The sequence below is a fragment of the Nothobranchius furzeri genome, chromosome 5, assembly GCF_043380555.1.
Source record: "Nothobranchius furzeri strain GRZ-AD chromosome 5, NfurGRZ-RIMD1, whole genome shotgun sequence".
In the NCBI taxonomy this organism is placed as follows: domain Eukaryota; kingdom Metazoa; phylum Chordata; class Actinopteri; order Cyprinodontiformes; family Nothobranchiidae; genus Nothobranchius; species Nothobranchius furzeri.
Window position 1 is genome coordinate 70424532 of NC_091745.1, and position 72089 is coordinate 70496620.

Genomic DNA, 72089 nt, shown 5'->3' on the forward strand with positions numbered 1-72089 from the left:
GAAAAATGCAAAAAGTAATATGCATTTACATAACCTACTCTTCATGTTTAAAGTTGACTGAAAAACCATCAGTTAAAATCTTATTTCAGTTTTTGCGTTTTTCATGCAGGCTGAACAAGAAAATGGTCTCTTACACCGATCTCCTGCAGTAGCTTCTGATAGAAAATAGACAGTGAAACTCTAGCATTTTAAAATTCTCAGATCCACATCACACTGTGAATTTGCATTCATGGACTCACCCATCTTGACTCACAACAGGGAAGGCTGTTGTTGTTTTAACGTCTGGGAATCAGCAGCAAAGGAGCTAGTTTAAGTCAACGGTTAGCATTAGCAACTTCACCACACAGCAGAACGTCCTCAAACTTGAGTTATTTGTGGAGTTAAAACATCCTTGTTTCAAGTCAGTGGTAGAGTCCCGTTGCTGTTATCCAATCCAGGTTAAGATGCCCAAATATCAGGAAGTAAGACTCCATATCCTGCTGTCTGAAGCTCAGCTATGATACGGGCAACTTTTAGTTCAGATAAAGTGTGCACCAGTATACTTTTCCCCCTAGAACAACTTGCAAGGCATTCATTCCTACTAGAGGCCACTGCAAATGTATTAACTAAACAAGTAAACCACTCCTTTAAGAAACTAGGTTTAGTAGAACCACTTGATGTAATCTGGTTAAGTAAATGTTTCATTTCTCACAGTACAAAACTGGCTAAATGGAGTAAAAATTGCTAGAGAAGATATGAAAAACTATTTCTTGTTTTGTTTGTTATCTCTGAAATTTTTCATGTGTAGCCAAACAGCCTGAAAGCCTTTTTTTTCTCACAGAGTCCTTCTAACTCGACAACTTGAAAACTCAAAGGCAACAACAAGGCCCTGGCATGAGTCCCTGGACAAAGTCAATTAATATTTAAAGATGATTACTAATGCCCTGAAGTCAAAAGCAGAGTCTAGGTAATTAATTGAGCTGGATGGTCCACAGAGAGCTTACACCGGATGAGTGTTGTTTATCCCTGTTGTTATTGGAGTATGTGTACGTGCTTTCAGGAAATGATTTCCTATGAAATGTAAAGAAAAGAAGCCATGCGTGTCTGACCTGTAAGGCATAAGCATCGAGCTCATATACTTGGAGTGATGATTCAGTTGGGGATTCGTTGTTTCCTGTGCGTTCCTGCAGCACACACGTAGTATGACTTTGTTATACAACACAGTTGCTGCTAACTGGAACCCGTACACCCGTTTTCACAAGCTTATCCAACAAGTGGATGGGTTTTCACTGCTGATGATAACAGATGCACTTGGCAAGACAATACGGTGGTTTGTACATCACTTGGCTGACTTCCTGTGTAAACTGTTGGATGTGAATAGAGTGTCAACGGAGTGCTAATTGTTGCTCAGCGTTTTGATTTATCGCCGTCACAAGCCACAGGAGAACAGAGGGCGATTTTGCATTTGGCTGACTGTCCGCCCCGTTTCCCCAGCAGCGTGCCAAAGGTTTTGTTTCCTGGTAAAATATCTCCTTTCCGTGGTTCAGTAGAGCTGTCAGCTGTGTCTATACATGCAGTTACTTAACGTATACAAATTCACCACAAGCTCTTGTTTAGGCTCACTATTTACATCACAATGACTGTAACACTTTGGCAATAAAAACAAGCTGTTGTCAATTTATTATGTATATCAGTCATTTATTATGATCCCAACAAGGTTTAAATCTGTAGTGGAAAGAGTTATATTTACAACTGGAAACTGTTCTTTCAGTCCCTATGTAACATATGAAAATGAGTTGGGGCTCACAATGGCCCAGGAGCCATACATTTCTGGATCTGTATGATGTCAGCAGCAGGACTTAAAAAAAAATTATTCATGCACGTTCCACATTTGGAAAACTGTGTCCAGGAAAAGTTCAGAAAATTTAGCTTTGTGATGCAATTAGTAAAGATGCCAGTTGAGGGGGCTCAGGCATCTGATTAGGATGCCTCCTGGAGGCCTCCCTGGTGAGGTTTACCGGGCACATTCAACCAGGAGAACTAATCTTGGTGTCATAATTGATTCAGACCTGAGCTTCACTGGTCAGATTAAAGCTTGGTTTATGCTTGACGCATTCACTTTCCGCTTGGTGATGCGGCTTGCGGATGGAACGCGCTTCACAACTCGCAGCGTTTATGGTTTATGCGGCTTGTCTCTGCAGTGAGCCAATATTCTCCCAAACTGTAGGGGGCAGCATGGAGCTCTACGGCATGCATCCAACACTACACCATAGTAGAAGTAGAAATTACTGTTGTTTACAACATGGCATTCCAGCATTTTTAACAGCGTCCTCGTCTTTTCCGACAGTGCGAGCTATTTCTCTCCAAGAATTATTAACAACATGTTGATCACGGTGATCTCTGAGAGCTAAATCATACAAATGTCTGTATTCTCGAACCTCTGCTATACTAGTTCTTGCCAGTCCACCATTTTTCCGCATCTGACCGTCCGCGTGGTTAGAAAACTTCCTAGGTGCACGGTGCGGAAATTTTGGGCCGTGCGGAGGCGCGGTGGAGGGGCGTGGTTGTTAAAATGACGCAATTTTGCCGAGCGGAGCCATGCAAAACCTCGTGGACGCGTCAAGCATAAACCAACATTAAAGCTATAACTAGATCCGTGTTTTATCATCTTCATCAAATAGCACGACACAGAGGTCTCATGTCCAGACAAGACCTAGATAAAGTCCTTCATGTGTTCACCTCCAGAAGGCTGAACTATTGCAGTGGTCTTCTGACTGATCTGCTATCAACATCGGTTGACTGATGGTCCTAAAATCTGTGAAGCAACTGCAGCTTATTCAGAATGCTGCTGCTAGAGTCTTAACAAGAACTAAAAGAAACGAGCACATCACTCCTGTTCTTGAACTTCTACACTGGTTACCAGTAAACCACAGAATCTATTTCAAAGTGTTACTACTAGTTTATAAATCACTCAAAAGAACGGGGCCAAAATACATGTTGGATCATCTTGCAGTATGTACATCCAGCAGGGCTTTGAGATCCTTAGGAAGCAGTCAGCTGGTAGTACCTCGGGTCAGAACCAAACAGTTGAAGATGGTTTTAGCTACAATGCTGCACACAGATGGAATCAGCTTCCTCTTGACTTCAAATGAGCCCCAACTCTAGAAACTTTTAAATCAAAATTGAAAATTTTTATGTATTCAGCCTTTAAATTACTTACCCTTATTTCACACTGAAAACATCAGTGGCACAAAGGCAGCAGAACGTCACTGCTCCAAATAGTTATAGTTCATGGATTGTTTCAAACCAGCTGCAATTTTCGGGCATGTCCCAGAAGTGACACGCTGTGCCGCTAAAGATGGGATTGGGTTCTGTTTTTGCAGTAAGCTGCTTCTGGAATACGTCAATTTCCGCAGTTATCATAGGACTAGACAGGAAATCACACACAGTTTCAGTGTAAAACCCCCGGTAATTTTCAAAATAAAGCTATTGCAGTGATGCATTTTCATATATATGATGCTTACGTGTGACCCAAGGGCTTGTTTAGTCCCAGTATCGCTCGAGAAGGGCAGCAGTGTGGTTTCAGTGCTTTAATTCTGGCAGTGGAGAGGACCAACATCAACAAACAGCAATAAAAAACGTGATTTCTTTCTTTTTGATTTAATGGTGGATTGCATAAACAAACAGTCAACTTTGAAATCTCAAGGGATCATGTGATCTCGAGAGTCAAGCGAGGAGGATGGCGGAAGTCTCGAGGGATTTTGTGATAATGCAAGTTCAGCGAGGAACACAGCAAGGGAGCCGACCCCCAGCAAGACACTACCAGCGTGTAATGGAAGCTCGTGAGTAAAAGTCTGAAAGTCCCCGTTTGTGATGTCACAAACAAGGAAACTGGAACAGAAGCAGCTCTCTTGGGCAAGAAAGAGCCATTGATGGAGGAGCAGTGGCTCTACTCCGAAGCCCCTCCTGGATGTCGTCTCGTCTTATACCAGCCAATCATAGGATGGGTGGGTGTGGCCAACACCAGCTTGTTTTCTTAAAGTGGCAGAGCCCTGAAACGGCTCATTCTGGAAGGTACTGAAACTGTTAAAATAAAGCTGCTAAAATTGCTTTATATAAGAAGGCTTTTGTGCAAAGAACTTCATAAACGTGTTTTTAGTAACAATAGAACTATTAAAATTTAACAAAAATGTCCATTTTAATGTCTATTTATGAAGATGTGGGATCACAAAAAAAACTGCTATTATTTCCCTAATATCAGCAGCTGTTAATGTCTAACTTTTAATTTTTGTTGAATAATATTAATGCTTCACAACAGTTTTTCATTCAAGGACACACAGTAAGCATTGTAAGTTAAATGTATTTTAATTCAGATAATTTGACTGAATACCATCGAAAAAATGTACTCTCTTCATTTTATGAAAAGATTCTGTCAGCGGCAGAAAAACTGTTTCAAATATATTTGTTTTTTTAGATACTAATTCAGACTTTTAATTTTAACTAGGCCATATTGTCCAGAAAAGCTTCCATGTTGAGCATCATGACGGGACAACTCGGTATGTCTCCTGTGAGCAGCTCCGTAGACAAACACGTGAAAAACATTTTTGACAACATTTGGAATGAACTTTTCCAAGATGCCCCAAATGTCCTTGTCTTAAAACACATGAAAATGAGCTATTTTCTTCCTCTCTTCCCCCATCCCCTTTTGAAAGCATCTTATGAAAAGAGCATTCAAAAAATCACGAGCTTTTTCACAAGTTTTAGGGAGACGCCTGTCATGAATGAACACGGTGGCGTGTTTCGGTGCCAGCTGGCAGAAGAAACCCAACACATCCCAGAGATGAGCGAAGGGCCAGCTGGATACCTGCCGAGAGCTTTAACACACTCCTCAGCATCGCTGCAATCTTCATCAGCTTGTCCCGTTAACTGACAAAGCACAGAACTAATTGTTCATTAATCAGTGGGTTTACCCAATCCCATGAGTCTGTGTCAGTGTCTGTGAAACCAAAACCTGGTATTTGTGTTTTACAGTTGTAACTGTTTAAACTCAACTCAACTTTATTTATAAATCGCGCCTTACAGGCAAAAAGATGCCACCAAGGCGCTACACTGATCAAATAAAAACAAAACAGTAAGTCCAGAAAATAAAACATTGTATCACACGATACAGATAAAACTACAGTGAGTAAAATCGCTATAAGCAAAACAATAAAACTAGTTAGAAAGGTTAAAAGACAGGTCATAAAAATATGTTTTTAGCCTTGCCTTAAAAACCACAACAGAGGTGGAGGCCCTTATGCTGACAACTAATGTTGTGTTTTCAAAATTTAAAATAGATCCAAAGAAAAAAAATAACTATTTCAGCATCTTCTTATTTAAATGAATTTCTGGCACTTCTCAGTGCTTTTTGGTCCAATTTCAGACAGAAGCATTTCTCAACATTTTAGTGTTTGTTTGACTGCACTTTTAAAAACTTTGATGAAATACAGCGGTGACCTTAAAGCCACTCCGTGATGTGTGATATAAGGAACGTTCTGTGAGAACGTGTTCATGACACAAACGTTACCCACTGGTTTTTGTGCTTTGCTCATTTTTCTGCCAGAGGCGGTAATCAATCATCAGGTCGTTTATCTCACACCGGTGCCGAGTCTTTTTATCATCTGCCAGAGTCTTTCAGCTGCACACTATTTCTTAATACAGGTTTGTTCGCTCACTTTGTCAAAATTATGACTAGATTAAAAGTCAAGTTCCCATGCCTGTCTGTCCTAGGTTGCTAAGTGCAATCTGATCCTACTGAGGGGGACGCAAGGTTTTCGTGATTCAACAGTGTTGCTATTATTTTATTAAAGATTCTCTTGTTGTCTCTAGATGAAACTCATTTACCATGGTGTGTCTCTGCAGACCAGATATCTATGATCACACACGTTTAGTCTTGTTTTGAAGTTAGATGGGCAACATTTCAGAACCTTTTTTTCCCCTGAGAATCACAATTTGATTTTTTGTTTTAGGTCAAATGTACAAACCTGTTTAAAGCTGAGCACTGAGGATCTGAATACCAATGTCATAGAGTGAGAATAATTAGTTCCTTTCCTTGTCATAAGACCATATGTCATGCAAACATTCTTGCACACATTAAACCTGAATAAAAAATTAATGCAACCAATATCAGCAGCCTTAAATGATCAGCTTTTATTCCACTGCTTCATGTAATCTTAGTTTTTTTCTTTACAAAGTTTCTTCTGAAGGTTTTTCTCGAGTCATTATCCAGATAAATTCATAATTCAACTTAGTGTAGAGATATAATACATTATTATAAGAATTCTCAGAGCAAAAATTATATATATTTATCTAACCCTCTGGAGGTAGGCGTTGCAGATTTGCAACTGTTAAAACCTACCTACCTGGTTACTCCACATACATATTTCATGATAATTTTTTTTATCTCAGAAGTTCCCCTGAAGGACTCAGTTGTTCGTCCATTTATCAAAACTTATTTTGAGCCTGAGAGGGTTGATCTGCAAACAACAGAAATTGCAGTTTATTAAATACCAATAATATACAAAGGAAAAATATTTAGGACCAAACACTCAACCTTGAGGGACTCCACATTAAAAACCAGGTTCACTAAGAAAGGTTTTTTTGCTTATTCATTTTGAAAATGATCAGTCACTCTGAGTTTATAATGCAGGCTGAACATGAAAATAGTCTTCCACCCCATTTCCTGCATTAACCTCTGGTGGAAAATAGATGGAAAGACATACAGTTCACAAAATCCTGACATTCATAGACTTACCCATCTTGACTCGTGACGGGGAAGGCTGTTGTTATTTTAGCGTCCAGGAAAGAGCAGAGAACGTCTTGATTAGTAAAAGCTAACCATTAGCATTAGCAACTCCACCACACAGCAGAACTCCTTCAGGCTTGTGTTATTCATTGAGATAAAACGTCAGTGTTGCAAAGCAAGTGGAGTCAGTGGTGGAGTTGCATTACTGTCAGCCAATCAAAGACGAGATATCTGAATATCAGGAAATACGACTCCAAATCTTGCCGTTTGAAGCAATTTTCTCCTTCGGCTAACCACTACATCCTCAAACAGAAGCATCGGAGGCCTTCATTCCTGCTAGGGCCACTGCAAATGCATTTTAAATATGAGTGAAGTTGATTTTTAAAATCACTTCAAGTCCTGATTCTTCACTTTCAAACAGTGAGTCGTGAAGGATGGCTGCTTATACTGAGCCAGGATTCTCTTGAGGTTTCTTCCTGTTAAAAGGGAGTTTTCCTCTCCACTGTCGCTGCATGCTTGCTTAGTATGAGGATTGCTGTATAGTCACTGACACTCGTCAGTGACTTGATGCAATTTGCTGGGTTCCTTATATAGGAAACATTATTTCTGATTGGCTTAATGAACTGTGAATTGGAATGTTTATTATGTGAAGTGCCTTGAGACGACTCTTGTCGTGATTTGGCGCTATATAAATAAACTTGAATTGAATTGAATATTTCTGTTGGTCCAGTTAACCAGTAATACGTTTCTGTTATCCCAAAAACCTGAAATAAATGTAAAAAGTCACAATCCAGTGGCTCAGGGCAGTCCTTTAGCCTCTCAGCACGAACACACTTATGTTGACCTTTGCCAGCCATGCTTCTGTTATTAGTCTCCTCTGTTTTCATCCTCTTGTGTTGTTAACTGTCAAAGATGCAGCACGTCTGCCCTCTACGCCTTGGGTCAAAGCTGGCTGTGTCTGGAGCTGTAAAGCACAGAGGAGTGTGTCTGTATGTGTGTGTTTGTGTTAAAGGGGGAGTTGAAATGTGTGGGTGCATGCAGATGGTTCATGAGCCAAGCTTTCAATTAGGCCCGGAGTATAAATATCCGCAGTGGATTGGAATGTGGCGGCTGCTGGCACAAAAGGCTCGCGTTGGCTGGGCTCCAGGACCCCGTCGCTCACTCACTCACTCATTCACTCCCTCACTCACTCACTCTCTTAGGCATGCTGGAAGCCACCCAAGGTTACCTCGAGATTGGACACAATAATTTCAAGCTTGCTTGTGTTTGAGGGGACCACCTTTCGATTCCATCCTTTAGCTTCACATCTAATTTCATAATAGAAATAAACCTTTATTAGAAACAGCTTTTATTCCCTTTCTAGTCTGGTTTTGAAATCGCTCTGCATCCAAAATCCACACTGTCTTCTTAACTTCAAATTTCAAGGAAAACCCCCGTATTTGCTTCAGAAAAATATATTTGTGTAACATTTTTTTGCCCACAGCGAGTGTTTGGGTTCCAGTCCAGCTCCTAATCTTATTTAGCTAATGCTGCAGGTGAACAGTCCTTGTATTCTGCCCGGGGAGGCCCTGTATATCCTTCACAGATTAAAGGGATGAGCTCCCAGACAACTTATCCCTCCGTCCCCAAAGCCTGACACCGTAAACTGTCTGAGAAATTATCCACACACCCAGACACGGTTGTGAGGGTATAAAGTGACAAAGCAGAAATGTTTAGGGAGAAGGATGTGTTATCGTTGCCACAGAGTGATGCTAAATGTTGCACAGTTGCCTGCAAAGAGGATTGAAATGATTCCAGGTTATACCAGGAAGTCGTGTACTTTTTATCTTTTAACAATTGATTTTACTTTTGATTTTTGACTTTAGCAACTTTTTGAGCTTCTTCTTAAATCTTAGGAGTTCTGAGTTGTCTCGAATCAACTTAAAGATATATTTAAATGAAGATTTCTGTCCCACCAATGATATCATATGCCCTTTGTTGAGAGTCCTTTTCTTTCCTTTACCCCTCCTCCACCACTCTCGTCTGCAGCCCACCTACCCAAGCTGTGTCGGGGATCCCCGCCCCCCCACCCCCACCCCACCCCTCCGTCTTTTATCCATCCCACTGGAATCAGGAGAGATTAAAAATTAGGGGATTAGGTTTCCCTCCTAACCCGGCAATCCAACAAAACAATGCTTTCCAACGTCGAGCGAGAGCTCTCGAGGCGTGGGTAAATCCTCCACATCAATTATTCCTTATGGAAGGATTCCCTTGGAAAAGATGCACGTTCCTGTTGTGTGTCCGATCACCTCCTCCATCCCAGCCCCCTCTTGTTATGATCCAGAGCTGTAATGAGATGACGTGAGAGATGAAGCCTAATATCCCCTAATAGGGTCAATAGAATAAACAGTTTTTATCGGTGTCGCGGTTGGCACAAGGACAAATGATCCGCTCCGCTCTCCTCTCCTCTGAAACCGGTCGTAATGCTGATTTCTTTTGTTCTTTTATTTATTTTTTTTAACAATATTGTGTCAAGTAGTAATAATGACTCCTATAGGGTGGAGGAGCCCCAGTGATGTAAGACTCTCGCTGGCCACTGAATTAGGACCCTGTTTTAAATATGTCAGTGCCACACTGAGGCCGAAGCTATAGCTGGCCATGGGATGCACTCCTTTAATTTCATCGCTCTGTCAGCTTTTATTAAAACCCATTTGTCACAAAACGGGGGGGATGGGGGGGGGGGGGGACAAGGAGAGAACGAAGCTCAGAAGGAGAGTAAAACCAGAAAGAAGCAGGAAGAGATGTGTGCTGAGACAAGCAGATCAGGACTATCCAGGGTGTGTTTTGAGTGTGTCGATGGTTTGAGGGGGAAAGTAGCGATGGGCTGCCGTCGCCTTGGGGAGCAGGTCTTGTCGGTGGGAGAAAAGGGTGGCAAGAAGGAGCGGGACGTTCTGAGGGACTCAGCCAAAGTGATTAATGATGAGTCTGGGATGTAGTGGACTGATGGGACTGCCCATCCTTCACTTCATCCCCCTCTGCCCAACCACGTTCCTCCTACCCCCTAACCAATCCCTCAGTCCACGCCGCCCCACCAACAGACCCATTTATAACTGTCTTGGGAGGGGTCTACTGATATCCTGGAAGAATCGAGCAAGTAGTGCTTTTATAAATGTGTCACATCCAGTGTTGGGAGTAACAGCGTTTAAGTATAACGGCGTTACTAACGGTGTTCTTCTTTAGGTAACGGAATAATCTAATTAATTACTTTTGCACTGTTGCAACGCAGTTACCGCTACTGGGGACGGAAGGCTGTGCGTTACTATGTGCTTGTCGAACATTGAGCAACAGTGTGAGGCTTTCTGACCGCCACACTTCAGCTGCAGCCAGGGAGAGAGAGGTGTCGGTAACGCACTTACAAACACGATGATGATTGGCCGGGTGGGCGGAGACCCTCACGGTCTCAGTCACTGCATACTGTAGACACAACAGAGCAGTGATGGGAATAACGCCGTTTAAAATAACCGTTACTAAAAAAAATAATTTTTTTTTCAGTAACGAGCAAACTAATTAATTACTGTCTTCTTTTAAGAAAAGAAAATGAGTGTGCTAAGCAGTGCGGTGTGTTGAAGCTGTCATCAGCTGATCAGGAGCTAAAGAGGCAGATGTTTTCATCCAAGCGCATCACGAACGAGGAAGACGTGATGAATACGCTACGGCTGCAGGTGTGGATCTTCAGCCGTGCCCTTCTTAACGTGACAGCGGGACATCCCGCTCAGACCTCCTGATCTTCTGCCTTCCTAGATCATCCAGTTGTAACCTGTTTCTGATCATGTCTTTAGTCCCGCTGTAACACTGATGCATCAGTCTCAGACGTCGTGGAGCTCAGGTGTTATTAGAACTACCTGTGTGTGTTTACCACCCAGCTTCAGCTCTTCTGTGGTTGGGTCTGACCCAAGTTAGTAAATGTAAGTCCTCCATCAGGCTTGTGCCTCTTCTAGTGTCTTTTTAAAGGATATTTATTTATTTATTTATTTATTTATTTAACCGTTACTAGATTAGCAGCAATAGAAATGCTACTAATAACAGACAATTATGTGAAGCTGGAAAATTTTAAAGTCTGTGTAAAATTGCATTTATTTCTGTAATTTAACTAGACTGAGAGACCATTTAAAGGCTCAGAAACCTTTACAGGTGTTTCTATTTACAATTTTAAATTTCAGCTGATTGGGGTCTTGTTAAATATCACACAGTGACCTTTTAATAGTCTAGATAAGTGTAATGCTCCTGTTAGTAGTTCCTCCTGTTAAGTGCTTCTTTATTTAAATTATTCAGGTTTATGAAAATAAAACATTTTGACATACATTTTATTAAGTTCCAGTCATTAGTCATTTATATTTCACTATTGTAGTCATTTATAGTAAATTAAGTAAGTTTAATTAAGAGGGGGGCCCATTTTTCTTTCATTCCTTGATGAAAAAAGCAACTAAGTAGTTATTTTTCTTGGTAATTAGTTACTTTTATAATTTCGTAACTCAGTTAGTAACTGAGTTACCTTTTTGAAAAAGTAATCAGTAACTATAACTAATTACTTTTTTAAAGTAACATTCCCAACACTGTTCACATCTAAATTCCACTCTTCAAATCACAATTGCAGAGTTCCCATTTATTAAAATGAGGATGTTTGTGTTTTATTTACTATTTCTTTGCTGTAATAAATCTTTTGGATGATAACTCTTTCTTCATTACAAAACCTGGTTGGTCATCTTTTATCAAGGGTTTGCAGAATAAGCAACACGTAAAAGTTGAACATGGGCGTGTTAAAATGTGCCAAAATCAGCGACAGCATCCTCCTTGTTGTGTTGATGTGAGTTGGGGTTGGTGGATTGCTCTTCCTAACAACAATATGGGAAACAAACACCACATGTACTGTTTTTACACACTGTTAGGGGCTTCAGTAGCATGTGGAAGCTCTATACACATCCACAACTTGGCACCTCTTCCTCGTGCTCGTCACCGGTTTGGTCACGTTTAGCTGTGGAATGACGTCCTATTCCTCGACCGGGAGATTTTGTAAATGAAACCGCACAGAGGTGTTGGTCCCTCTAGTACACATCTAGCTCTCAACCAAACAACCAAAAACCAGTCACACACACAAGCTTGGCCTCAAGCAAAGATTCCTGCAGTCCGCAGATTAAGACGCATGCTGCCATTTTCCCGTCCGAGACTGGAGGACCCATCAGGAAGAGTGAGACAGTTGATGGTGTTGTCGAATGGCAGCTTTTCACTGTCTCACCGCTATTGCGGTATTGTCTGTGGGGTGCCTTGATGCATGAGGGGCGCCAAGATATTGCCTACCCTGCCTGTCGGCATGCAGCACCTCAGCCTGTGACTGGAGCACACCTGGCAGCACCAAGGAGCCAGTGCCCACACAGGAATACGTGCGTTTCCATTGTCGGATTCCAGAGTACATTCTGGGAGAGGAAACTGGCCGGGATCCTCTCAGCTGTTGTGTCTCCATTCAAGTTCAGCCTTTTCAGGACTTTGCGCAGATATCAGCGTCTCGCGACTCTGATCAGCACTAAAAAGCATCCACACTAATATTAAAAGTTTTATTCTGTCTAAGTGTATCATCATTTAATCCATTCAGGACACGAGAGCTGCATGATGTGGCGATCAATGACCAGAAGAAGCTATGCTTTTTTACGACGCTCTGTGAGACAACAAAGCCCTGTGGAGTGAATCATTTTGGGAGAATTGTTTTCCAGTGTTGGGAGTTTCGTAATGGCAATTTTAAATGCAATCGGTGATTATTTTCTATCACTTTAATTCTCTTCTAGCTGCTTGTTGTTTTGGACGTCTGCTGATCAATCAGCGTGAGTTAACCAAAGGTTCCTGTCAGCAGCTCCACCGGGCCATTCCGAGTACGCTTATCAGGTATTCAGAAAGTTCCTGAAAATGGCCGTTCAGCCGTCCCAGTCAAGCTGACACGTACATGTCAGGAAGTTCCCTGACGTTCCGACAGTGGAAATGCCCCTGATGTTCCTCATTTAGAAACTTTTTTTGCATAGCAGAGCATTATGGGCCATGAAAGAAGAAGAAAAAGAATTCTGACTTTATTTGAAATAAATCACATTAGGGAGCATGGGTGGGTGTCCGGCGTGCATTTTTGTAAGTCTTTGGTTGTTTGTGTATGTGTGAGCATGAGGGAGGGAGTGTGTGACCGTGTTTGTGTATGACTGTATATGTCAGGTGGGGCCTTTGACTCCTCCCCTCTCCTGGAACTTCCTTTGATGATATAGATCTTCGTCCCCCCTCCCCCTGCCACACCTGGTGAGAGGGGTTGGGCCTTGGTCTGCCTGAGTGTTCGTGGCAACCGGGTCTAGGGGTTTAAGATTTTGGAATCTGCCTGATAGATCCCGGTGGCTGCCTGGTGGGGTCTGGGTCCCTGGGCTCTGCTGGGTCCCCGGCGGGGGTGGTCGCCCCTGGGTCCCGGGTCGCTGGGTCTCGGGCTCGGCTGGATAGGGGGTGGGAGGCTGCGGGCGGGCCTGTGGGCCTGCCGCTGATGACTCCCGGGACTCTGCCGGCTGCTGGTTGTGGCCCCCCGGGGCGATCCTCTGTGCCTCTCGAGGGGGGCGGGGGCCTTTCTGGTTGCAGTCTCCTTGGGGTTCCTGTGTTCTGGGGCAGCGCCTGGATCTCTGGGACTTGGAGCTCCCCCCGTCTCCTGCGCATCTTTGGGGGGCGGATCTGTGGTCCCTCACACTCTCTGTTGGACGCTCCTATAGAGAAACCTTACATAAACAAGCGCGTGTACACACACAGGTGCTCACATGGTGCTCTCAAAAGTATGGGTTTGGGCACGTTAAACACAGGTCTTAAGGCTATGGTGGGCACTTAATGCACTGTGATTTATTATCGTGATTCTTCAGTTAAACAATGTTGATTATATATTTCTTCATCAAGTTGACGCAGTGATAGCTAGATCTTGTTGTATTGTTGTTGCGTCCCTTTTTTTTTTTTTGCCCTTTTGCTTTTTTTGTCTCTTTCTGCAGGTCTAAAAGCAGACTCTTATTGTTTACATTATTGTTTATTTTTGTGGACCCCCCCCCCCCCTCTCTCTCCCCACCTTTTCTTTTCCTTTCTCTTTCACCTCTGTCTCCATGTCTGATCGGAATTACAAAGCATTCAAAAACAATAACAATAAAGTTTTAAGTATCAGGCGTGACATTAAAAGCAGATGCTTTGATGCTCCACCTGAGAGTAAATCTGTAAGGCTTGTCACCAGCATTCAGACATCTATTCTGCTTGTTTCACAGCCAGACAGGACACGGTAAAAAAACAAATAAATAAATAAATAAATAAATTAAAAAAAGAAATAAATCACATTTTTGACTTCTGAGATTAAAGTCAGAATTCTGATTGTTCTTTTTGTTTTCAGAGGCCTAATCCTAGTCCTTATCTGTATATTTGGGAGAACACAACCCACATTTAGTTGTGTCGATCCTTCTGTGAGTGCACAATTATGACAAATCATAAGTTGCTGTAAAGGTGACTAATCAGACGTTCCAGTAATGTAGGATTTATTGCCAAGGAGCATTCTTTCAGCAAAGAAAATAGTCAAACATGAATGTCCTTAATTTTTTAGCTCTTTTCTTGCACACCTCTTACATAAAAGTGCCTTTAGATTAAAACTAGTAACTCACACACACACACACACACAAAACTTGTGCTATTTAGCCCAACTAGGAGAATCTTGTCCAGCTTGAAATGAATATTCTTTGACGATATGTTGGCACAGGCTCTCAGTCATCTTGAACAGAAGGTCGACCTAACTCCCTTCCTTGCATCTTGAAGATCTTTCACATCTCCTCTAAAAGATTTCACTCCTGATTATGTATTTGGAGTTTGAGACTTAAGAAAAAGCCTGAAAGCCTTCCGTGTATATCTGAATATGCACGGTGCGGCGTGTGGGAGCCACACTTCGCTCACTCTGTCAAATAAATTTGGTTCTGGCGTTCTGAAACGGCATCAAAGTGGCCTGCCAGCACATCTTCACCCCATCCTGTGGTCCCTAACTCCCTATCTTCTACCTCTAAACCCACGCAACCCTGCACCTATAATCAAAAGGAAACTGAATGATTCATTATGTCTTCCCGCCTTCTTGACTAAGAAGAAAAACATGAAAAATAAAAGAAAAGGCTTTAGGAAACCTTTCTACAATGCTTTTTTACATTCTTCTGTCTCTATCGTTCCTCTCGTTCTGAATGAATAGTACATGATGGTACTTGACAGAGAAAAGAGGAGGCCAAAAAAAGCCAAAAGAGAGTGAGAGAGGAATAGAGAGGGGGGATAAAATCAAGTGTGACAACATATGAATTTCAAATTTCCGAGGAGACATCAAAGTGCACCATCCGGGGTGTCTTTTCGACAAGGACACTTTCTGATTTTTAATTCCATACCCTGATTGTATCGCTGAGGCCCTAACGAAGAGCGAAGGAGCGACGCCGGAGAGTGGCATCAGGCAGCGAGAGATAGAGCGGGCAGGGAGGGGGTGGATGAGGGGGAAACAAGGGGGTTGGCATGGAGGAAGGAGAGAGTGAGTGAGATCAGAAGGGGGTTAGAAGAAATAGATAGAGGAGGAGGAGAGGGAGAAGAAAGGAGAGCCTCCTCCAAACACAAGCAGCTGGCCTCTTTGTTGTCGAAGCGATCATAGTTCCTCTTTCATCAGTCGGAGCGATGGAGAGGGGAGAAAGGGAAAGAGACAGTGAGAGTGAGAGAGATGCACTCCTCTTTCCGCCGGAGTGACAGGGACATGGATGGTAGGAGGGCGACGTTTTTCACCCTTTGCACAAATCACATCAAGGCTCTTCTTTCAAGGACTTATCGTGATGTGCACACTTTGAGAACAAATGCTAACAAGTAGAGTTGGAAGGGGATGTTAACCGTCGGCCCACTTTAGCCACACACTATTTGTCTGTTTACATCCAGCTGCCTTGCAGAGCCGTGTCGATATAAACTGGTGAACTTTGCTGGTCCTGTTCAACCTTCCTCTCCTCTCCTCTCCTCTTCGCCGCTGCCACAGCCTAATTGCCTGGGAGAATCTCAGCAGGAATGCAGCAAGCTTCTGGCTTTCTCTTTTCTGCCAAAACTCCGTGCCAGCTTCGCTGCAGTGGCAGCCCGCCCTGTTCAGCATCCACGCCAGGGGCCTCATAAACCCTGAAGGATCCCCCATGATGGGCGCTCCCTACAAGGCCTCTTTGGAAACGGATGGGAAACCCCAGGGAAGAAGCAAAGAGGTTGGAAAGGTCATGTCACTGGCGCACATTCGGCTGTGGTACAATATCTCTTTCTTACATGCAAACACTCACTCCAGGGTTCTTTACGTTTGGTTCCAACCTTTTTTTTTTCTTTAAAAGTGTGGGCAAGTAAGAACGTAATTAAAAATAGAATTACAAATGTTCCCCACATTTAAAAACACTTTTAAAATGGATCACTTGATTAATTTGGTGCCAGCAATACTTAAAAACCTTTGGTCTTTTATGAGGATTCTTCTGGAACATGAACTTCTCCCATGCCATCATGAATGCAAGAAAACAAGCTGGTTTCTCTCTTTCTTTCTTTTTTAGCATAACACATTTCCTAAAGTAACTTAGACCCTGTGCCCTGTCTTAGGTTTCCCACAAAACTAAGATCCTTTTTCTGCAGTTTGGCCGGTCATCCACACCAAACTGAAGGAAACAGCCCAAGAAACGATTATTTCAATAACTTTGACCAAAGTGGAGATTTGTGAATTCTCCATTGTCTGCATTACCAGGTTTTAAGGTTTCCCAACATCACTGCCTGCAACAAAAATGCTCTCACATCACGTGTGACCTTTTATTTACAAGCTAAGTCACTGGTCTATGTAGAAGGCCACAGACGTTAGGTAGAGTTGCCCGTCAGTCACCTAGAAAGGAGTGTTTTACCGCAAAGATGCTAACTACTGCCACCGACAAGCTTTGAGTGCCTTTAAATGTGCTTCTGGGTACACTTGATCTCTTGGATGAAAGCGAGGTGATGTGGAACTAGGTGATAACTTTTTATCCAGTACGCTTCTTTATTCTGAAAATCTCGGGAAGCTTCGCTCTGTTTCCGCGTCCGATTTCCTGTCTTTCCTTCCCCAAAAATGTCGAACTTGACCCGTTTCAGAGGCGTAGCGCGTAGAAAATAGAACCGGCGCGTAAGGGCCGCGACATGCTGCTCCTGAGCCAACTCGCGCTGCTGACGGCTCCGGTGAAAAAGGTTCTGTTGACCACAGCTGTTCCTATAAGGAGCTATGACGTGCTGCTGACAGCTCCGTCACGGCGCCGGTGGAAAGGAGGGGTCAATGCCGGCAATGCGGACCAAGCTCTGGCACCGGTCACATAGGGACCTAACAGCCGGTAAGGTCCTGCTACCCATATTCCCTGAGAACCCCCCACAGGTCCTCCCGAGGGATGAGGTCAAACGCCTTCTCCATATCCACAAAACACATGTAGATTGGTTGGGCGAACACCCACGCACCCTCTAGGACCCCCATAAGGATATTGAGCTGGTCCAGTTTTCCACGACTAGGACGAAAACCGTATTGCTCCTCCTGAATCCGAGGTTTGACGATTCCATGGACCCTCCTCTCCAGAACCCCTGAATAGACCTCACCAGGAAGGCTCAGGAGTTTGATCTCCCTAGTTGGATTAGGAGTTTTACTCATTGATATTAATGATATGCCAACATGCCTCCCCTGATTTGCTAACAGCAGCGCAACTCTTCCGCTGCCTTCGTTCATGCTTCTTTCTTTGGCAAATAATGCAACGTTGCTAAGTTGTCTCCACAAATGACACAAGCAACCTGTTCTGCTGCAAGAAGCTGCTAATGCTAATGGTTAACTTCTACTAGCTGAGATGCTGGTTTCTCTCTCTCTTGGCCGCCAAATCAACACAGCCTTCCAGGATCGCAAGCTAGTTTAGATGAGTTCATGAACAAATATTTCCCTTTGACATAAAAGAGGCTGTTTTCCTCTGACCCAAGCAATTCCCTGACTATCGTCTTTCCGCGGCTAATAAAAGAAATGGGGCAGAAGAGTTTTTTTCATGTTGAGCATGCATGTGAAACTCTAAGTGAATGATCATATTTCAAAAAGAAACTAGTTTGTTTCTTTGTGTATCTTCGTTGTAAATAAATTCCACCAAGAAACAATTTTTTACTCTTCTTCTTTTAAGTTTTAACTTGGATTTTCTTGATGAGGGACCACTTATCAATGTTTTTGATGAATATTGCAGCTCAGTCGGTGCAATATTTGTAAGAAATTTTTAACATGTCTTTCCATTGCTTTGATTTATACAACATTTGGCGACAAAATGCCATTAAAATTGTTTTTTGTTACATTTTACTGCATTTTAGCTCAAATATTACTTATAAAACACTAAATATTCCCATTTCAAAGAGACGTGACAAACCTCCAAAAATCTGCTCTAGACATGTCTTTTTATGCTTTCAAAAGGCAACAGAACCAGTTTAACAGGAGCCATCAATCACGGTGATAATAATGTCGGTGGTTTTAGACTTAAGGCTGATGTTCATTACACATCTGGAGCCCTTTGATCCACAGCAAGGTGGAGGCAAAGCTGCAGGCACCTACAGCAACACACCTGGAAAGTCTTTTTTACTACTACCTGTCATATTAAACCCAATATTCAAAAGAAATATGTTCTTAATCAGAGTATGAAACCCCAAATACACCAAATACATGGATAATGTCTTTAATTATGTTTTACTCTTCTGAAAATTTCACTAATAAAGCTCAAGTTCTTGTTAAAAGGATGTTCAGAGGCTCGTAAAGATTTCTTAAATAAAAAGTTCACTAAGAAACCATTTTTTGCTTGTTAGATTTTAAATACGATCACTCTGAGTTCAACATGCAGGCTAAACACGAAAATAGTCTTCTACCCTTATTTCCTGCATTAGCTTCTGATGGAAAACAGACGGGATCTATGTGTTTCTCAATGCCAAGGAACCTTGCCTTGACATCTTGGCCCCACCCCGTTTGCCTAGGAGATACGTCGTCAGGAACCGCCAAGACAAGTTCCAATGTTCATGTTCTACCGTGGTGTGTTCTCCATTTGTTAGCCGTTTAGCTAGCTGAGCAAGGATACATGGGAGGTGTCTTGTAGCCTAGCCTTGGTCAAAAATTACCCAGAATACACCGCGGTATTTCCAAAAGAATGGCGGATCAGAAGCCGGCAGCTACTTCGGGGGGAAATTTCAAGTTTAAAAGTAAGTCAACTAATTAAAAATGTTTTTTTAGATCCAAAGAAGTTATCTATGGTTGGTTACTTAGCTTAGTAGTTGCAGCTTCGGTGGCTAGTGGGTAATAACTCACTTATATTTAATTTAACAAATACTTACAAAATTTAAAAAGTAAAAGGCTTGTTGTATATTTATATGAAACTAATACGTATAAAATATAATGTTATCTCCCGTGTCACGTCACGTTACGTGACCGCCGCGGCTTCCGCGGTCACTTGATGCAAGTCTGTTCCATTTAACCGTTTTCTTTGACCAATGAAGCAAATTCTGGGTAAAAAAGCCAAATCTTGGCCAGACTGTTCTCTCAAATTTTTGGCCAGTTTCAAAACTGACTTTTCTGTCTAAAGTTCTTGAAAAAGTTGTTTACTCTCAGCTCCAGGACTACTTGTCCCTTAACAACATTTCAGAAAATTTTCAGTCAAGTTTTAGGCCCCGTCAAAGCACTGAAAGTGCTCTTTTAAGAGTTTTTAATGACCTTCTTTTAATTGCTGTTTCAGGCCAGTCAGCAGCTTTGGTTTTACTTGATCTGTCGGCTGCTTTTGACACCATTGATCACGGCGTCTTGTTGTCCCGCCTAGAGTCATGCGTTGGTCTCCGAGGTGCTGTTCTCCATTGGTTTAAATCCTACCTTCACAAGAGGTCATTTTCCGTTAATCTGGGACCTTTTACCTCGAAAACAGCACCTCTGACATTTGGGGTGCCTCAGGGCTCCATTTTGGGTCCAGCACTTTTTTCTTTGTATATGCTCCCCTTAGGCTCTATTTTTGAGAAGTATAAAATTAGTTTTCATTGCTTCGCTGATGACCTTCAGATCTATTTGCCACTTAGTGATGCCAGGTCAATTGGCTCATTACTGGAATGCTTAAAAAGCATCAAACAGTGGATGTCCATTAATTTTCTTAAGCTCAACAATCAAAAAACTGAAATTTTACTATTTGGCAGTCCTAATCTTTTAAACGACGTTGTTAGTCCTCTTGGTCCTTGTTGTGGTTTTTTAAAACACTGTGTTAAAAACCTTGGTGTGTTTTAGATGGTTCTTTTAATCTTTACAGACAGGTGAGTGCAGTGGTCCAATCAGGTTTTTATCATTTAAGGCAGAGAGCAAAGGTGAAGCCGTACCTTCCTGCTAATGTCCTCGAACATGTCATCCAGCTGTTCATGTCCTGCCGATTGGACTACTGCAACTCCCTGTATTCTGGCCTGGACCAGTTCTCCCTACACCGACTTCAGCTGGTCCAAAATGCAGCGGCCCATTTGCTGACTGGAACCAGCAAGTGGGATCACATAACCCTGGTTGTGGCCTCTCTCCATTGGCTTCCTGTCTCTTACAGGATCCAATTCAAATTTTTACTTTTTGTTTTTAAACCCCTTCATGGCCTGGCCCCAGTTTACATCTCTGAACTGCTGTCCGCTTACGTCCCTGCCAGAACCATGAGGTCCAGCTCTCAAGCTCTTTTAACAGTTCCAAAAACCCGCCACAAGACTCGCGGCGACAGAGCGTTCTCTGTGGTTGGTCCCAAACTGTGGAACAAGCTACCTCTCAACATCGGGACAACACAGAATCTAGAGCATTTTAAATCCCTTCTTAAGACGCACTTTTTTTAATTTAGCTTTTAATGCAGGTTGACTTGAGCATCTTAATAGTTTTTAACAGTTTTTATTATAGATTGAGACTGTTGTGTGCTCATCTTATTTTAGGTTTTTATTGTTGATTTGTTGTACCTTGTACAGCGCATTGGGTGTAGCTTTGCTGCTGTAAATGCGCTCTATAAATAAAATAGACCTTGACCTTGACATTGACCTAGTGTCCTCGTAAGCAAGGAGCCTGGTCTCGAAAGACATCGCCTCTCAAGGTCAGGCGCCTTGACATTGAGAAACACCCTACGTCACATTCATTGACTCACTCATCTTGGCTTGTGACAAGGAAGGCTGTTGATTTAGTTTTAAGAAGAGAACAAAGCATGTTTAACCTAGTAGCAGCTAACTGTTAGCATTGGCAACTCCACAACACAACAGAACTCCTCCAGGGTTGTGTTATTTGTGGAGATCAAACATCCGCTTTGCAGAGCAAATGGAGTCAGTGGCAGAGTTGCGTTGCTGTAAGCCAATCAGAGGTGAGATGTCCAAATATCAGGAAATAAGCCTCCAAATCCTGTCGTCGTCTGCTCAACACTCCTCTGGTTAATTTCTACTTCCCAAACAGGTGCACCAGAGCTTTATTTCCCCACTGAAATTGATTCACAAGACATTCATCTATACTAGAGACCACTGCAAATAAAACAAGTGAACTTGGTCTTTAACCAGAACTCAGACAATGAAGATTCTCCCCAAAGTTTGGAAAACTTTAATCAACATACAAACACACTTTTACCATTTCACCTTCTTTAGCAGCTCATAGAATTACAACAGAGGGTCGAGCAAATGCATTTCAAACAAACCGTTTTGCCTTGTTACACACACACACACACACACACTCAGAGGCCCCTCCTTCGCTGTGGTGTGTGTGGGGTGCACGGCGAAGCAGCTGGGAGACGTGAAGCCACAATGGCCCTTTAGGGCGAGACGGCCCTAATCCGCCCCGCGTCCGACAGCGCCAGTGAAAGGAGGCCTGTCAATCATAGCATGGCACCCTCGAGTCTCAGAGATGGGTTTGCTCAGATGTAGGATTTACTGTACCCCCTCTTTTCTGTCTTATTAAAATCTCTTTGCCGACAGACTGAGATACATGCATGCACATAGGCGGGCGCGCGTGCACACACACACACACAAATCTGCATCTCAGTGCTTCTTGACTGTCAAAGCTAAATAAATACAAGTGCTCAAGTTCATATTTAGATTTATTTTTGTGATAAATTGAGTCAAATACAAATAAATGCAAACTTATCCTTTTACCTAAACATCACACCCAAAACTGCTTCAGCTTTGCACCAAAATGTGATCCCGATTCTCTAAAAAGTTCACACGAGACTTGATTTAATTCACATTTTCATTTAGATACTTTTACTAACTCATTACACAGTGAATTTATACTTCGTCATGAATGTTGTACATCAGGTTAGCGTGCTGCTAATGATGGGAGAATGTGTTATGGAAGCTGGAATGATCACGCTGGATGCATTTCATAATTGTGTGGTTGCCTGGCATGCAAACACACACAGGATAAGGGATGGAGAGGTGACACACACACACACACACACAAACACGGACACACACACACACAGCAAACACTTATTTAGAGGTGTCAGACACTGCATGTAATATCCTCTGGCACACTGGCTGTTTGTGTGCATGTGTGCGTTTCACGATGAGCCGTCAGCTGAGCCGAGCTGCACGCTGTCCGTTGCAGTTGGGTGATGGTGATCAAATCTAACAGACAGTGTGGACCAGAGCGCGCTCGCTGCTTCAGAGAGAGAGAGGGAGTGCACGGAGACCGCCTCTGGCCACCATTATCTCTTCAGTGCATGACTGTGTCCATGCGAGTGTGACAGTGTGAAATATAGTGTTTGTTTACGTACAGTGTGTTTGTGCATGTGTGTCAGCATTGGCTTGTTGGCTTGTTCACTTGTGTGCCTGTCAGTGGATGTGAATGTGTGTGTGTTCATATTTGCTGGTCAATATGGTGAAGGCCAAATAATTGACTCAGGGATAACGACTGAGGTAGACGACACGACAGGAGGAGACTTCTGCTCAGGCCCTAATTCAGCCAGGGTTAAAGCCGCTTGTTTGTTTATTTAGTATAATTATTAAAGTTGGGAAAGAATAATAAAAAGCTGCAGGTGTAATCCAGAATAAGTGTGTTTTGTTGGATCTTGCATTGAGGGGCTGGCGACAAAAAGGTTCATCTTCTTTATTTACTTATGGGAATGAGTGCATTTATCTGCTTTATTCTTTGCCTCGTGTGTATTTAAGAGTCTCATTGTTCCTGCTAGTTATTTTTGTTCCTTTAATAGGAAAAGGACCTGTTTTTGGACAGAGTTGCAGTACTGGTAACACAGTTCAATGAGGGTCCTTTTATTGTTGTTACTTAGTGCATCATTAAGTATTAATAAACCAAAGGTCCCTTTATTAATGTTCCTCCTTAGTAATGCATTACATGATGGTGAAGCAGTGTTCAATACTTAATGTAATAGTTTATTAATGCTTAATAATGCACCGAGTAACGTTAATAAAGGGACACTTATTGTAAAATGTTACCAGAATTCTTCCTTTTTAGAAAATTATTTATTTATTTAACACATGAACATTTTTGTGATTACAGATAAAATCTGTTTGGTGGGTGGTGGGGTGCCTGTTTATTTATTTATTTATTTATTTATTTATTTCAATGCTAGATAAATGGCACAATTTAGTTATAATTTTATCTTAGGGAAAATGACTAATTTGTTTGGATAATTATGGACATTAGCTTTGACTCAAGACATTCAAATAAATAATAAAATTCATTATTAGGTTCGTTCATGCCACATTATGAGGACTTGACATTAAAAAAAATCATTTAACTTTTTAGACAGGTCTGGTATTAACTCTTGCCAGATTTACAGTAATCCCATGAAAATTTGAGATTTCCTCAAATGAACACAGCAAACTTTGCTAGTGTTTCATTTTTGTTCTGTTATTTTTTGTTTTTGCATTTTTTGTTTTTTTTTTTCACTGTGAAACATCCGATTCCCCAAAAAGCCAGCAGTAACAAAGTAAACGTGGTGCAACAAAGTCTGCAGTCCTCTCTCAGATGCTTTCAACATGAAAACACACCTCCTTAAACATCCTGCTAACACCACTCTGCCTCTACAGCCGGAGCCCCTCACACACACACACAGACACACACACACATGCAGCAGTCACTTTTCTGTATGTGTGTGTGTGTGAGGAAGATGCAGAGAAGAATGACTGCCTAATCACACACACAATGCAGCAAGCCCCCTTAATGTAAAACACCAATAAGAAAAAATGAACGTAAACCTAAATGGTCCCAAACGAGACGGTGGTCATAAATAAAGAGGCCTTGTGCTTCATGACTCGAAACCATAAACACAAACATGTGTAACTGAGAAACTTCCTCACAGGCTGACACAAAGACCCTCGAGCGAACGTACAAGGATCCGCTTCATCCTCGTTTTTTGCTTTTTGCCACTTCCAGCAGTGCCGGGTCCTCCGCTCGGCGCACGGTGCAGCAAGTTTTAATGGTAAATCAACAAAGGGCCCACATGAAAGAAAGGCTAGCTTTCCAGTTTGCAGGGGGAAGAATTATTCATCAGCGCTGTAGTGTTGCACTGCAGGCGAAAAACCTGCAGCAGCGCTCCGTTTTAATTGCCAGAAAATGACTGTAAATGATACAGAGAGAGAGAGAGAGAGAGAGAGAGAGAGAGAGAGAGAGAGAGAGAGAGAGAGAGAGAGAGAGAGAGAGAGAGAGAGAGAGAGAGAGAGAGAGAGAGAGAGAGAGAGAGAGAGAGAGAGAGAGAGAGAGAGAGAGAGAGAGAGAGAGAGATGAAAAAGAGTTGCAATCAGAGGTATAAAGAACTGAAGAAAATAAAACAGCACAGCTACCAACAGTTGCCCCCAAAATCGAAGGCCATGGTGATAAAACGCTATGTGGCAATCAGAGAAGTCGAGTCCCCCCCCCCCTCGCCCCCCCAGCAGCCTAAAAGAGCGATAGTGACGAGAAGGGCTGGGGGGAGTGCCATCAAAAAAGGAGTGGTGGGATTAGGTCTGAGAGAGAGTTTACTACGGTCTTTTTGTGCGCCGAACCTGCAGGATTAGAGATAACAAATGTTAGCCGAGGAGGGGCACCTGCTGTGAGGCGAGAAGAGGAGGAGGAGGAGGAGAAGAAGGAGCTAACCCCGCTAAAACAGCAGAATGGGCTTTTGTTGCCCCGTGCAGGATAAGAGGGATGGTGGTTGAAGGGGGAGGAACAGGGGAGGGAGGGCAGAGGAGTGGACGGAGCGGGTACAAAGTAAATTCTGTAATTGTCAAACAGATGAAGGAGCTGCAGAGCTGATGGAGGAGTAAACATTCAACTTCCTAATCTGGACCTCAAAGTGACTCCCAAGACTTTCTCCGGTCCTCCTGAACCGTGCCTCTCCCGCTAGATCAAACATCGTATTAACAAAAAAATAAAACATCTCTCCATATTTTCATCTGATTTTCATCCTCCTCTTTGTGTCTCTTCCACCTCTCTCCTTCACGTCTTCTTTCCCATCCACAGCTTGTCGGTGCGTTTGGTTAAAAATCACCGCTGGAGCCTCGAGATCTCTGTCTGCTCTCCACGACGACCCCCAGATCAGGAAGCACTCAGACTGGTCAATCAACAATTAAAAGCCTGTCTGTAGCCACTAACTCGATTCAGCCACTCAGCTTAGTGGCCCGTTAGAGCCGTGGCTCCCAGACAGAACCCAGACAACAACGCTGACCCCTCCACACACACACACACACACACACACACACGCTGGTCACTCCTGCAGGCTCACTTATGTTTGAACCTCGAGGGGGCATCTCAAACGGACGTAAGCGACGGAGATTTACCTCGAGGCCCGGCCTGGACGAAAAGGTCACAACCTCTCTGGGTAGCTGCACCTCAACCTGAGGGTTTAACCCTACTTAGTGTTCAATAGTGACCTTTTCTTGGGGTTTGACGTGCAGCCTTTACTGTAGAGAGCTGTGGGTCAGTGTCTGCCCGCATGAGGCCACGTTACGGCCTCAAGTAAAACCAGCTCAAACATAAGCGTGCTGCTCTTCACGCTTCACTCATCCCATATGTTTCCCACTGTTCATCCCTCACTCGGAGCACGGAGAAAAGGAAGAAAAAAAACAGAAAGAGAGACTTGGAAATGTAAAATAAAAACAAAAGCCAGGGAATAACTGCAGGGGCTGGTAAACGAAGCATAAAGACCCCAAGTGACCGAGGGGAATTATTTGGCTCCATTAAGCAGGCATTAACATGAATTACTATCTAATTAAAATTAAACAGCTCATTAATAACTTTGCGGTGGGGCCTGAGTGTGGAAGTTCTCCTGTGTGTGTGTGTGTGTGTGTCTTGAGCACGTTGGGGTGTGTGTGTGCGTGTGCGTGTGCGTGCGTGTGTGTGTGTGTGTGTGTGTGTGTGTGTGTGTGTGTGTGTGTGTGTGTGTGTGTGTGTGTGTGTGTGTGTGTGTGTGTGTGTGTGTGTGTGTGTGTGTGTGTGTGTGTGTGTGAAAAAGAGAAGCTGTGTTGTTACGTGGCCAATAGAGCAATCAAGTGGGATAAAACTAAGATGCTGTCTCAAAGGAAAGATGGGGCCTGAGAGGAATACCACCACACACCAAAAAAGTACGTTCCTCTTCAAATAGTTTACTTTTTTCATTGTTTCCTTGTTCAGAAGAAACTGGCACCACTGTGGCTCAGAAGAGGATTGGTTGTATTATGTCCATCCATGTTGCTTTTTTGTCAAGTTTTCTTTATTCAAATGATGTTAAAATCAAGAAAAAACATTTGTTTTAATTTGTAAACTTGCTCAGTAAAGGAATTGTTCAGAATTTTGAATGTGGGGTTTGTCTCAGCTCCACCGGAATCTGGAAGATGCTTTTTCATGGAACAGTTTCTGAATGGAAATGATGCCAATTTCAAGTCTAAAATTTCATTGCCGTTTTAATAGATTCATTTGGAGAATTTTGACTTTTACAAGAATTAAGAACAGCCGTGTTGAAACCTGTGTGAAACACAAGTTAAAAAACAAACTATTTAAAGGGACTTTATGGAGTTTTGAATTTTTATGCTCGCGATTGCCCCCTCAGGCCAAAAGCATAACGGCAACTTCAATAGTAGGCTCGTGCACGAGGCGCGCATGCTGTACGTGCACACTCCTTAACGAAAATAACAGCTGAGACAGTTGTGTGTGTGTGTGTATGTGTGTGTGTGTGTGTGTGTGTGTGTGTGTGTGTGTGTGTGTGTGTGTGTGTGTGTGTGTGTGTGTGTGTGTGTGTGTGTGTGTGTGTGTGTGTGTGTGTGTGTGTGTGTGTGTGTGCATAATTGTTTGTCCTGTGTGTCTCTGTGTTGCCCTGCGATGGACTGGCTCTCTGTCCAGGGTGTACCCCGCCAGATTGCCTGTTGACTGCTGGAGATGGGCACCAGCCCCCCGTGACCCCACATGGACAAGCCGGTTCAGAAAATGGATGGATGGATGGATGGATGGATGGATGGATGGATGGATAGGCTAGAAAAGTCAGTAGTAATCCAATGTGATCTGTTTCCAAATGTACGCGGGTTGTGACCATAGGCTGCACAAAAATGGCCATAGTTGCTCACTCTGCATTGACTTTGAGCAGTGAGTAGACCCATCCAATATGGTGGTGATGCGGTTACTCTCTCCATCACCCAATGGAGCGTCTACCTATTTATGTCTGTGGGATTTAGAGCCTTATTTCCTGATATCTGGACATGTGGCCTTTGACTGACTGACAGCAGTGCAACTCTACCACTGACTCCATTTGCTTTGCAACGCTGATGTTTTATCTCCACAAATATCACAAGCCAGATTTAGTGGAGTTGCTAATGCTAACGGTTAGCTTCAACAGAAATAATAAATTTCACTGAAGGGTTTTTCAGTGAAGTTGACCTTTAAAAACTGTTTTGTATCACTATTTAAAAATGGCAACATTTTGACTGAAATGGTCTTGCATATTATTGTTTAGCTCCCAACAGTGAATGAGGGAAAGCGTAAATATTTTTTTCAAACTTGCTGCACCTGCTGCCCAATGTTCAAATCCATCAGAAACTAACTTCAAAAAACTGAACTAGCCTTTACAACGTTAATGTCTATTAAATGTAATTATTACTAATAATTAATTATAACTAACATGTTTAGACTGTTTCACATCTTTATAGCAGCTTCAGATGGAGACAGAGGGACACCAGAATTGAGGTCTTCTTCAGGACACCCTTACGTCTAAAGAAACTGTCTTCAGACTATGACGATATTGTCAAGCTTAAGACCAGAGGGTCGGGGATAAAACAGTGAAGTTAGCTTTCAGCATAATAATTCAAAAATGGAAGATTTTGCTCCATTTTATCTACAGGAACACATTAAAACACTGTGGCCATTCACTATTTATGAACTGATCGTTGATATCCCAGGTGACATGCATAGGTGGGGCCCACATGGATACATATGAGCAAACCATATGGGTGCCAAAAAGGTTTTTACGTGGTTTCCATGGTGGTCCCACAGGAGTTTGCCCACATACATTTTTGCCCAAGTAAGATTTAATGGTCCCTACATGGGTTTTCCGAGGGACCAGGATTGTTTGACTCATAGTGGGCAAATGAGGCCATCATGGAAACTAGGGATGTCCCATTCCGATATTGATATCCGAAGTAATTCGATATTGGCCCAAAAACAGTGAATCGGATTATCTCGGACGGCATCAAAAGTCTCCAATAAAATCAGTCCGTTAAGTTTCACACTTTTGCAACCAACGGTTAAGAAAACAATAGTCATGTGTTTTCATACTTACTGTTATTGGTTTTTCTTCTCCGATTGAGTAATATCACCTCATTAAGCCTTTCATACATTCCACGTTACAAAATAGGTAAAAGTATGATTTGTGCTGATATCGTATCAGATTGATACCGGTATTGGTTAATACTGAAGGCAGCAATATCGGTATCGTATCGGAAGTGGAAAAGTTGTATCGGGACATCCCTAATGGAAACCACAGACGAAACCTGTTGGCACCCATACTATTTGCCCATATATAGCCATATGGGGCCCACCTATGCGTGCTGGCTGGGAGGTTTCAGAAATCACAAACTACATTTTAAAGATTCTATTTTAGTATCAAATAATATAAGTTGAAAAACGTCTGGTTTAAAAAGTTTGAGTACTGATCAAAGATGGACCAGATGGTCAAAATCCACTGGACTTGTTTCTAAGCTGCATGCTGAATCCAGAACATGAGCATTGTGGCTTCTAAGACTTTTTTCCTGATGCCTGGTGATTTTCTATTTAAAGTCCGACATCTGCGGCTGTATGGTCTGAATCTAAAGATGTTATCCTGAGACACGAAGGACACCCTAAAACTCACACCTTACTAGAAACCATTAAAATCACGACATGCTGTGAAAATGCTTTAATGGAACAAATGAAGTAAACATTACACAGGCATTTACACTCATGCACACCAACACGTAGTAGTGTGTGACAGTGTGTGTGTGAGTGACGCTGACTCACTCCAGCAGCTTCCGGTCACGGCCTTCATGCTGGGGAGCAGCTCTGTGCTGCAGGATCTGTCAGGAGAGAAGAAAACAAGAACAGAAGGACGTCTGGGTCTCCTATGATGTCAAACCAGTTAAAGTTTTTAGAGGATAAAATGTTTGTCACTGCAAAGTTAAGATGGGACACTGAGCAGAACGCAGAAGGACAATTCTGCTATATCTTTAATTTGTTTTCTGGTTTTCTTAAAAATGCAGCTTTGGCTGTGTGAAACTAAAAACTTCGGAGCCTCAAACAAGATGTGCAAACCTCCAAGTTTTGTGCATTGATAATAGAACCCATCACCTAAATCCACACGACAGTCCAGAGCAGAAACTCAACACAGACGTAATGCAGATAGTCCTCAAAGATCAAGAGAGAACGACGGCGAGGGAGGGATTTGGAGTTAGGCTTCAAATGTATGCCAGTGCATGCATCCAGCACATCCCTCCACCTCCCACTACCGCTCCCTTCTTGTGGCCAGGAGCTGTTTACCTCTCTATCAGCAGCAGTCTCTGAAAGCAGGGACCCCATCCATATTCACCGGTCTCAAATTCCTCTGCTTATCTCCCCCCCGCCCCAACCCTTGAAAAACCTCCTTGTGTTCCTCTCTGCACATACATACATACATAAACACGTCTTTATGGAGGCAAGAGGCAAGCGCGCTGGGCAGGAAGGAGGGGGTCAGGGATAAGAATCACCTTGAATTCAAAGCAGAGGATTGTGGGCGCGCGGACATGCAGGCAGCCGGCTGCTGAGACTTGACACACAAACCTGCTAGACAGGTAGATGGAGGCTTAGGTAAGCGGGTGCAGATTTGTGCACCGGGGGGCGATTAGAGCATCAGAGGATTTGGAAAAGCGACATGTTGGTTGTAAAATCATGTGCTGTCAGGTGATACATGGGTACATGTGCAGATTTGTTTGTCGATGGATGTTTTTGTTGCATTTAAAGCAACACTAAAGAGCACTTTAAGCTAGTGCTTTCAAACTGGTTTCAGTGGTTCTTGAGCCAGAAATGTATGAAACCTCACATTGGACAGGACTATGTAGCTCTCTGCTGACCAGAAACCGGAAGTAAAAGTTAGACAGGAATGTCTTTGGGAGAAGCAAAGAGCTAAAACCAGAGAGATCATTGATGCATCCTACACTTGTCTGCATGGGCGATGCCATGCAGTACTTGGGGTTGCTACAGCAATGGCAAGATTCTGTCAAGCAACGGCTTAGCAACCCCGATTTTTGACACCAACCCGTTGTTCAGTCCACGCTAAAGGAGAACAGTAATTCCTTACACTCACTCTGCAACTGTAAAGCTACTGAAGGGAAATAATCCTGGTACCGTTCCTGTTAGTTTGATGGAGCTAAAAGAGGGTAAAAATCAAGGACTGATGGTGACCTGGCCTTGTTGCTACTGGACAATTTTGTCCAACAGTGTGGATTATTTAACTTTGTGTCTTATTTTGGTATCAGTTGGCTCATGCTAGCGTTAGCTCATTGTTAGCGCTAGTTGGTAACAAGAGTTGTAGTTTCGCTTTCAACCAGTAGGGGGAGAAGTGGGGAATTTGTGAAAGGAATAATATTTAAATGTTTTCAGCTGAAAAAAAAGGCTAATCTCAAGTGAGTTTCGAAGTTCTTGGCAAATCTAATTGGATTAGCTGTTATTCCCAACATGGAGATTTTTATGAAGTGGTCCAATCACTTGTGATGGATGCTGCTTTGAAAAGGAAGGAGAGCAGGAGCCTGGCTGATGAGCACTGGAAGTGCAAGTGAAGGCTCAAAGTGAAGCAGACGCTCATGGAGCAGGGTGGTGGTGGGAGGGGATGGGATGCGTTGTTTTGGGATTGAAGTTGGGAACTCTCTCCTCTACTAATTGCGCGCCCGCACTTTCATGAATATTCATTCTGAGGCGTTCAGACCCCGCCTAATTAGCCGAGAGTTAGAGGAAGAAACTCGCACCTTTTACCACCAGAGAAGCGTTTTCCTCAACACCTCCCTCCCTCCCTCCCTCTTGGCATTCTCAGGGGGATGCTAGCAGAGGAGCCCAAGTTCATTAGCCAAAAAAAAAAAACTGAAAAAAAAAAGAAAAATATGGTTACCTGAAAAGCATGTGACGATTTACTTCAGAATATCGGCAAACATTGGCGCTTCTTCTTCTTCTTCTTCCTGAAACTGCATATTTAGCGCCTATTACGCACGTCTGTCAAAAAAGGAAACAAAACTACAATTACGTGGTTGAAAGGTGCAGATGTGAAGCCCCATCACAAATACGCTCCATGGAATTCACCAGGACTTTTATTAAACAAAGAAATGCTTGGAGTGTGTTTTCTATCACTTAAAAATAAGTTTTCAAAATTAAACGTGCGCTTTTACAACTTAGAAAGTGAACAAGAACAATGAAAGAAATTGTTTTATTTTCATAAAACAGTTTAATTATTTAATGGTTTCAAGAAAATCTTGAAATCATAAAAAATGTGTAAATAAAGCGCAAAACTGACCCCAAAGCAAAGTGACCGGAAGAACTTGATTGTGTGTATTTGTAGCTGCTTTTTAATAATACAGAATTTGGACAAACCTGCAGCCTTATTGCTGTTAGTTTATTTTTTCACAGAAAAATGTATTTTTCACCAACAGCACTTTATGAATGTGTCGCAATGCCCCCCCCCCCCCCCCCCCCCAAAAAAAGAAACGCAGAAAGTGAAGAATAAATCGGATCATTATGACGTCACCGCGACACAAAGACTACTTTCTAGTCTAGGAGGTCGCCCAACTTCCTCGACACTCATCTCCGCGTTTCCTCCTCAGAGTGATTCGTAATTTCATCCTTTATTAACTCTTATTTTTAAACACATCATCGTTTCTAGCCACTCCGCCGTTCACAGCTAACTTCTGTGGGATCCCTTTCTTCGAGCGCACCATGGAAACCCAGTGCGTCCTGGCAAAAATGCACCTCTGCGCGCACAAGGCCCCGTTCTTTTACAGAAAAGGGCCAAAGCATCTGGAGCTTTCTTCAGCAGCTCGTTGCTCGCATGGCGAAGCAACAAGACCGGGTCTGTGTGGCAGAGACCACTTCTTTTTATAGACTAGGAGAGGTGGGGTAGGGGTGAGGGGGTAGGAGTGAAAGGCGAGCGCATCTTCATTAACTGCGCAGAACTCCGGTCCCTCACAGCAGCGACACGCAGCCGCTGCAGGGGTCTCCCTGGGGGGGTGTACGCACTAAAATGTGTCTTATTGTTTTACAAATGATTGATTTTAGCCATTTTTTACCTTAAATTCACAAAATAAACGCGTTATGGAAAGTGCTGCATAGATTTCTAGACTTGTCCAAAGAAATTTAACACGCACCTCCAGGATAACCCAATGAAACATGAAAAAGTCTGGAAAGAAAAGTGTCCTCCACTGCTTCAGATATATGGATGAAGGAAAGGGGGCCACGCCTTTAAGGAGATGATGACGAGCACCTGTGACCCGGACACACACACACACACACACACACACACACACACACACCGAGAGTTACAGCAACAAGGACGCACGAGACAACTTACCTTTTAGTCTCGGATTAAAAATGAACGGCTGAGTTCAATCCTGCAGAATAAAAAGAGAACAGTCGCGCGCGCGCAGGATCACAACAAACAGACACGCGGCTGAGATATAAAAAAAGACAAAACACTGCTTTCAGGTAAATGATTAAAATGAGACTGTTGCGCCGGGGAAAAATAAACCTTTCCTCCCAAAATAAAAAAGAAGAGAAAACGGGCTCGTGTTTCAGAGAGGAGCGGAACATGCGCCTGATTGCGGAGTTTTAGGCGAATGGAACGGGAGAGATGTAAGATTTGTTTAAAGCCCCGCATTTCCATTTAAGAACGTGATTGTGTTTGCAAAGATCCCTTTCAATCTTCACACCGCCCCACCACCCACCCCCTCCTCTCTCTACCCCCTCAGCGTCTCAGAGGCTGCTTTGCAATTCATAGAATTGGTAATTTGCTATTGGGACAAAACGTGAAGGGAAAAATAATCAGATCAACCGGGAGAAGTAGTGAGGAAGAAGCCAGGAGGAGGAAACACAAGGTTTCTCTCTTCAAGTTGCTACTTAGAGGTAAAAAAAAATACATATGGTGGCTTAAATAGAAAATTCCAGGTTTAAATGAACTAAACAGACATTCTAACGCTTTATGACATTTAGATAATTACGAAACACTTATTTTATTAGTCTTAATACTGTCTATTTTTTAAAATAAGGTAAATACATAGTGGATCACATGTCACCTGTGTCACCTGCGCAGGTACAGGAAGGATGGAAGAGAGGGGGAGATGGGGAAAGCGCATCTTGGCCTTTCAGAACTAAGTGGGTGGTGATGATGAGATCATACAACATTGAAAATTGCCCGAGACAATACAAATAAATGAGACGTGGATGCTTTGGAAATGAACAAATGCTCTCAGATTTGTCACGCATCTTCTAAAGGCTTCAAAGGCGCGTAAAGACGCGCCTCTTGGTGTGCGGGAGGCTGCGGAGCCGCGCCCCATCATCCATTTCAAATCAGGAGCGCCATAATCATCAGTGACCTATACGCGCGAGCTCTTGTGTGTGTGTGCGTTTGATGCATATTGTGTGTGTGTGTGTGTGTGTGTGGGGGGGGGGGGGCTAAAACCCCTTCAAAAAGATCTCCGTACTCCCCCACGTGGTTATTTGCAAAACAACCGATCCAATCCAGGGGAATCTAATCAGACCCGCTGCTGCTCACCTCTTAAATTAGAAGGAAGAGTGTGAGCGGATACACACAACAAGAGGCGTCCTGTTAAAAACTCAAAGAGACATTTCATAAGTAGAACATATGTTTTTTTTTTCTATAACATATGTAAGAAGGACCTCTATCATCCATCCTGCGCGCAAAATGTGCCGCACGCTGCTGCGAGAGGCTGTGCCTATCGAGTCTCTCCCCAGTGGGTTCGGATCGGAGAGGAGCCAATACTAGCGGAGGGGGGCGTGTCCTCGCGCTACGCCGAGACCTCCCAAAGCAGGTTGTTGCGTTTTTGGCTCTAAAGCCTGGAGACCTCCGAAGCGCTCGTCAGTTTTCCAAGTTGGAGCCATGGCGACAACAGCTCAGTATATTCCGAGGAATAACTCCTTACCGTCCAACCCGCTCATGCATCCGGATTCGGATAGGATGCACCAGGGGACGACCTACAGAGAGGTGCAGAAAATGATGCACCACGAGTACTTGCAAGGGCTTGCAGCGACCAACACGGGGCACCCTATGAGCCTGACGCACCACCAGTGGCTGCCCACCTCCAACACCGACTGGTCCAGCGGCACCCACATCGGGCAGCAGGAGCACAAAGCCAGCGTGCAGGCGAGCAGGGACGACTTGAGCAGCGGCTTCCACCACAGATCCCACCTGGTGCACCAGCAGACGCAAAGCACGCACCACGGCTCGTGGGCGCCCGCCACGACGCACCACTTGTCCCCGCTGTCCCCTGCGTCCAACGGCCACCAGTCTCTGGTCTACTCCCAGCCTGGATACACAAACCTTAACGCCATGCTGAGTCCCCAGCCCGGCTCCCTGCATCACGGCATGCGGGACCCGCTCCACGACGACACGGGCAGCCACGACAACCAGATGGAGTCGCCCCAGCAGGCTTTCAGCCACCATCAGGACCACTCGGACGAGGACGCGCCCAGCTCCGACGACCTAGAGCAGTTCGCCAAGCAGTTCAAGCAGCGGCGGATCAAACTGGGCTTTACGCAGGCGGACGTGGGCTTGGCCTTGGGCACCCTGTATGGAAACGTCTTTTCTCAGACCACTATCTGCAGGTTTGAGGCGCTGCAGCTCAGCTTCAAGAACATGTGCAAACTTAAGCCGCTCCTTAACAAGTGGCTGGAGGAGACAGACTCCAACACGGGCAGTCCCACCAATTTGGACAAGATTGCTGCGCAGGGCAGGAAACGAAAGAAGAGGACCTCCATTGAAGTGGGGGTGAAAGGAGCGCTGGAAAACCATTTCTTAAAATGCCCAAAGCCATCTGCTCACGAAATCAGCACTTTAGCCGGCACTCTGCAGTTGGAGAAAGAGGTTGTCCGCGTTTGGTTTTGCAACAGGAGACAAAAAGAGAAAAGAATGACGCCAGTGGGGGTCCCTCACCCGAATATGGAGGACGTATATTCCCAAGCAGAGACCCCTCCTCTACACCGCACACTACAGAGTCCTGTGCAGTAACTGTTTTCATGAACAATCCCATTATTTAGAGACGAGGAGGGGAAAGAGACAGTGGAGTTTACAGTATTTAAGTTTGGCTTTTTGTTTGTTTTCCTGAGAGAGAGCGAGAGAGAGAGAGAGAGAGAGAGAGAGAGAGAGCGAGCGAGAGCGAGCGAGAGAGAGAGAGAGAGAGAGAGAGAGAGAGAGAGAGAGAGAGAGAGAGAGAGAGAGAGAGAGAGAGACGCGAGGAAAGTTGAACAGATCAGTTTTGCCTTTTTAGTATTTGGAGAACTCAGTAGATGACAGAAGGGGGAAATGTTGAGAAACAAAGATAATAAAATAATAATAATAAAAAAAACGCTGATTCCATTTAAAGCAAGGCAAAGATCTTTATTTACCAAAATGTGATGTGGAGATGTGAGGTAAACATTGCTGCAGCTCGTCTCCTGGTGCACCAGGAGCTCACCAGGATCAGGTGCAGCCTGCAGAAACACACAGTCCACACTGAATGAACCTTTTTTTTTATTTCAGGCTCAAACCGACTAACCTGATTTCTGAATATTACATACTTTATGATATCAAGTGTGATGTTTTGCCTTGGAAATCCTTCTCTTCTGGTTATTTTTTACTGTAACTCATCAGATCAACATTTGTTTCCTTTTGTTTAGAGTTAATGATGGAAGTTAAGGCACCTGAAAGGTAAAACAATAAAAAAAATTATGTTCATTTCAGTTATTATGTCCAGTGCAGGACGGGTGAGTTCTGATTGGATGCCTTAAAATAAAGTTTCTGCAGCTGACAAAGTCGAAATTTGCAACCAGGACGCTGCAGAAGCGACTCTAAATTCGCATTTGTTAAATTAAATTTGCATGGAGCACTTATTCATTGTTTTATTGTATTATTATAATTTTCTCATCTGTCGGATCTCCAACAGAAAAAAAGGCCTAAATGTTTACAGGTTTTTACCACAACGCGCTGTCAGCTCAGCTTCCTGCCTGTTAATCTCTGCTATTTCCAACGTTTCAATGATCAAATGAAAAGTAATGATAACTCAGGTAACTCGGTGCCCCCGCTGCGGAACATCACGCCTGTAACACCATCACGTGTTCCTCTGTTTCCGTTCCTTTATGCTTTTTCTTTGTATTATAAATAAAACAGGCCGACGTGGGAGAAAAGAAAAACGACTCGTTTCCTGGTGAGTAACGGCAGGAGTTTTCTTTATAAATATATTTATTTTGATTTTTGGTGCAGGAAATCTGAAAAATCTCATGCGTTTTGTGTCATTTCTCAGTGTTGGACCAGTTTAAAAAATAATAATTAAAACAAATAAAAACATTCGGCAGTGCTGTTCAATACAGATGAGGGTTTTTTTCTTTTAAAGGAAAAAAAATAATGATAATAAATAAAAAAAATGAACGTTTTACAGAAAATGTTGCGAATCTGTAAATATGTCCAATATGTAAACTTGTATTTGTTCTGACATATTGTTTTTGTTTGTTTGTTTGTTGATTTTTTTTCTCTCTTTCTTTCTATTCGGGGCAGTTTTGTACACTTACTAATTCCAAGAAGATATTTTAATATTTCATTTATGAATCTGACCATTTATATATATATAAATATTTATTTCTTGAAAGTGTTTGGAGCTTTTTTTGTTTAGCTCTGTCGATGGTTTTGTTGCAGTGGATTTAAAAATGTTTTTGTTTCCCTTTCTCCGTTTTGTTTACTACATTGGTTGTATGTTGACTGCTTATTGTTGACTGCCAAGTCACATTTATATTTATGTTATAGTAATATTTTATTACTTACATAAAACATATATACAAGAGGTGGTCTTTTGTCTTCATTTAGATCCGAATCGTTCATGTTTTTGTTTGTTTGTTTGTTTTTGTTTATTGTTGCATCAGATGAAGCTGGTGGTGGTGGAGTTGGGAGCAGGTCAGTGCGTCGGTCCGGGAGGCGCAGTGCGCACCGGCTGATCCGTTTAAACAGCGCAGCACCGACCCGTTATGTAACAAATCACCGTTTAAAACAGGAGCTGACACCTCAGGCCCTTCCTGCTCTGGGACATGTTCACATAATAATAATAATAATAATAATAATAATAATAATAATAATAATAATAATAATAATAAAGAATGTCCTTTCTTCTTTGTCATTTTTGTTTTGTAAAAAAACTTTTTAAATGCCGTTAAAATCAACACTTGAGCTTCTTCTCCCGATAATAAATGATGACAGAGAATTATGAAAACATCTTTGATGGACAAAAAATCCTGCAGGCGAAAAAAGAAAAAAAGAATTCCATTCTTTAACAAAAATGTAAAAAATGGAAAATATAAAGCATCAATATAAAGAAAAGGTCTAAAAATGAACGAAATCTGAGCCACGATGACACTTATATGTTATTATTATTATTATTATTATTATTATTATTATCATAATCGTTTCATATATGATCATTAAACAGGATCCTTAGGCCCAAACTCGACTAAAATCACAGGCCAGTGGGGCTTCCAGCACATTTCTCCAAATCAACACGCATGGCTGCACTTTTCACGCTGCCTTTGCAACCTTCTCCCTCCAGATTTACAATTTTCCCAGAAAAAATTTAGAAAACTTTAAGCATGTTTCAACATTCTGACATTTCAGGAGAGATTTGGTTCACATCGGTGCATTTCTAGTTCTGGCGCACACTTCTGCTCAACTTTTTATATTTTCAGTCAGAATGTGTGGTAATCAAACCGGGGAACTGCACGAACCTCCTTTTATTCCTTGTTTCGTTTGGTTAGATGCAATGTTTTTGTGCGCTTGTGAAGCAAACCCTTCCATGCCTTCATGTTGTCTTAATTTCGGTCATTTAGATTCATTTAAACTTTATATTTTGCAGTTTTATTGTTTATCGGAAACATTATGAAACAGTGAAACTTATAAAGCCTAAATTGGGTTTCTCGTGCGCGCATGAAGCACCTGATGGTCAAACTCTTATAAAAAAAATGGTCACAATCCCAGTGGCAGACAACAGCGAGACACACGCGCCATCTGCTGGTTACAAAGAGGTACTGCATCACCAGAACTCAAAAGTTCTGTGAACAAGAATGAAGCATCGATCACCTGCTCATGTTTACATACAAAAACTTCATTTTTTAGGGAACAAATAAACTCATAAATGTAAAATCTGCACAGTTTCATATGTTCACGCATTTGGCAGATGCATTTTTTTAATCCAAAGCAACTTGCACTACGGGTGAGGTGCCTGTGCAGCAGAATGACTACTTCCTGAGACCCCACCGCCACATATAATGTCCTCTCACTCCCAACATCTAACCTGTCTGATTACTTCCTAAACTTTAGATAAAGGTGATTAAACATGACCAAACCAGATATTCATCATGTTTAAGAAAGGACTCTCATCTCTCTGAGCTTACGGGAGAGCAACAAGGCCTGCAGAGTAGAAATTATGGTGACTCACACCAACTGTTATTCCTTGATGACACGCAATTTCCATTCTGCACTGTATGAAAGCACACAAGCCCCATTATGCCTTGGAATCAATAATACATGAGCAGAACTCCTCACAAAACCCTTCAGTTTAACCCCAGTTCCTCTTCTACATCGGGCCCTCGGCAGCTCTTCGCTCCAGCTTCTCCAGCGAACACCGATGCCTCCTTCATCGGGGAAGTATCATCACACACAGAAGATGTGGATTAGTGCTGATTAGCAGGGATTATGGCTGGTTAATGGTGGGAAAATACATTAGGAACCATCGGATCTGGAAGGGGGAGGGGGGATTTCACTCACACTAGCGGATTTGCATTGATCCACAGCAAATGAATGAGGATTAGCAGCATCAACCTATCTGCCAACAGATAAATAACATTAAGCTTATTATACGCCGACGCTTGTTATTAATGACATTACAAACACCACCACAACGCTGGCAATTATGGAAATAATAGGAGCAGCTGAATAATGTACTTTAGGTTCTTAAGAGTCAAAATTGTCCTCATGTAGAAATGAGAAGATAATGCCAAAGAGTCATGATCAGATTTTTGGCACGCTGCTGGGTTTCGGATTCCAGTTTTTCTTTAAGGATAGATTTTAACAGGTTGCAGAAATTATTTTAAAAGTCCAATAAGGATTTAAAAAGAGGCTTTCACCTGGTGATGAAAGGGTGTTGTTGTTGTTGTTATGTATTCTTATCTCATTCTAATTTTGTCAACTATAACTGGAAATCATAAGTCTAGAAATCTAGATAAACCATTGCTGTTGCTCTCCAGATAGGTTGTAGTCATTGTAGGTCTACCTCACTAGGTCTACCATCGGCCTGAACAATTTTAGGTTGGGCCAATCACAGCGCTATATATTCGTAGAGGAAAGGTGGGCGGGCTTAGCACCAAAGCTGCAACGGTAAAAAACTACAAAGATGGCGCCGGCTCGGGAACGGCTCTCGATTGGAACGACTTTGGTATCAACTTTGTGTGATTGAGACTTGGGCAGATACAGATACATAACGCAACAATCCAGAGAGTTCTTTTAATCTGACGAATGTATCGCAACTTAAGGTGATAATGTATAGTTTCTACCATTAATGTCTGGAAATATCCATTTAAATGTTGTAAATTAATCAAAAGATGCTCAGTTTTTGAAGAATACTGGCAGTTTCATAACATATAGTCTTAAAAATCAGTTCTAAAATACACGGGAAGTCCCTGGGCGACGCCATGTTGGATGCCATGTTTCCTTCTACGGAAGCCTCTGAGGACAGAATGCATTTACTGATTTGTAACAAATGGTTACAAAACTTTCATCATTAATAAACGTTGTTGCTTTACACATTTACCTCTTTACTCGTTGACAGTGATGAAAGGGAATCGGATGATCTTGTTATTTTGCTGGAGGTTGCACTCTCAGGGATTTTTGACCCTAATGGCCATCCGTTGGTAAGGTCTTATTTGAACACAAAATTAATGCTTGCTTGCAATGGTTTAGGTATGTACTGCCCCTCATCGCCAGGGAAACTACACACTCTCTTTAAGTCATTCTTATCATTTCCGTATTTTCGGCCAAAAGCAACACTTCTCGAAAGCTCAGAGAGATGAGAGTCCTTTCTTAAACATGATGAATATCTGAGAACACTTCAAATATGTTTTTATCCCCCCATCATATCATATGCTGCTACAAACCCTTATTCCATTACACAATACTTTAATCACTTTTGTGAATCGCCTGCACCGACGGCTTAATTACTTATTGACAAGGATGCAGTCATGTATTTATTTGTTGAGATATGCGATTGTTTGTTTTGCACTATCCTACAGGGTACTACTGTAGATCATTTTTTACTGTATATATTGTATATCATATTTCTATTTCACCTGTTCCTTTGTCTCTCCTGCTACTTTGAGCATGTACATGACACAAGAATTTCCCTCGGGATAAATAAAGTTGTTCTTATCTTATCTTATCTTATCTTATCTTATCTTATTTACAAACGTGCACCTCCAACTGGCCTTCAGTACTAAAACATAGTTTTACATTTATTATGTTGTGTATTCATATACGTATATCTCATATATATCTTTTATTGACACCATGTGTGTTTTGATTGTACCCACAATCTCGGCTCTCTATTCGGACTGAGTTCTCTACCGTTGCCCCTAGCGGAAAGCTCCAGTACTACTTGTAGTGCCGTGCAGCAGCAAGTATGTGAACAAAGACGCAGTTTGCCGCCTTCGCCAACGTGAGGTTAAAAAGCATGTTTATTCCAACCCTTACTTGTCCACAAGAAAGGTCGCCAACTCTATATCAGTCTACATATGTCCTCAAACCATGGACGTAATTTTCACTTTAGCGTGTGTGTGTGTGTGTTGGGGTAGGGGGTGGGGGTGGGGTGGGGGGGGTTATGTCTTTACAGTATGCTCTAATGGGAAACCGGCTTCAACACAAACGGTTGTTTTCCGCTTGGTCCTAGAGCTCAACCAGTGTTAATTTAATATAGCGCAATATTTTTTTTTTGGGATGGTAAAAAGTGCAGGGGTCATAACTTGTCTTTGGAAAAAGTGGGGGGGGGGACATGTCTCAAACCCCCCCCCCCCCCAATATTACGTCCATGCCTCAAACACTCGCACACGCTCTGTGATTGACATCCAACGTCCAACGCTATTGGTTGATGTTTAACTGCAGTCAGTTCAAACTGCATGGGGCCACTCGCAATTGGGAGGAGCTTAGCAAAAAAAAATTACTATTACCTACATTATATCACAGAAAATGGTAAAATTTTCACTTTTACATATTTCTAAAAAAAAATCAAACTGAATTGTAAAAAGAAGGAAACCTCAAGATTGCAGCTTTAAGTCATTATTTTAAAAAAAGGCTGTCTTCCACTTCTTCTTCAATGGTGTATGGTAGACTGCCCCATTGACTGATTTCCCTAGCAATAAATTTGTCATGTTGTTCTTTGCTCTGATTGGTCCTAGCGCTGTCCAATTGTGTGCAGAGACAGTTTGAAAGACAACCATAAATTTCATCCCATGACTAAGATCTGTCTCAGAGTTGTGGCCAGACTATATTCACATTTATAGGAAGGTTTTCCAGACTAGCAGAGACAAATGAGTAACTTTAAAGTGGTCTGGACATAAAATTATCCAGCAACAAGTAAAGGAAGACAGCAGCCTTCCCTCCTTTTTTTTACCACCTCTTCCTCCCACTGAGATCCTCTCTCCTTTTCTTACCGTTTATGTAATAAATACTCCCCTTCCACAGCAAGTGGCAGCGGAAGGAGGGGTTGGAGACTGGAAAAAGAACAGAATAATGCATTTTTTTTCATCAAAAATTCCTTCTATTCCTCTACCTCAAGGTTTCCTCCTCTGAGGCACTTGAAAGATGGGCAACAATGTGGCCACACATTGAACACCTAGTTACCATATGAAACACTCCAGCAGTGAAGTGAAGGAGAGTGAGAAGGGAGAGGAGAAGTCTTGTGTTATTTATGATACTGGACCGTGTTGCTATATGGGCTCCGCCTTCATGTCGACTCCGAGGCATGGCCCCCATACGCGAAGGGGTATAAGAGCGGCTTTAGAAAGTCGCTCTCCTCGCTGCATCTCTTTGCTCCTCAGTCAGAGCTTTTAAAGCAGAGAAGTTGCCTGTCTCTGTCTTTCATGGCTTTGAGGGACATTTTATATCGCCTCAGGTGTCTGTCAGTGTGACTAACAGTTCTGAGAGTGGAGAACTAATATCTCAGGAACTTGCCTTCAGGCAGCGGCACAAAGATGTTACTGCTGGTGGCCTACAATGAAGAGAAAGTCATATTTTAGAGACATTCAGTGGAAGCAATTACTGCAGGCTCTTTGATCTGGCTGTCATTAAACAATGCCTGTGACAACTGTAGCATTTGATAAGAACACAATGGGGAAGGCGAGATAAAAGCAATCATTTGCACGGAGTGTTCATTTTTGCAGGAAGGAAGTGCATTCGGTGAAACAACACAGGAGCACAATGTTTTCCAGCGATGCTTTTTTGTGTGCGACACGTGTGAAACCGTGCAGCGCCGCCGCCGGAGAGTCCTCAAAGGCTTCAGCACAAGGTTGCAAAGTTAATTGATGTTCCTAAAAGAACATGGCAGTAAACGGTTGTCCCTTCTCCTCACCTTCAAATCAGCCTTTTGTCAACTACAGCAAAGGTGCTGCCGTATCTCTTGACTTCAGCGACGAGGTTTACCGTGTGTGTGCGTGTGGGGGGGGGGGAGACATGACCTCGCCACAAAGAGGCACACAGTGGCAAAAGAAAAAGTAAAAATAAGGAAGGTCTTTTGAACCCGGAACGCACAGCGATGTTCAGGGCCTTCTCCCAATCAAATGTATACAAAAAGAAACACAGCAACAGTAGATGAAAATCTTCTCTTTGCATACACTGAGTATGCTTCTTTAAGCGGACCTATGTCATTTAAGGGTGCTTTGAAAAGATTTCTCACAAACAGGTCAACACAGGCCTTGCTCGACAACGTACACCAGCTATACCATCCAGATCCTTTGCTGTCATCTTCTACCCACGACTGAGGATCTTCCTCATGTATTGGTGAAATAGATGTTACATTGTGAACCCTGCAAATTGGAGCCGAACAAGAAAAAAAAAAGATAAAAGCTGATGCCAGTGTCCCAGAGAGTCGGCTTCACCCCACAACGCTGAGTTCAAGGGACATGGATCGGTAGGCAAATGAGTGCCGCGGCTCAGAACGCGGTCGAGCGAAACAACAACAAAGATAAGGCTGATGGGAATAAACAAATAAGGATTTGGAGAGAGGGAGGAAAAGAAATGAGGCAAGTAGGCGGAGACTGATGCGGCACAGTGATGAAATGGAGGCCTACCACTGTGCTCAAGGACACCGCACGCCACCGTGTAATTAGAAATGTACACAGATGATTTGGATGCAGAGATATGATTAGGCAAAGCAGTCCCCAGTCTTGGTCCTAATCAGCTCACTTCTGAGAGATGCTCCACAACTGTCGGTGTGTGTGTGTGTGTGCGTGTGTGTGTGTGTGTGTGTGTGTGTGTGTGTGTGTGTGTGTGTGTGTGTGTCTTTTGCGAGTTTGAGGAGGGTGTACCAGAAAAACTTCCACACCGACTCTTCTATTTAGACATAAGGATTATGCCCATTGGACGAATATGAGCAGAAATAATCGTTATTGTAAAAAAGGTTTATTTGAGTGAGAACAGGAGTTGGCTTATAATTTCATGAGCAGCACATTTTAAGGTCAGCTGTAGAAGCAAGCACCTAAAACCCAAACACATGTGTGAGCTGGAGATGAGGGCCAGGATGAACACAAAGGCCTCACTAATGAGCAGAAGCCAATTAAAACAAGCTGCTCCCTCCACCTCCTTCTCTCCTCCTCGCTCTTGTCTGTCCTTCTGCCCCACCTTCTGCACCGGCTTGTTATTGATCACCTTTAACCTCATCTCGCTGTGGTGTCAAAATACCATTTAGGCTCATCCCCAGGGCTAAGCGAGTGCCGATCACTTCCTGCCCCATAAATCATTACCGAAAGGAGGATTTGAGGGGTTCGGCCTTGATTTCCACTGGAACATTTTGGCAGAGCACAACCCTTTGCCCCAAGGGGCCAAAGGTCATTCATAGTCCCATGGATTCCCCCCTTTGGTTCCTCCAGACAGCCCACGTCTATTCCCCCAAAGACAGAGCAGTGTCAACCTTTTGATTTTTAAATAAGACTAAAGGTCAGCTATGGTCCTGCCCCATTTTTACAGTGATCTCCTTTTTTCTACCTGACAGTTCTTCGTCCTAATTTCTACCTTGTTAGCACAAAACTGAATGAATGATGACCAAAGCTTTTGCTGTAGGTGATATGTAAGAAAAAGGCATTCAGAGAAGGGAGTTTGAATGAATGATGCTATGATCTACAGCAGGGAGCTGCCGCTAGGGGGTGCGCGAGGTGAAAAGTGTATTTGCTGCGGAGCTCAGAGAAGTCTGTCATATGTCACCATTAGCGTAGCCAGAAACTCATTTGTGGGTGGGCCTAAGAAAAAGTAAGTGGGCCCAATAAATGTAATTGAAAACAAGTATATTTTTGCGCGCGCGTGTGTGTGTCCTCCACATGTGCCCTAGCTTCATAATAACAATGCGCCGAGCTTCAGCACTCTGGCCTGCGCACGCCGACATGTTCCGTATTTGATCATTTTTAACGATGCTGGAGGAATCTGAAGGTGGTGAGTCATTCTGGCAGATTGTAATTAACACCTGTCTCATGCAGGTGTTCTGACATTGTAAACCTCACACACAGAACATTGTGGATGTAACAAAATAAATCAAGAAATGATTCCCATTCAGGCTATTGACAGCGCGCTGAAGATCTGAAGTCCAGAGTGCGTCTGTCAGAGGTCAGACGCGTTCCAGCGGAACCACGGCTCACGGGTGCACATGTGAGCACATCTGAGCTGGGCAGAAGTCATTTTACAACATTGGTTTAAATAGCGCCGATAACGAGACGCAGTGACTTGAGCGGCTCATGGAGCTGTGCTGCGCGCACGCACACACACACACAGATTCAATAAGCGGGCACGCTGCACAAACTCCGGCGCGCCGTCAGACTGAAGACAGAAATGAGCGCTGCCTCCTCTGTGATAAAAACTTTTAAGAGGTTTTATAACATTTTTCATTCCAGGTCAAATTAAGATGTTAGCTTCTATTTTGGGATGACGTATTAAAGTCGGGTCCGCTCCAGCCAGTGACTCCGAACCTGACTCCCGTTACTGCAGCATTTGTTATTCCAGTCCGCGTGGCAGCTGATCGCAGATTCAGCCACACCATAAAACAGCAATAAGTCGGTCTGAGGCAAAATATCTTTTCCATCTTTCCCCCTATAGACATTTGATTACGCACAAGTAGGTGATCAGCTCAGGTTTACACAGAGCAGAAGGAAGGAGAACGCTCTGGCCGTACAGGTTAAACGTTCCTGCTTTAAGAAAACCGTTAAATTGCATTGTTTATGTGCTACCTGGGCACTCTAAATTGTAATGGTATCGAATGTTTAGTAATTACTATTTAAAAAATGAAAGTGATGGGGAAAACGTCGATCATATTTTTTAACCCGGTCTGTTTAGCTTGACGTCTGATATATATATATATATATATATATATAAAGTCTATATCAGTGTATATATACATATATACTATATATATATATATATATATATATATATATATATATATATATATAGTATATATATATATATATATATATATATATATATATATATATATATATATATATATATATAGCCATGCCCTGATGTGGGGGCTGGGGGGTGCGTCGACATGGTCGGGGCATAGAAGGGGGTGCGCGGCTAAATAAGTTTGGGAACCACTGATCTACAGGAAACAGATCTGCGATCGCCTGTTTACAACATGTTGGCTAAGAACATATGTATCAACCATTTCTTCTTTACTCACTATCTTATGTTCTAATCAGGGCTCAAATTACACACAAGCTGGGGGTGCCCTGTGAAAAAGAGGTGGAGGGTGACAGGATGTGTGTCTAAAGAGCTCCGGATAGACTTGGCATCAAACCCTACCAGCAGTTCCCAATGTTTTTGCGGATTTCCACAGCGTTGTCCAGAGGCATTTATACAACGCATTTGAGAAACTGCTCAAATTGAAGAAAATATTTAAGTGCTCATGCACATTTGTTGTAAATGAAGGAGAACAACGTAACAAAACACTTACGCATGGCAGTTGAACAAACTGGACCGTGGAAGCAAGCAATCATTTTGTCTTAGGCTGTATAGCGATTTACACCACCAGGGCTGCATTATAGGTTACCAATTGTTTCTTGGACTACCAAAGATGTTTTGGGCATCTTTGCCAACACATTATGCACACATTTTGTATTTTATTTCATTAAAATCTTATGCTTGAGGGAAGCTTGAGAAGACTGAAACTAACTTAAGAGGACGTTTCCCCTTCATGTCATGGTCTGCGTCTGCGTCTCCTCCTTGTGTCTCCTTGTGTGCTCCATTCCCCTCTAAGAATCCCCTTATGTGTCTCTTTGTGTTCCTCATGTGTCCCCTGGTCTGCAGCCATCCAGATTATCCCTCCCAGATCCTGTGTTCCTTTGGTCTCCCCCAGTCACCCCTCTGCAGTTTTTATAGGTTCAGCTTTTCATTTTATTAGTCTCTTTAGTGTGTTTTCCCGCCGGTTTTTGTAGTTTTCCTTCCCCTTAGAATATTTGTTATTTTTGCTGCTTTTCTTGTCTTTAGGTTTTTACTCTTAGGTCATGTTAGTTTCTTCCCTGATTAGTTAATTGCTTTCACTTGGTTTCTCTCCCCACACACCTGCAGCCCATCTGCCTCCCATCACTTCCCAGTGCATATAACCCTGTCTGCGTCTCTGTCTGTTGTTGGGTCATTGTCTTTGTCACCTTTGTCTCGTTCCCCTCTCTAGATTTGGATATTCATTTTTGGATATTCCAGGTTTTGTTATTTGTTTTTTGGCTTCCTGCCCCCTTTGGATTAATTCTTAATAAAAGGCTTTTACTTTATTGCTCCACTCAGTGTCATCTGGTTCTCTGCATCTTTGGGTCCTAGCCTCCTCTTGGCTCCCCACCGTGACACTGCAAATGTTTAGAAATTCTGTAAAAGTAGGTTTACTACCTTGTAAACACAATATTACCACTTGTCCCAGGTCAGTGAGACATGTGCATATGCCCAAACAGGAGGTTTGTGAATGAGAACATTGAAGTGACAGATTCTTTATTGGGGTAAAAATCTGGTGATAGTATCTAGTGATCATATTTAATCCTTAAAAATCCCACTGGAGGTCACTTAGATGTCTTCATAATCATTGCCAAAGCATTTAGCCAAATCAAGATTTTATCATTAGTATCTCTTCAAGTATAATCATTTTTTACAGCTTGAATCACTCCCGTCAATCTGGATGTGTATCTTGGTTGAGTGTAAAGATGAAAGGCATCAATTGATGTTAAAGTGGGGGAGTGGTGGTAAAGGGAGGAGGGTATAGATTTTGTACCCATTGTTGGTGGAGAGTTCAGTGTGGGATTCTCCACCCAGCTCCTTCCCTGTGGGATGCCCCTGCCACGGGGTACGTGGGCCAGGACAATCCAAGGGGATTAATTGGAGTGGCATCTCTTTGGTGCACATGGTCAATGCAATTAAATAGAGGCCTTAGGCCTCCATGTTTATTGTGACTAAAGCAGGGACAAAGTAGGAAACCGTGACTTTGTCTCAATGTGTCCAAATGAGTGCCTGTGTTGATGAGATTAAACAAATGAAAGACATGGGACACGGGGAAAGGCTTTGAAGATATGCCAGCATCAAAAAGACAAAGAAGACAGGTGATGGCAAATAAATATGTAAAGCTGTTCAAATGTGTTCTACACATCTGCATGGCCATTTGAATGTATAAGTCCACACACGGTCTGGTGACAGTCTCACTCTCTCCCGCTCCCTGCAGCCATCAATTAGTGAGCTTGGGCATTCAATGGCCTTGTGCTCTTTCACACATGCCTTTGTTGCCTCTCTCTCCCTCACTTTGCCTTTGCAGGGTTTGAAGACTGAGAAAAGACACCAGGCAGGTTAGTACATTTTCTCTCTGGGGTGTTGGTATAGCTGCTGTAGTGCAGAGTCCAGAGTCCTTAAACACAGGAGAGAAGCACATGTCTGGTTGGGGAAAAATGCCTCTGTTGGATTGTTTCACCTAGTAAACTAAAGACTGTTATCATTCCAGAAATGCATGTGTACTATGTATTACTTGTGCACATATCTGAGTCAATATAGAATTTGCAGTTTTTCCTTGCACACATTGAAGGTTGGGTAAAAATGTAATTTTTATTTTTATTTTATTTATGCTGCGCTGGCATTTGAGCTGTATTTTCAGTGATAAGCTGATATTAGAATTTAGCAATGATAACGTAAGCTTAAAGTTACAATGTGTAGTTTTTACCATTAATCTCTGGAAATATCCATCGAAATGTTGTGGTAAATGAATTAAAAGATGCCCAGTTGTTGAAAAATATTGGCGGTTTCATAACATTTAACCATATAAATTTGTTCTAAAATACATGGGAGCGGGTCTAAGTCTCCAGGCGACGCCATATTGGATGCCATGTTTCCTTCTACGGAAGTCTGTGAGGACAAAATGCATTTACTGATTTGTAACAAATGGTTACAAAAGTTTCCCCATTAATAAACATTGCTGCTTTACACATTTACCTCTTCACTCATTGACAGTGATGAAAGGGAATCTGATGATCTTGTTATTTAGCTGGAGGTTGCACTCTCAGGGATTTTTGACCCTAATGGCCATCCGTTGGAAAGGTCTTATTTGAACACAAAAATAATGCTTGCTTGCAGTGATTTAGGTATGTACTGCCCAGTGCCCACTAAAATTAATTTATTAATTTCATGTGGCAAGGTGGAGAAACAAGAGCCCGGGCAGGATTCGATCCCCAGACTCCCTGCATGGTGGCGCAGTGGTTAGCACTGTTGCCTCGCAGCACAGAGGTTACAGGTTCGAAACTCGGCTGTGGCCTTTCTGCGTGGAGTTGCGTGTTCTCCCCATGCATGCGTGGGTTTCCTCCGGGTACTCCGGTTTCCCCCACAGATCACAACATGCCCTATAGGTTATAAATTGTAAGTCGCTTTGGATAAAAGCGTCTGCTAAATGAATAAACATAAACATGACTCCCAGGTGAGAGTAATGCACGCTTACCAGTCAGCCAAAGGGACATCCCCTTGGCCAAGTGGCCAGGGCGCACGATCAATCGGGACACTGTGACAGGACGTTCACACTGCCACATCGCCCCCCTCTTTTCACAAGCATGTCCTCGTGCTCCCGCGCAGGGTGCCACAAACTTCCAATCCATGGACCTACTTGACAGTACTACATGGACCAACAACGCCAAATGTGGCAAGGTGGAGAAATGAGGTCCCGGGCGGGATTTGATCCCCAGACTCCCGGGTGAGTCACGCACACTAACCAGTCAGCCAAAAGGGAAATCCCCTTGGCCAAGTAGCCAGGGCGCATGATCAATTGGGGCACCTTGACAGGATGCTCACACTGCCACATTCATATAAAATACTGTTGTATAAAATCCAAGCTTTTAACAAAGTGCTGTCTTAAAAAGATAAGTTGAAAACAACATATAAAAATTCAATTCCGTATTTGATTTGAAGAAAAAGTTGCGAGCTTGACAGTGTTAATCACAGCAGCTTAAATAACTGACTTTGTGACATGGTGGGGATCTTTCTAACAGAAGTTTCAGTGTCTGTACAAACCGAATCATTTCAGATTCTACCAAAATGTTCTGTGGGGTACCACAAGGCTCTGTTTTGAGTCCACTCAACATTTTTACCATATGTACATCCTCTTAGACAGACAATTAAATCCTTTCACATGTCTCCTGACATCTATGTGCAGATGACATTCAGTTGTGCTGCCAATCAGCGATCATTCTAAAAGTTAACTTTCTTAAGTTAACGGTCAAGTTCACTCATATTTTTAATACATTTGCAGTAGGAATGAAACATTTGCAAGTCATTCTCTGGGGGGAAAGCTAAGAAGCTCCTTTTTGAAGACGAGAAAGTGACAGAAGAAGGCAGATTGGAGTCTTATTTTGTGATAGTTGGATATCTCGCCTCTGATTGGGCAACAAAGCAACACAACTCTACCACTGACTCCATTTGCTTTGCTTGATATTTTATCTCCACAAATAACACAAGGCTGAAGGAGTTCTGCCTTGCAGTGAAGTTGCTAATGCTAATGGTTAACTTCTACTTGTCGAGGCATTCTCTGCTCTTTTCTGGACACCAAATCAACAGCCTTCCTTGTCGCGAGCCAAGATGTCTGATGCAATGAAGGCTAAGTGAAAGAGTGTTGTAAATCTGTCAGGCTTTTCTGAACCGTGTTTTTCTGTCTATTTTCTATTAGAATTCAATGCAAAAAGTAGGGGTAGAAGACTATTTTCACATTCAGCCTGCATTTTAAACTCAGAGTGACCAATCGTTTTCAAAAATAATAAGTCAAAAATGGTTTCTCAGTGAACCTGGCCCTTAAATATAAGGTCACACTTAAGGTATTTGTATGTCTCTTGAAGGACACTCAAAAACGCTGGACAAAAACTGTTTTTATCACTTGAGAAATATCTCCAAACTGCAAAGGTTGGTGTCAAAACAGGAACTTAAAATGGGTAATCATGCAAGATAATCTAACCAATTTATTTGATCTGTTGTTAGCTTTCAGTTCCGGTAGAAAGGAAATTCTAGGTGCATTATTTAGGAGGTTTTTTTTTCTCAGACACATTAAATTTTTATCTTTAAAAAAAACACCATCAACCTTTGTCTAGGAAACCAGACGTAGTCATTTCCAACCACCCAGCTGTTCATCCCAGACCTCCAGACACTGGGCTGGAAAGAGGCGTGTAGAAGGGGGGCAGACTGCTAACCATCCATCACACCCATCTGACTTGGCCTGGAGTGTTGAAAAGACCACGGATATCACTCACCCCTGACACCACCATCGACGTTTGCCCTTAAAAAGTGCACGTCCATGCACACAAAGATGCGAAAGCACCACACACACACACAGAGCATCAAGTCCTTAATGTCGTGTAACCTCTTGTACCGCACTTCACTGACGTCTCATCACCATCTATCATCTCTTATCGTTCACAAAAATGCCACCTTTCTCAACAGATGGCCCAAGCCCAATGAGACCACGACAAACACCAGGTATCTCCAAACAATGACACGTTGTGTTAGCCTCAACGAGAAATCTTGTTCTTTCCAGCTCTGGAGAACAGCTATAGAGTCAGTTTCAATCCAAACTGGCAGGGCCTTTGTGTTGATACGAGTTGGAGTCAATACAATAGTTTGTATTGTCCCACTGCCTCTCAGCTTTTTTACATATGTATGTGTTGATTGGGGCAAAACAACAGTGCTGGTGCATGGCATTAAGCAGTAACAATAACAGTGATGCTTGCTGCTCCTACTCAGCATTGGATGTTTATCCAACAAACCTCTGTGTCGACGCCCAGCACACAACAGTGTGAAATGCCAGCTGAAGAGCCGAGATGGGGAAATCAAGAATGGGAAACGTGTGCTCTTTGTTAAAAAATACAAACATTAGAGTAAGTTTGTTACTCTAAATAAACAACAGATAATGAATCATTGTCTATGCTGGAAAATATATACTCTGGATGAAGAATTTAGATTTGTACGGTAAGTATAGTAAAGTTTGTTTTTATACTGTGCTGTGACAAAATTTTGAGGAAATGTATTTAAATTTTCAGTTCAGTATATGTCAGGTTGGTATTTACAGAACTCTTGCAAGAAGTTTTATTTTTAGCTGTTTCAACTGGGTCTAATGGAACATTTGCACCAATCCCATTCAAGATATTAAGTTGCAATTTGTCAAATATTGACGAAGGCCAGGGAGAAGAAGAGTTTTAAGCTGGGATTTTAAAAAAGACATGAAAGAGACCTGTCTGATGTCCAGAGAAAAAATTTGCACTTTCTAACTTACTAAAACTTAATAGAAAATACATTATTTATGCAAATTTTTCAACCATCACCTGAGTGAAGCCCTTCAACTCGCGTAAGAAAACAGAGAACCCTTGCAAATGTTCACAGTTTCTTGCCCACAGCTGCACCCTATTGTCTTCAAGCTTTTTTAGGAAGATTAACTGAAATAAAAGTGTAATGGACACATTAATGGACTAAATGGACACATTTGAGAGAAACTAACTGATTAAAAAGTCACCAGACTAACCCACATCACTGCGGCATAGACAGCTGTCACCTACCAAACCGCCGCCGTGACAAGTGGTCCAAGCTATGAACCACCCCTGCTGACTCTCTGTTGTATCAGATACTCAACCCCCCCACTCTTGGACCATGTTCATACAAAACCACACATAGGCGTACTCAGACAAGAGCCATCTCTGATGGCCTTCTGATTTTCTCTGTTGGCATTTAGCTGGAGAAGTTCATTGCGTGTGCACATACGTGTGTGTGTGTGTGTGTGTGTGTTTCAGCGGGGCAGAATGCTGAAGGGAAGAGTGGCTGGGGGGGTGACAAGAGATGTGGTGCAGATGTCCCAACAGCGAGCCGAGTCTCATGAATGGCAGCTGTTGTGATGGTGACGGGGAAACGCGTTGGAGGCTTGGCCTACACACTTCAGTCATCTGAATGGCTGGAATTTCACATGGTCAAAAAGAAAAAGCTCATGCGTGCAGATTGGAAACAAAGTGGCCTCTTTACTACTTTTCCTTTGTGTCTCGCAAACTGTATGTCTTTCCTTTTTAACTTAAACATGTTGTGCTGCTGAGAAAAAATATATACAAAAGTAAAAAATGTATAATTTAGCCATATGCGGCCTATCTATAAACTAAAGAGCGATTGGGGGAGGGCAAACGATAAAGAAATATCATTTTCTTTTAAAGAAACATCAAATGTTTGTAGAAATTCTCAAGAGCAAAGACGAGTCAATTAAAAAAAAACACAAAGATGCATAGGAAGTTACAGTGTCATTGATTTGAAGTGGAAATGTTATGATTGATCTATTGATTAACTGTCTGATGCCTCGGCTCATCTTAACAGCTGACACACAACTTCCCTTTGGGGACCATGAAGGGTGGGCCTCTGAAGAACGGAGACACGCCTTGGGTCCATGTGACTTTCACAGCCATAACACAAAAGAAAGACAAAAACAGGCTACCACTTCAGGTCCTATTAAACATCTGACAGACAATCTGAGAAGCAGATGCTGAGGCAAACACGTTCAGTGGTTTGAGTCATGTATGAAATTTTTTGTAAACATTTTTCCTTTTGTTTATTTTTTACAAATAAAATTAATGAAATTAATTGATTGAATGAATGACTAGAGCAGTTTAAGCTTTGTTTTAAATATGAACAAGTTCAACTCATAATCCGTTACTTTGTTCTTTTTTACACAGTTTAGTAAAAAAATTGTTTGTTTGTTTTTACCGGACATGTTTCGACTAATGCCGCTAGGAATGGGCGATACGGCCTAAAATCAATATCACGATATATTGAGGGTTTCACCTCGATAAATTGTTGTTATTATTATTATTATTAATATGTTGCGGTGAGCTTTTTCCAGCATTGTGCCTGAACGAGTTAATTGAAGGATACTTCGTAGATAGGTGGTCAGAGGGGCCGACGGCGCCAAATGGCAGCCTCGCCTCTGTCAGACCTCCCCAGGGCGGCTGTGGCTACAAGTAGCTTACCATCACCAGCAGTGTGTGAATGTGAGAGTGTGTGAAAGCGTCTTTGGGTGTCTTGAAAAGCGCTATATAAGTTCAATGCATTATTATTATTATTAAATGTGCTCATATTGCTTGTGGGTGTGAACTGAACTCGCTCGTATTTTGTTCATTCTTAGGGACAGCAGTAGCTCAGGAGGTAGAGCAGGTTGTCCAGTAATCGGAAGGTTGCAGGTTTGATCCCGGCTCCCTTCAGAGAATGCTGCTGTTGTGTCCTTGGGCAAGACACTTAACCTGACTTGCCTGCTGGTGGTGGTCGGAGGGACCAGTGGCCCCAGTGTATGGCAGGCCTCGCTTCTGTCAGTGCGCCCCAAGGTACCCCCACCATTGTGTGAATGGGTGGTAGACTGATTGTGTTGTGAAGCGCCTTGGGGGGTTGTAGAACCCTACGAAGGCGCTGTATACAGACCATATACCATTCATTCTGCCGTGTGTGAACGGTGTTATGAACGGCACTCTCTCGCTGTTTGAGAGCTCTCCATAGCGATAAAGGCATGGTTAAAACATTCTGTTCACATATCCATAGGCAGTAGCAGTCAATGTGGCGTCCACTCTTCAGTTTCTATTCTGTTAATAGGCCTTAAGCCTCAGCGTCGGTATGGAGACTCGAAACGCCATTATCTGTGCTTGAGTAGTTCCTTCTACAGAATGTTAAAAAGTAATTCAAACAGCAAGTTTTTCTTGATTTTATTGAGAATGTAAAAGCTGCAGCTGGGTGTGAGTGTGGACTGAACAGGTGGCAACAATTGGAAAATACCAGAATTCTAGAGTAATAGCCTTTTACACTTACATTACAATGTTCAATGCCCAAAATAAACACCCAACTAAAATACTTATTTTTCCCTTTTCTATTTCTCTTTACAAGAAAGAGAAGTGACCATGTCTCTGATCATTTATCCTTTTTAAAAATAATTTTAAAAATCTGAGGCCATGGTAGCAAAAGAATAGAGTGCCTTCTAGGGGTCAGGGACGAGGTCCTGCCTCGAGTAGAAGAGTTTATCTCAGGCTCTTGTTCATAAATGAGGGAAAGGTGGAGCGAGCATTGAACCGGTCTGTCGTGGTGAACAGAAGAGCTGAGCCAGAGAGTGGAGCTCTTGATTTACCGATCGATCTGAGTTGCAACCCTCTGGCCTATCTATGGTCACGAGCTGGGTGGTGTCGAAAAGAGTTTTGGAAAAACTGTCCTGCAAGAAGTCTAATTGTTTCTGTCATTTCAGCAAATACTCATATTTGCACTTTGTTTGGTCATCAGCATAACAATAAGATAGAGATTTACCATAATTATTTAAATGATTAAACCTTTATCATTATTAACTTGTCTATTATTAACCTAAGTTAGTAACAGCTCTGCCGTCTGATTTATCAACACCTTGGTTTCATCTGAAATACACAAAGCTCATTTTTGTGAAGTGGACAGCCAGACTACAGAGAAGTCCATTGTTCTGGCTGCCTGATGGATAAATCTCTCTCACACACACACACATGCACACACACACACACACACACACACACACACACGCGCACACACACACACACACACACACACACACACACACACACACACACACACACACACACACACACACACACACACACAGTTTGTTGTTTGACTCAGGAAGGGGTTATTGTTCACAAGATGCCAGGGTGTGGGCATCTAGGAGGAGATTAGCAACAGGGAAACATTATCTCCCCAGGGTAGTCTGGTCTGGTCTGGTCTGGCAAAGTCTGACCATAGGTACTTGATGTTCTAAAAGCCTCTTGTCTTCCATAACAACAAAGTGAGGGCTTGTTAGAGAAACTCGAGGGGCAAGTCCCTGCTCTCCTCCCACCTATTCTCCTCCCCTCTTGCCCCCAGACCAACTGCAAGGCTGCTGGAGTTCAAGCCTGGCCACGTGTTGGTCATTACACTCCCACAATGACCTTGTTGAGCTCAACATTTAGAGTCCCATAAAAACATTATTGTGCGACTCCTGGGACCATTTGTTCACCACCACAAAGGCTCAGAGAAAACCAAAATATTAACCCCTCCAGGGTTTTGCGGAGGCACATTTTTCAGATTCTGCCCCTTCTCGTCTTTGCCCGGTAACCCAACTGCGCCCACATTGACGTACTTCCCAGTGGTGCCCACAGCTTACTCCTACAGCTGCACATTCAGATGTGAAGATGGCTGCATGGTAAAAACTCTGGCTCAAAAACGTTCCTTCTGTGTGTGCGGTCCAGACGAGCAGACCCAACAATAATATTCTTTCTCTGCAGCGTGCATCACTCTTTCTGCTTCCCCGTCACAATCAGTTTATTGACTTCTGCTCACAAATGTTCATGTTTGTCATCTGTCCTTCAATCTAGCCTTCCCATTATGATACAGCCATAACAGCTAAAAGTCCCTAATGGATATTTAGTCTCTAAGAATGTCCATTTCACATCAGCTATGTTCACGTACCCGCTCAGTGAATGGGCAAGGTCGTGCCAGCCTATTAACCATATTAAAAACCAACCCATTATGATAATTGGGGAGGTCTAATGCATGGACAGGTTGCTTAGCGCCCATTTATTACTTCTGATAGATGACTCAGTGATTAGCATTGAAAGGTACATTGGACTAGAGCACTGCTGCTCACCCTGTTGCTCCGTGTCCTCTGATCTTGTCTTTCAGCGTATCGGCCTCTGCTGTGGACTCTTTGGCCTGTAATGCACAGCCAGATGTTTGGTTTTGACAACAGCTTTAAAACAGAAATTCAAAGTTAGATAAAAGAACACTTTCATAAATTTTAGAAGACCCTTATATTTCCTTAAGAAATGTTCAAAGGTGCCTCTGCTGCTGCCTGAAATCCCCACATCCCTTTAATAAAAATCTATGCTAAGAGAAATTCCCAGATTCTATGTATGATGAGAGGTGTGGACTCGAGTCACATGACTTGGAGTTGAGTCAGACTTGAGTCATTATTTTAATGACTTCTGACTTGACTTGCTAAAATCTCTAAAGACTTACGACTTGACTCGGACGTGAACGCCAATGACCTGCGACTTAAATCGACTTGCATCTGTTGACTTGATGATGACTTGAGCATATTAGACATTTTAGCACAAAAGTGGCACGACATGGACAAACATCATAAATCATTCTTTGTTCTGGGTTAGATCTTGTTCTGCTAAATGCAGCAACTCTTTGTTTGGAATAAACTTCAGTTGCACTTTCTGCTTGTTTGAGCAAATAAATGAAGCTTTAAGACGCTTTATTTCTGGAATTTATTTATAATCATTGTCATTAAATTTAAGTTTGATTATGACTTGAAAATTCAAAGTTAAGGACTTGGACTTCCACATTATTGACTTTGGACTCAACTTGGACTTGGTTGTCTTTGACTTGGACTTGACTCGAGACTTGACTGGAAAGACTTGTGACTTGCAAAGCAATGATTTGGTCACACCTCTGGTATAAACTATAAGAAGTGTGAAAATACCCAAGATGCCAAAAAAATGTTAAAGCTTCAGCCACAGACTCATGGTCGCCATGGTCACCTCCAGTAGTGTCACGCCCTGTCCTGTCTTCTCTTAGGTTTTAGTCGGTGTCTCCGTTAATTGCTCCCACCTGCCTCTTGTTTCCCAATCACCATAGCTCCCTCTCCTCGTGTATTTAAACCCCTTCTGTTCTGTGTTCCATGTCGTGTCATTGTTTCAGTGTTCCAGCGTGCGTTTCTAATAAATCGATGTTAGAAGTCCTCACCTGTGTTGAGGGTCTGACCTCATGAGGAAATTACTATGCAGTGATTTTCTCCAAAATGACTGTGCTTAAATTGCTCTGGAAAGCAAATAATCACATCAGCGCCAAGAAACTTCATTTCCCATGATGCTTTGCACACGGAAGCATTGGGTGATGTCACCGCCTAGTACCAGAAACACGTTCTGCGCATGTGCGGGAAGCCGTGGAGCTTTTCCCGCGAACTAAGACCATAAATCTTCAGCAGAGACAAAGAAACCTCGTTCTTTTGCCCAGGATACCTGGCGGTAAGGACACGCTTGTCGAACGCTCCGACTCCCTTGCGCACGCGGAAGCTCTAAGTGCCCAAGTTGAGCCCACGGGACCGCTAAAAAAAACTCAACTGCACGCCCATCAGATCTGCTCGTTTCTGCTCCCCTCCAGCTGATGTTTGAGGACACAGAACTGCGAAGGAAAGCAGCAACTCCATCCAGCTATCAGAGACGCTGTAAGTTGTCAAACTCAGCACAAAAGAAACTTCGATCTCTTTGTGTCCAGCCCGTGGAGAAACACTCACGGAGAACGCCAAACAACGGAGAAAGCATCAAACCGACGGATGACGCTGAAAACTGCGGAGAAACACGGAGAACCGTCAAATCAAAACAGTGAGGGACGCCTCGCTCTTCTGGTGATCAGAAAACTCATTTTTCTCTCTCCTTTTCTCCTCCCGTTTCCTCTATAGTCCAGAATAAGCAATAAAACCGCGCTATTGCTTAAAAAAGTAGCTTCGTGTCTTCCTCTTTCGCTCCCAAAACACGTCCGCCGGGTCATTTTGAATAAATAAACTGCTTATTGATCATTGTTTGGTATCTTTAAATGTTTTCGGCCATGGCCAGGCTGATAAACTAAAAGATATTAACTTGTGATTAATCTTTTGTGTTGTTTCATGATCCTTTGAAATGTTTTGAGTGATTTAAGGTTAAGTTACTTATGATTCTAAGTGCTTTGGAAGTTAAAGTGCATGTTGCCACCCACACTTTAGCCAGACAAAGGGGTCAGCCATCTTGCATACAGACTCCATTTTAGAAACACACACAAATACATACACACAAAACACCTTGAACATTATTTTGAATATACATCCTTTTATTATATCACATGGTTATTATTCATCTATGCCACTGTTTATTCATTTGACAAATTGTTAATTAAACGTTATAAAATTCAGATTTTCGTCTCCAGTAGCTTTGTTGTGTCGAAGAGAAGTCTCTGCTCCGAGGATTCTACGAACTTCAAGAAAGACTGATAAGAGTTTTGGATTCAATTTTTCCCCGGTTAAAGGGGAATGGTGCCCCGTATATCTAAGAATATCTTAATTAATTAATTAATCAGTAAATATTCTCATATTTACAGAATTTATCGAAGAATCCAAAAGTAAGTTAAAGCTTACAAATTGTTCGCTCCTAATAACCCCAACACCTGTCTGCCTGTTTTCCTCCCCGCGTGTGGATCCTTGCCTCACCTCAGCTCACCTCGCCACACGCGCGGGACAAGTAGCTCACTAGAGCTGTCGTGAGCTGCGTTTCCGATCTAGGAGTTTTGGGATATTTCAGGGGTTTGGGGTGGGGCAATACGCTAGATTGCCCTTCTCAGCTTTTGTCTTGTCATTAAAAATAATTGCTCTTTTAAGGCAAGTTTTTCCACATTTAACCCTCTCAGGCTCAAAATAAGTTTTGATAAAAGGATGAACAACTAAGTCCTTCAGGGGTACTTCTGAGTTAAATAAATGCTCACAAAATACGTGTGTGGAATAAACAGGTAGGTAGGTTTTAACGTTGCAAATCTGCAACATCTGCGTCCAGAGGGTTAAAATCATTTTCTTGAGCCAGCAGGTGCTTAAAGGGCCCTTTATGATGAACGAGTAGTCTCTCAGCCCCATACGCTTCGTGTAGATAGAATACCGTGTTTGCATTTTGAGCCTCCTGGACGAGTGACCTGAAATCTCACAAAGTCTCGTCTTTCGTGAGAAGCAGCTTTACGGCAATCCATGTTTATACCTCAGAACAGACGAACTAGAGATGCTTAGCGTTTATTCTATCGTGTTCATTGTGGCTTAGCCACAAAGAAACAACAAAAACTTTTAACTGATGAAGCTAAAAAGAGAAAAAGAACATCTGATCAAAATAGGAGTCAAACAAGAGTCAACATTGGGAGTTTTCTGAGTAGCAAGAGCTCAGAGACAAATAAGGGTTCAAATCGAATGACCTCATAGTCATGCTATTGCTGAACAAGCTCCTGTAGAAACTGATAAAGGCTGAGGAGAAGTTTGAGCAGTTAGATTAAGGTGTTGAAAACACAGGTGGACAGTGGTGGGGAGAGTACAGCAGTTAATTTTTAGAAAATTAAAAAGGACACTAGGGTGGTGTTAAAATACGCCAAAGCGTACTTAGTGTGACTTTAAGGACTTTGTGAACATATCACAAACGTTTCAACAATGCATGGCATCAGTGAACTGCACCAAAAGGCGCCCACAGACAGTAGTTTTATTTAAGATGATTTCTTTGTGAAATTATGCTGTATTTTATGCCGAACAAGGGGTGGAGAGTCACTGTATGACATAAAAAGCTACCTTTTTTAATGGTGATATGTAAGGAGATCAAAAGCAGCCTAAAATATGGCGTTGTGGAGGGATTCCTGTGGCATTTTCAATGTTGGCAATTTAGAAACAGCAATTTTAAAACAGCATCAATGTTTATTTTCTTTTACTTCCTTTCTACGTCTACAGTAACTCTTCCGATTTTACAAATGCCTCCTGTTGGGTGACGTCAGCTGATAACTCCCACTGAGATACAACCAATCAGCATGAGCCAGACAGGGACACAGAATAAACAGTAAGCATCTGACAAAAGTGAGTCTGGATATCTTTAGGGCTTTATTTCTATGAAGATCCCATTAAGTTCTTGTTAAAAGGTCTGACAAGAGAGGAAAACCGGTTGAGCCAACATTTTTGGATTTTGTCACTGACTATAGAATTGTCTAGCATCGGCTGAGTACCTCACACCTGGCCTTCTTCTTCAAAGCTAGCAAGAAAACCTACAGTAAATACCAAAATGTATATATTTTGTTAGTCCCTTCAGTGTTATTGCAAAAACATGTCAAGACTTACGATTTTCTATGTTTTTGGCAATACAGTGGTCCCTCCTTAATCGCGACAGTTCCATCCATTTTCAGCTGCTTATCCGGAGTCGGGTCATGGGGGCAGCAGGCTAAGCGAGAGGCCCAGACTACCCTCTCCCCAGCCACTTGGGCAAGCTCCTCTTGGGGAGCCCCAAGGCACTCCATGGTCAGCCAAGAGGCATAGTCCCTCCAGTGTGTTCTGGGCCTTCCCTTGAATCTCCTCTCAATTGGACGTGCCCAGAAAACCTCACCAGGAAGGCGACAAGGAGGCATCCTGACCAGATAACCGAGCCACCTCAACAGGCTCCTCTCGACGTGGAGGAGCATCGGGTCTACTCCGAGCCCCTCTCGGATGACCAAGCTTCTCATCTTATCTCAAAGGGCAACACATTCTCAAACCTGAAGCGTCGAAAAATTGCGCTGAATGACCAAGCGTCGGGAGCCGATGTGCTGTGCCAGAGCATTGGTTTCCGACGCCTGCAGTAAAACATACATTTCACCGACATTTAACCTCTAACCTCTTGCTTTTGAACCTTCCCCTCACCCTCATCCTAACCTAAACTCAGTTTCTCATTCTAAACTTACCTGTTTACCATGTTGGAGAGGGACATTACAACTACAAAGTTTTGCATGTGCAAGAGGGCTAAGGTTAGGATGGGGGTAAGGGGATGCTTAAATAGCAAGAAGGTAAAGGATACAATTCGGTGAAATCTCTGTTTTATCACGGCAATTTGAAAACAAAGCTCTGGCACAGCACGTCGGATTAACCTCTGACCTTTTGGAAGCCCCAATGCGTCGGAAACAGACGGTTGATCACCCAGCGTCATTTTTTGACACTTTGGGTGTGGGAATGTGTTGCTAAGGTAGAGCCCAGCCACCCTGCGGAGAAAACTCTTTTGGGCCACTTGTATCCGCGATCTCATTCTTTCGGTCGCAACCCACAGCTTCTGACCATTTTTGAAGGTAGGAACGTAGATCGACCGGTAAATCCAGAGATTTGCCTTCCGGCTCAGCTATTTCCTAACCATGACAGACCGGTACAACACCCGCATCACTGCAGACGCAACACCAATCTGCAAATCAGTTTCACGCTCCACTTTTCCCTCATTCAAGAACAAGACCCCGAGATACTTAAACTCCTCCACTTGGGGCAGGACCTGGAGAAGGCATTCTACCCTTTTCCGATTCACGGGAGTTCGCGATAGTTACTTTTCAAAACAACAATAAGTGGTCAGCTCCATTTCTTACGGATGTTTGTAGCATACGCAGCTCAACAGTTTTATTTCCAGGATACGTGCATGGGTGAACAATTTAAATTGTACACACTCCCTCCAGCGTTTCAGGCTCTCGTTGCATGTCTCTCGTTGTCACGTCGTAAAGACTCACGTCTCTTCCTGTACATACAGACGCATGAGCACTGATTAGTAATGTTCTCCAGCTGTAGCACAACACACTCCCGCTGACACAGCCGCTCTCCTTTCCCCGCAGACGTGCTCATCTCAGCACAACAGGAGTTAAGTGCTCGCCCCGTAATCGGAAGGTTGCTGGTTCGAGTCCCGCTCAGTCTGTCGCTGTCGTTGTGTCCTTGGGCAAGACACTTAACCCACGTTGCCTGCTGGTGGTGGTCGGAGGGACTGGTGGCGCCAGTGCTCGGCAGCCTCGCCTCTGTCAGTGCGCCCCAGGGCAGCTGTGGCTACATTGTAGCTCATCCCCACCAGTGTGTGAATGTGTGTGTGAATGGGTGAATGACTGATTGTGTTGTAAAGCGCCTTGGGGGGTTCTAGGACTCTAGAAGGCGCTATATCAAATACAGGCCATTTACCATAAAGGTATTAACATTTTCACACTATTCTCTCTTGTTTAAACACTCTCAAATCCCAAACCTTCGTGCCTTTGGATGCAGAACGCAATGCGCTGTAAAAAAAAAAAAAAAAAAAGCATGCAGAATTGTACGATAAAAACTACACAAAAATGCGAGGTCGCAAAAAATGCAAGGATGTGAAAGGTATACCGCGTTATAGCGAGGGACCACTGTAGATGTAAAGAAATGAAATTTTATGTGAACACAGTTACCCTCTAAAGCAGATGCAGTCATGAGTAATGTTTATATTTCTTCCTCTTGATCCCCCTAAAATGTTACACACGGGAGACAAATAGCAAAAAGTAATCCAACTAATGACATGAAAAGCAGAGTAAAAGATTAAATAAAAAATAAAACTTCACTCATGCTAACATCAGGGTTAACATGTAAGCATGAGTTTTTAATTTATTAAACTCACGAGGGAAATGCTTTGCCTTGACTACCCGGATCACATGTCATTAAATTTTACCATCTGTCCTGAATCACTAGTACCCATCCCACCTCCCGGTATTCCTTTCAATCCAGTCCTCCCATTCCAGCTCTGTGAGCAGCCCTGACTTGATCTCTCAGGGAAGGGAGCACATTCTCCTTTCATCCTCCTTTAGAGGACAAACATCAGTCCCATCTCCCTGCCCATCCATATTCATGAGCCATTATAAATATCTGATAGCAGCCTCCCTACAACTGTTTAGCCGAGAGAGCGACGTAAAGCCACTTCTACACATGAACAGGAGAAAACACTTGGGTTGGTGTCTGGATTCATATGCTCACGAGCTTGAAGATGTGCTGCATGTCCACAGCTAAGAGGTTGTTTACACATAGACATGCACTGGTCTGAGCTGAGGCCAGATCTCAGGATCATCTCTCTGGTTTTACCTGGCTGCCCCCCGATGGTATCAGGTCCTTGCAGGACTATCGCTCTCTCTTGTCTTCTTTCTCTGGGCTTTAATTAAAAGGAACATGTGACCACAGAATGGGAGAAGAATTCTTAAGTGCTGAATTTACCTTCCACCTGGCAGTGTGGATGCTTATCTGAAGGGCAGGAGACCAGGAACCAAGAGGGACTTCTCAAAAACAAGAGCAATCACAACGGATTCCTCTCCCTAAACACATTTTCACATCGATGTACTCTCTCAATCTGTCATATTTCAGCTCATTTTATGGCTTTCAATTAAATAAATTGTATTTATCTCATCAGTAAAATGGAGAATGTTTGTTTGTTGGTCAATTTCACACGTGTTTTGTGGACGTGGAGATGGCTTACAACCATCTCCTAACGATTTCTGACAGGGGGAATTTAATCCTTTCTCTGTACTATGTTTGGCTCATTCTGAGGGCAAGTTAGACTCTACCAGCTTGCCCCTGGTCACTGATGTTGCTTGGTGTTCATTAGTAGGACCTCGAGGCATAATTCTTGAGAGGTGGGTTTTTATTTTGGGAACCTCTGGGTCTCACTTCTATTTGCAGATGATGTGGTTACGGTGTTCAAGTCACAATCAAGTGTAAAGCAGCCAGGAGGACATGTTTCCAGTTCCTCTGTAGGCCCAGGTTCTTCACTGGAAATAAAAGTGGAATGCTCCCTCCACGTGGTGTCATTTTACAAGTGATACTAGACGTAAGTGAGAGATGTACCAATGGAGCTTTGTCTTCATCAATAAGGGTATTGTTTTGGTTTGGTGAAGGAGATGGGCTGGCAAGAAAACATGTTCCAGCCCTTGTCATTAGATTTGGATCAAGACCAAAAGTACAAGATCCTAGATAACGTACAAGGAGCAGAAATGAATTTCCTCCATCTGGGCTCAGCTTTACAGATAAGGTGTGGGGCTTCGTCATCCACGGGGGAGTTCAGAGTAAAGCAGCTGCTCATCTGCTTCAAAAGGTTCATGCATTGTATAGGATGCCACTTGGTTCCCCACGCACATGCGACTGGGAGGAGACCCCAGGACAGACCCAGAACTTGATGGAGGGAATATTTTTCCACTCTGGCCTGGGAAAGTCTTTATATCCACCAAGAGGAGTTGCAGAATATTGCACATGAGGGATGTCCAGATTTCTCTTCTGAACTGGTTACATCATGGCCTAAAAATCTAGAAAACAGCTGAAGCTAAAATAATTTTGCTTTGCAGGTCGGTCTAGCCACACTCCATTGGAACCTCAGCAGGCTTAAACAGTCTTGTGTCTTGACAATCAAAGCACTCCATCGATTTAGAGGGCAGGATTTTACTGCGACTGAGCAACAAAACAAAGATGCTGACGGCTCATTTGAAACAGCTTTGGCATCATCTTTAGACTATTTAGAGTTGAGCTTTTTTTGAGTCAAGAGTAGATACAAGTACTTTATATATTAAAAGGCTGTATTTGCCTCTCCTATTTCGTGTACAGCCCCATTAAGACATTCATAGAAGGGGAGTACGTTCTGTCATTCGTTGTCCAATAGCATGCAGAGTTTGAAAGACAACCGTAGATTCCACCCTAGACAAGTTCTGTCTATGGGTCGTGGCCAGACTATGTATCCTCATATATAGGATTGCTTGCCAGGCCAGTTACTTCTATGAACTAATCATGGACTGATGGGTGGGTGGATGGATGGGTGGGTGGATGGAAGGATGGGTGGATGGGTGGGTGGATGGATGGATGGATGGATAGATGAACCCAAAGATTTTCTAAACTAATAATTTGCTGACTGCCATCTGCTAACACGGGAGACTGTAAATGTCTCCACGGAAAGAATACACTCACACTTTCTCTTTGAAGTCACTTTTTGGAAGCAGACAGATTGACAACTTTTGCTTCTAGAACTGTAGAAAACTAGTTTCTGAAGCTAACTAAAACTGGAGCTATAAATTAGCTACCTCGAAGTTAACTTGTGCTGAAGCTGCCAAATTTCTGAAGCTAGAAGTTAGAAGCTATCTAGTACTTAAACTATAAGCTGACTAGTGCTGAAGCTGTCAAATTTCTGAAGGTAGAAGCAAGGAGCTAACTAAATGCTACATAGCTTCTGAAATTAGAAGTTATAAGCTAACTAGTACTGTAGCTGACTAATGCTGAAGCTGTCAAATATCTAAAGTAACGAAGTGGAGCTAACTAGATGCTACCTAGTTTCTGAAGCTAGAAGTTGGACGCTAAATATTACTGAAGTTGTAAGCTAACTAGAATAGGCTGACCATACATCCTCTTTACCCTGGACATGTCCACTTTTCACTCTCTGTCCGGGGCGTCTGGGGGGGTTTACATTGATCAAAATGTCCAGTTTTTCATCCAGGAGCAGGGGTCGAATTATGGGGGGCTAGAGATCTTTCAGGGAAAGATCCAGTTTCTGCCCTTATTGTAATATTTATGGACTCTCAGCGTAGCGGGGATTCTTTTGAGCGGAGACGCAGCACGCTTATCGTTGTAGCACCCGCTGCGTCCGGCGCAGCATACTTTCTCAAGGTGGCACAACAAAACATTATTATTAGCACATGATCATTCATATCTGTTTATATCCTCTAGTACTCTGTCTTAATCGTTCCTGACGCGCTCCGCTCATCGTGTGCTGCGGTGATTTCACACTGACACAGCATCGAAACGTGCACTCCGCTTTGCGGTCAGGAGATCCCTTTGATCTGTTTAGTTCAAAAGTAACTGATGAGGTGAAAAAGTAAGAATCCAGGCAGCAGCTTTTCTGGAGAGTTTAGAAGAGATACAGGAAGATGAGAGACAGACAGGAAAATAGTCACATAAAAACAAGAAACTAAAGCTAAGTGATCAAAGTAAAATGTAGGTAGATTTATCTCCACTAGATGTTTTATGAAACAATAAGTTATGCTCATGTAATATTTATACATTTGACACAATTCAGATCATCTTCAAAACTCAGTCACACTCCCAGGGCCATTTCAAGACATTTTGGGAGCCAAGGCAAAACTGAACACCCCCCCCCCCCCCCCATCCCTGGGTTCTCCCAGAAGCCTTTGTGTAATTCCTACCCTGTCAGGAGTATTAATTTAACAGTTTTTATAAAAACACCTCAGACATCACTGACATGTTCTAATATTGTCCAACGAAAAACAAAATTGTCGGACCCGCCATCTCATCTGCTTCTTTTCTAAACTCACAAACATCTGTCAGTAACAAAACCTTTTGAAAGCCTCTATTTGTGGATTCTCTGAACGATTCCATGGAGTCCATGACAAGTTTTTTTTTTATCATTGACCCTATCATCTAATGACATGGGAAAACTTATAATTTTTCCCATGTCAATAAATTTGATAGTAAAAATTGAAAAGATGTGTGTAGGTTGGCAACGTTCATGTCCCTTTAAGAAGCTGTACCACCGTGAGTCACGTAAAAATGTGACTCAATGTAATGACAGCCCCGTCTAGTGGACAACTTTTGTTTCTGTGCATACCTGTAGTTATCGTCCATTTATCGTTATCAAGGTACCTCAATATATTGTGATATTGATTTTAGGCCATATCGCCCAGCCCTAGTGTGATGTCATCGGTAGACACAGATCTCCTGTCCTCTTTTTTGGAAATGGAAATATGGTCACCCTAAACTAGAAGCTAACTAGTCTGTTTTCATGTAGAAATAATCCCACCAGTCTCAAACAAGTTATTCTTGGACTTTATGATTTATCATATGTTTTTAAACCAAAAACCTCCTATCATGTTTTTGTTTATGTAGAAAAAAGTTAGCTTATAGCAGTTTCAGATGTTGGACAGAAATTCAAAATTATCCTGTTTATTTTTCTTTTTTGGAGCTCCAGATCAGAGCAGAGATACAAACGGTTTCTCCTGCACATCTGATACTGTGGTAAAGAATAAATACATGAGATCAAGTGAGCAAGAAGAGAATAAATAAATGAAGAGAGGAGAGAAAAAGGAGCTACAGATAAAATCATTGGACTTAACAAAAAAAACAAGCCCAGCATGCCACTGATAAAGTGATAATACTGATAAATCTTTATTCTGCTTCTCAGACAACAGAAGTCCCAAACTAAAGCTCTGAGCAACTTTTGTTGTGTTTTTGTTCCTCCTTTTTTTTTTATTTACAGACACCTAAATATTTCCAGGCGCCCCTGTCCTGCTCCAGCTCATTAAAAACATTGGAATTGCTGATTCCGGCAAGAAAACAGAGTTTGCTTCGATCTGAAGATTAGCTTTGTTCTGTTTCCAGTACAAATAGGAAATTCTAACATTCCTCCTCTGGAGCGTGCCTGTGTGGCTCTGCAAGTGTGAGCCAGAGAGTCTGTTCATCTGAGGATGGGCTGCGGGTGGTTGTGCGTACGAGGAGGATAAAATACTGTGTGAGCTTGTGTGTGACGCTGTGTGTGTGTTCCCAGAGGGTGTTTCTATTCCTCGCGGGGAGTACAGTTACAGTGAACAATAGGCAGTGTTGTGCTGCACCCTGTGCTTCACGATAGTACGGAATATAGCAAAAGGCAGATTCCTACTTTGTAGATGATTCTTGAATTGGTCCAAAGAGTGAAAATGTTTTTTTTCTGGTCACCAAGATCAAATTAAACCCAATAAAACTTTGTAGAGGCAAAGTAAAACAAGTTAGGAAAAAAGACAGGTTAAAAGAAAGGAATGGGAGTAAATAGGATGTGAGAAATGAAAACCGAGCTTTCTTCATTAGCCATGCAGAGCATCTTGGCTCCTCTCCCACACCTCCTGGCTCATCATCGCCTGGGCCCTGGCTGCCAGTGCACCCCCACCTCCATGAACCGTCCCTCCTGCCACATCTTTCCAATCCCTCCCTCCCCTTCCAGCCCCTGTAATCACACCCGCAATCACAGTCCCTAATTAGGTTAATTAATTTGTATCAGCCCTTGTAGGGACTTGGCTGATGAGGCAGCTTTAATACCGTCAGCAACCCCTTCCCACAAGAAAACCCCCCAACAAAAAACGGTAAGGTGGTGGGGCAGACAAAGATCTGAAGCAAGCCTTTCTATTGCAAGACTGAATTATAAACCATGGGGTCACATTTTTATGCCCCACCCCCGAACCTCTTCTACTGCTTCCACCCCCTTCTCGCTGCCTTTGTTATTCAATAGGGGTGACACTGACACCTAAACAGTGATATATATATATAACCCATCATGTCACAAGGCATCACCGTGTCCACTGGAATGAAAATGTTCTGTATAATGATAATTGAGTCTGCATCCTGCCTGGAACACAGTTCCCTGCATTTAGAAGGGTGGTGTTTTCCTTGTTTGTTTACACTTTGGTGACTTGTCACTGCGTTTCAGGAGTGGAATAACAAAAACTGTATGATAATGATTCTCTTGGCAGTTTTGTTAGCGTAGGTCGTCAGAGATGCCGATCGAAGCATCACATTACAATCAGCGGTCCTCATCGCCCCTCATCAGGCCACTGACGAACAAACTCTGATTAACACAACCATCTGATTGCTGCAATCACCCGGGCTAACCACGCACGAGCGCTGGCCCCCGCTAGTGCACACACGCATTCATCCCAACACCTCAGAGTAGATGTGAAGGAGACATGAGTCTCATCCTGCATTGTTACACTGATCCCGTTGGAGGTGTAATGATAAAGAAACGCTCTAAACTTTGAGGAAAAATGGTGACTAGTAAGAGGAAAGTGTGATGATTTTGTAATAAAGTGAAAACGGGGAAAACAAACGCACAGCTCACGGCATCAGCTTGCCCAATTTGTGTGTTTTTTCTTAGATCATTGCCCAATTTGAAAATACACAATTACCCGTCCTCATCTAAATGAACCGGGAGCATTCAGTTGTGATGACACATGCATAAATATACATACATGCAATCTCAGGCAGACAATGACACAAGGAGGCTGCAAGACAAGGACAGATCCGGTAGTTAAAGCGTAATGAACACGTCCCCAAGGCACGAGCCTGGCATTCCCCTGAATGATGGACTGACAGTAATACCGAGGCAGATGGGTGCGCTGCACGCCCCGTTCAACACACACACACACACAAATATGTACACACACCCTCCCCCTGGTGTATCATGGACCTCTCTCCTGCAGAGATACCCCCCATAGGTCTGATGCGGAGGTGGGGGCATAGCAGGGGTGCTTTGTGTGTATGCACCTAGAGGTAGGGTGCACAAGTATGAGGCCCCGTCATGATTTAGTCTCCCATGCAAATTTAATCAATTCAAGTATCTCTCACCAGCCAGGGCTCATTAGCGGCAATTTAAAAAGGAGACTCTGTGATCCCCACCTCATTGCAACAGCCAGACTTTTAACTCAGGGACACATGCATAGTCACACAAATAGGCCAAGACACACATAGACATCCAAATACTCACACACACACATGCACGCGCGCGCACACACACACACACACACACACACACACACACACACACACACACACACACACACACACACACACACACACACACACACACACACACACACACACACACACACACACAAAGAAGGCATCAGGGGCACTGTCAAGGCTGCAAAGATTTTCCTTCAGACATCTTCCCTCTGGCATGGAGAAAGACACTGCCTACACACACAACCCCCTCTTCTGTCCCTCCTCTTCTTCCACTACTTCAAAAGCTTCATGACACTCGGCTTCAACTTAAAGGAGATGGAGTGGGGTGGGGTGGGGGTGGGGGGGTGGGGTATACCCTCCCAATGCTAAACCCCAAGCTACCATCTCCCCCCACTTCTGACTCTCCAGCTCTGTGTAATTGGGGGGGGGGATCGATTAGCACTGTCCTTAACCCCGGATCTGTATGCAGGGCAAGTCGCGGATGAGGAGGGTGGAGGCAATGCACTTGTGGTTTTGTTAAGGATCAAGCACAAGGTTAAAATCACAAGGGAAGGCAAACTCAAATACACATCTAACAGTAAGAAAATATGGAGTCAAGTGTCTCGCTACTCGTAATCTGAGGACTTTATGCTTCAAAAAGTCGTAAAAATAAGATTTCTACCTCCACCTGTGTCCATTGGGTTAATCATGGTCAGCACTTGACAAAACTCTGGTATGATCAAAGCAATTCAGTGTGAACTAAATATTGTCTGTCAAAAAGAGTTGCTATTCATTTGTTTTATTCATTTAGCAGAAGAATAAACATATTTACATCAGGGATGTTTGATAGCTTTGGTACTGATATACGGATACACTCTTCATTTTTGATAGACATAAACTGCTGTTTGCCAGTATAGTTCTTTCTGTGACAACTGAGAAAACTCTGCATGCCAACCATGATGGTGGTCCAGTTTTATAAGGCCATAATCGAGTCAATCCTCACCTCCTCCATCACTGTGTGGTACACAGGAGCCACTGCCAGGGACAAGCAAAGACTGCAACACGTCGTGCGCTCAGCAGAAAAGTTGATCCGAGGCATCCTCCCATCGATTCACGAGCTGTACACCTCCGGGGTTCTGAGGTTCAGATAACAGCTGACCCCTCTCACCCTGATCATGGACTGTTTGGTACCTTCAGGGAGAAGGTTCAGGTCCTTACAGACTAGAACAGTGGTTCCCAAACTTATTTAGCCACGCACCCCCTTCTATGTCCCGACCATGTCGACGCACCCCCCCCCCCCCCCCCCCAGCCCCCACATCGGGGCATGGCTCTATATATATATATATATATATATATATATATATATATATATATCAGATGTCAAGCTAAACAGACAGGTTAAAAAAAATTCCCCATCACTTTCATTTTTTAAATAGTAATTAATAAACATTCGATACCATTACAATTTCCTTTGATTTCATTTTAAATAAATATTTAGAGTGCCCAGGTAGCACATAAACAATGCAATTTAACGGTTTTCTTAAAGCAGGAACGTTTAACATGTGCGGCCAGAGCGCTCTCCTTCCTTCTGCTCTGTGTAAACCTGAGCTGATCACCTACTTGTGCGTAATCAAATGTCTATAGGGGAAAAGATATAGCCATGATGTTCACTTTTACCTCAGACCGACTTATTGCTGTTTTATGGTGTGGCTGAATCTGCGATCCGCTGTCATGCGGACTGGAATGACAAATGGTGCAGTAACAGGACTTGTGGTCAGGTTCATGAGGAGTCACTGGCTGGAGCGGACCCGACTCA

At 42.9% G+C, this 72089-nt stretch overlaps 2 protein-coding genes across 2 annotated transcripts; one reads left to right on the top strand and one right to left on the bottom strand.

Annotated features, from left to right (window-relative positions):
• Positions 1 to 11451: 11451 nt before the first annotated feature.
• On the bottom strand, positions 11452 to 33170 carry LOC107379344 (basic salivary proline-rich protein 1-like). Its single transcript, XM_070551853.1, has 4 exons — positions 32830 to 33170; positions 31381 to 31481; positions 29265 to 29320; positions 11452 to 13518 (listed from the first exon to the last, which is right to left on the bottom strand). Exons 2-4 carry the CDS (start codon positions 31389 to 31391, stop codon positions 13130 to 13132), a joined length of 456 nt encoding a protein of 151 aa, XP_070407954.1. The 5' UTR covers positions 31392 to 31481; positions 32830 to 33170; the 3' UTR covers positions 11452 to 13129.
• Positions 33171 to 33966: 796 nt separating this feature from the next.
• Positions 33967 to 37306, top strand: pou3f1 (POU class 3 homeobox 1). Its single transcript, XM_015950059.3, has one exon. It carries the CDS (start codon positions 34375 to 34377, stop codon positions 35500 to 35502), a length of 1128 nt encoding a protein of 375 aa, XP_015805545.1. The 5' UTR covers positions 33967 to 34374; the 3' UTR covers positions 35503 to 37306.
• Positions 37307 to 72089: the final 34783 nt, after the last annotated feature.

Bases quoted from the DNA above. Each gene is read 5' to 3' on its own strand.
- LOC107379344 (XM_070551853.1), bottom strand. The intron at 13,519-29,264 runs GTGAGTCAGCGT...GTTTCTCTATAG, and splicing joins CGTGACCGGAAGCTGCTGGA to GAGCGTCCAACAGAGAGTGT.
- pou3f1 (XM_015950059.3), top strand. From the start codon at position 34,375: ATGGCGACAACAGCTCAGTATATTCCGAGGAATAACTCCTTACCGTCC.